Source organism: Pristis pectinata, chromosome 21 (genome assembly GCF_009764475.1).
Source record: "Pristis pectinata isolate sPriPec2 chromosome 21, sPriPec2.1.pri, whole genome shotgun sequence".
In the NCBI taxonomy this organism is placed as follows: Eukaryota; Metazoa; Chordata; class Chondrichthyes; order Rhinopristiformes; family Pristidae; genus Pristis; species Pristis pectinata.
In genome coordinates, this window is record NC_067425.1 from 1,106,966 (window position 1) to 1,177,975 (window position 71,010).

The 71,010-nt window shown below is 50.8% G+C and overlaps 2 protein-coding genes across 4 annotated transcripts; one reads left to right on the forward strand and one right to left on the reverse strand.

Annotated features, from left to right (window-relative positions):
- Positions 1 to 11,254: 11,254 nt before the first annotated feature.
- Positions 11,255 to 39,964, reverse strand: LOC127581317 (collagen alpha-2(I) chain-like). 3 transcript variants are annotated; one of them, XM_052035605.1, is made up of 10 exons: positions 39,654 to 39,964; positions 36,492 to 36,579; positions 31,377 to 31,574; positions 24,990 to 25,144; positions 24,295 to 24,394; positions 22,118 to 23,751; positions 20,753 to 20,897; positions 19,914 to 19,987; positions 13,916 to 14,091; positions 11,255 to 11,418 (listed from the first exon to the last, which is right to left on the reverse strand). In XM_052035605.1, exons 3-10 carry the CDS (start codon positions 31,393 to 31,395, stop codon positions 11,397 to 11,399), a joined length of 2,325 nt encoding a protein of 774 aa, XP_051891565.1. In that variant the 5' UTR covers positions 31,396 to 31,574; positions 36,492 to 36,579; positions 39,654 to 39,964; the 3' UTR covers positions 11,255 to 11,396. The 3 variants fall into 3 exon arrangements, with proteins under 3 accessions (XP_051891565.1, XP_051891563.1, XP_051891566.1); XM_052035603.1 differs by lacking the exon at positions 36,492 to 36,579; XM_052035606.1 differs by lacking the exons at positions 31,377 to 31,574; positions 36,492 to 36,579; positions 39,654 to 39,964 and adding an exon at positions 29,655 to 29,909.
- A 628-nt stretch (positions 39,965 to 40,592) lies between these two features.
- Positions 40,593 to 43,296, forward strand: timm22 (translocase of inner mitochondrial membrane 22 homolog (yeast)). Its single transcript, XM_052035627.1, has 4 exons — positions 40,593 to 40,864; positions 41,934 to 42,130; positions 42,804 to 42,876; positions 42,954 to 43,296. Exons 1-4 carry the CDS (start codon positions 40,807 to 40,809, stop codon positions 43,028 to 43,030), a joined length of 405 nt encoding a protein of 134 aa, XP_051891587.1. The 5' UTR covers positions 40,593 to 40,806; the 3' UTR covers positions 43,031 to 43,296.
- The last annotated feature ends 27,714 nt before the right edge of the window (positions 43,297 to 71,010 follow it).

The window sequence follows — 71,010 nt, forward strand, 5'->3', positions numbered from 1 at the left end:
GCTGGGCAGTACAGGGTTGAGCTGGGCCGTACTGGGTTGAGCTGGGCTGTACTGAGCAGTACTGGGTTGTACTGAGTTGTACTGTTTAACTGTCTTTTAAACAATGTAATTGTACCTGCCTCCACCACTTCCTCTGGCAGCTCGTTCCACACACCCACCCACTGTGTGAAAAAGTTGCCCCTCAGTTCACTTTGAAATCTTTCTCCTCTCACCTTGAGTCTGTGCCCTTGAGCTTTAGACTCCCCGACCCTGGGAAAAAGACTTGTGACCACCCACCTTATCAACTCCCCTCAGCCTCCTACTCTCCAGGGAATAAAGCCACAGCCTATTCAGCCTCTCCTTATAACTCAAGCCCTCCAGCCCAGGTGACAACCTCATGAATGTTTTCTGCACACTTTCCAGTGTAATGACATCCGTCCTATAGCTGGGTGACCAGAACTGTGCACAATGCTCCAAGTGTGGTCTCACCAATGACTTATTCAGTTGCAACATGACATCTCAAATTCTGTACTCAAAGCCCTGACTGATGAAGGCAAGAGTGCCAAATGCCTTCTTCACCACCCTGTCTACCTGTGTTGCACCTTTCGGGGAACTATGTTACCTGTACCCCTAGGTTCCTCTGTTCAACAACACTCCCCAGGGCCCTGCCATTCACTGTGTAAGTCCTGCCCTGGTTTAATTATCAAAATTCAACACTTGCACTTGTCCAAGTTAAATTCCATCTGTCATTCCTTGGCCACTTCCCCAGATCCTTAGATAAACTTCTTCACTGTCCACTACACCACTAATCTGTTGAAATCTTTTGTGATATTTATTAACGATTTAGATGAGGGGGTGGAAGGCTGGGTTAGCAAGTTTGCAAATGACACAAAGGTTGGTGGTGTTGTGGATAGTGTGGAGGGCTGTCAAAGCTTGCAGAGGGATATTGATAGGATGCAGAGCTGGGCTGACAAGTGGCAGATGGAGTTCAATCCGGAGAAGTGTGAGGTAGTACACTTTGGAAGGACAAACTCCAAGGCGGAGTACCAGGTAAATGGTAGGATTCTGGGCAGTGTGGAGGAGCAGAGGGATCTGGGGGTTCATATCCACAGATCACTGAAAGTCGCCTCACAGGTGGATAGGGTAGTTAAGAAAGCTTATGGGATGTTAGCTTTCATAAGTCGGGGGATCGAGTTTAAGAGCCGTGAAGTGATGATGCAGCTTTACAAAACTCTGGTTAGACCACACTTAGTACTCTTCTGTGTCCAGTTCTGGTCACCTCATTATAGGAAGGATGTGGAGACGTTGGAAAGGGTGCAGAGGAGATTTACCAGGATGCTGCCTGGATTAGAGAGTATGGATTATGAGGAGAGACTAAAGGGAGCTGGGGCTGTTCTCATTGCAGAGAAGGAGGATGAGGGGAGATGACAGAGGTGTACAAAATACTGAGAGGAATAGATAGAGTGGACAGCCAGCGCCTCTTTCCCAGGTCACCAATGCTCAATACAAGAGGACATGGCTTTAAGGTATTGGGTGGGAAGTTCAAGGGAGATGTCAGAGGGAGGTTTTTCACCCAGAGAGTGGTTGGTGCATGGAATGCGCTGCCTGGGGTGGTGGTGGAGGCTGATACGTTGGTCAAGTTCAAGAGATTGTTAGATAAGCATATGGAGGAATTTAAGATGGAGGGATATGTGGGAGGAAGGGGTTAAATAGTCTTAGGTGTGGTTTGAGGGCAGCACAACATGGTGGGCCGAAGGGCCTGTATTGTGCTTTATTGTTCTATGGTTCTATCTCTAAACTTACTAACCATGTTAACAATGTTGTCATCCAAATCGTTAATATAAATGACAAACAACAGTGACCCAGCACCGATCCCTGCAGTGCACCACTGGTCACAGGTCTCCTGTCTGAAACACAACCCTCCACTGCCACCCTCTGCCTCCTTCCACCAACCTAATTTTGTATCCAATTGGCTAGCTCACTCTGGATCCCATGTGATCTAAACTTCTGGACCAGCCTGCCACGCGGGACCTTGTCAACAGCCTTGTTGAAGTCCATGTAGACAATATCCACCACCCTGCCCTCGTCAATCCTCTTTGTTATCTCTTCAAAAAACTCAGTCAAATTTGTGAGACAATTTCTCACGCACAAAGCCGTGCTGTCTGTCCATAACAGTTCCCACCTTTCCAAATGCAGGTAGATTCTGCCACCTTTCCAAATGCAGGTAGATTCTGTCAGTCAGAATCCCCTCCAGTAACTTTCCCACCACTGACATTAGGCTCACTGGTGTCTGTAGTTTCCTGTATTGTCCTTGCAGCTCTTCTTAAATAAAAGCACAGCATTCGCTTCTTCTGGTCTTCTGGTACCTCACTGGTGGCTAGCAATGATGCAAACACAATTAGAAAGGTTCATGGGATGTTGGATTTTACTGCAAGGGATTTGGAGTATAAAAGTGGGGAGGTTGTTTATGCAACTTGACAGGACACCGATGAGACCACACCTGGAGTACAGTTTTGGTCTCCGCTTTTAAGGAGGGGTGTGCTTGCACTGGAGACAGTGGGAGCACAGAAACAGACCCTGTCAGCCCACCTCATCCATACCGACTGTGATGCTGATCTATGCTGGTCTCATTTGCCTGCATTAGGCCGATATCCCTCTGTGCCTTTCCTATCCAACTATCGATTAAAACACCTTTTAAACATTGTCATTGTTCCTGCCACTCCCACCTCCTCTGGCAACTCGTTCCAGACACCCACCACCCTCCCTGTGAAAAACTTACCCCTCAGATCTCCTGTAAATTTCTCCTCTCCCTCCTTAAACCTGAACCTTCCAGACTTCTCTGCCCTGGGAAAAAGTCTGACCACCCTATCTCTGTCCCTCATTATATTATAAACCTCAATAATTCACCCCTCAGTCTCCTATGTTCCAGTGAGAACTGACCCAGCCTCCCAATCTCTCCTTGTGCCCACAGCCCTCCATTCCAGGTGACATCCTGGTGAATGCCGGCACCTCCTTCCTCACTGTGGTGACCAGGGCTGTACACAATGTTCCCATTGTAGGAGGGTTCAGGGCCCCTGTCTACATGTACAATGTGTTGGGCTACAGATGCAAGGGGAAAAGTTGTTTTGTGCAGAGATGGTGATGTCTGCAAGGATAAACAGAGTCAGTTAAACCCTTCAGACCTAAAGGGTCTCAGATGGGCAGGAGCGGGAATGATCTGCAGGGTGACGGGGAATGAGCAGGAATGGCAATTGCATGACCCCACCAGGAGCCAACACTGGCTGCATCAGCTGAACCTGTTCCTTCCGCACTCGGGTACAGGACTGTTGTATTTAGGGCATTGGCAGCAGTTCAGAGGGGGTTCGTTAGACTGAGGCAAAAGAGTAGTGAGGTCATGGACTGTATCAGGATTACAGAAGAGGAAGTGATGGCTGTCTTGAGGTGAACTAAGGTGGATAAATCCCCAGAGCCTGACAACGTGTCCCCTCGGACCTTGTGGGAGACTGGTGCAGAAATTGCAGGGGCCCTGGCAGAGATATTTAAAATGTCCTTAGCCAGGGGTGAGGTGCTGGAGGACTGGAGGATAGCTAATGTTGTTCCGTTGTTCAAGAGAGGTTCCAAAAATAAGCCACAAACTTATAGGCCGGTAATCCTGACATCAGTTATTGGAAATTATTGGAAGATATTCTGAGGGACAGGATATAGAAGTATTTGGATAGACAGGGCCTGATTAGGGATGGTCAATGTAGCTTTGTGTGTGGTAGGTCATGTCTAACCAATCTTATCAAGTTTTTCAAGTAGGTTGATGAGGGAAAGGCGGTGGATGTTGTCTACATGGACTTTAGCAAGGCCTTTGACAAAGTCCCGCATGGGAGGCTGGTCCAGAAGGTTAAGTCACTTGGCATTCAGGATGAAGTAACCAATTGGATTCAACAATGGCTTAGCGGGAGAAGCCAGAGAGTGGTAGCATATGGTTGTCTCTCTGACTGAAGGCCTGTGACTAGTGGTGTGCCACAGGGATCGGTGCCGGGTCTGTTGCTGTTTATCATCTATATTAATGATTTAGATGATAATGTGGTAAACTGGATCAGCAAATTTGCGGATGGCACCAAGACTGGGGGCGTAGTGGACAGCGAGGAAGGCTGTCAAAGCTTAGAGCATGATCCTGACCAGCTGGGAAAATGGGTTTAACAATGGCTGATGGAATTTAATGCAGACACGTGTGAGGTGATGCACTTTGGGCGGATAAACCAGGGTAAGACTTACATAGTGAATGGTAGGGCTCTGAGGTGTACGGTAGAACAGAGGGACCTGGGAATACAGGTCAATAATTCCTTGAAAGTGGTGTCACAGGTAGATAGGGTCATAAAGAGAGCTTTTGGCACATTACCTTCATAGATCAGAGTATTTAGTACAGGAGTTGGGATGTTATATTCAAGTTGTACAAGACATTGGTGAGGCTGAATTTAGAGTATTGTGTGAAGTTCTGGTCACCTACCTACAGGAAAGATATCAATAAGCTTGAAAGAGTGCAGAGAAAATTTACACGGATGTTGCCTGGACTTGATGACCTGAGTGACAGGGAAAGGTTGAGCAGGTTAGGACTTTATTCCCTGGAGCGCAGGCGAATGAGGGGAGATCTCACAGAGGTATACAAAATTATGAGGGGTATCGATAGGGTGAATGCATGCAGGCTTTTGCTCCTCAGGTTGGGTGAGACTAGAACTACAGGTCATAGGTTTAGGGTGAAAGGTGAAATATTTAAGGGGAATCTGAGGGGGAACTTCTTCACTCAGAGGGTGATGCGAGTGTGGAACGAGCTGCCAGCGGAAGTGGTGGATGTGGGTTCAATTGTAACATTTAAGAGAAGTTTGAATGGGTACATGGATGGGAGGGGTTTGGAGGGATATGGTCCGGGTGCAGGTAGATGGGACTAGGCAGAAAACCAGGCCGGCATGGACTAGATGGGCCGAAGGGCCTGTTTCTGTCCTGTAGTGCTCTGACAGAATTTCTGAGCCCTTGGCAATGATCTTTGCATCCTCACTGGTGACAGGAGTAGTGCCAGATAATTGGAGGGTGGGAAATGTTATTCCTTTGTTCAAAAAGGGAGTAGAGATAACCCTAGGAATTATAGACCAGTGAGTCTTGTTCAGTGGTGGGCAAATTACTGGAGAAGATTCTTAGAGACAGGATTAATGAGCATTTGGAGAAGTATAGGCTGATTAGGGGCAGTCAGCATGGCTTTGTGAGGGGCAGGTCGTTCCTCACAAGCCTGATTGAATTCTTTGAGGATGTGACAAAGCACATTGATGAAGGTAGAGCAGTGGATGTGGTGTACATGGATTTCAGTAAGGCGTTTGATAAAGTTCCTCATGGAAGGCTCATTTAGAAAGTCAGGAGGCATGGGATCCAGGGAAACTTGGCTGTGTGCATTTAGAACTGGCTCGCACCATAGAGAAGACAGAGGGTGGTTTGTAGATGGAGCATATTCTGCCCGGAGGTTGGTGACCAGTGGTGTTCCACAAGGATCTGTTCTGGACCCCTGCTCCCTGTGATTTTTATAAATGACTTGGATGAGGATGTGGAAGGGTGGGTTAGTAAGTTTGCAGATGGCATGAAGGTTGGTGGTGTTGTGGATAGTGTAGAAGGTTGTTGAGGGTCACAATGGGACATTGATAGGAAAAGTGTGAAGTGATTCACTTTGGAAGATCGAATTTGAAGGCAGAATACAAGGTTAATAGCAGGATTCTTAGCAGTGTGGAGGAACAGAGGGATCTTGGGGTCCACGTCCATAGCTCCCTCAAAGTTGCCGCGCTGGTTGATAGGGTTGTTGAGAAGGTGCAATGGCATATTGACGTGTCTTAGTATTGCGTTCAAGAGCCACAAAGTAATGTTGCAGCTCTATCGAAACTCTGGTTAGACCACGGCTTGGAGTATTGTGTTCAGTTCTGGTCACCTCATTATAGGGAAGGATGTGGAAGCTTTAGAGAGGGTGCAGAGGAGATTTACCAGGATGTTGCCTGGATTGCAGAGCATGTCTTATGAGGACAGGTTGAGCGAGCTGGAGCTTTTCTCTTTGGAGAGAAGGAGGATGAGAGGTGATTTGATAGAGGTGTACAAGATGATAAGAGGCATAGATCGAGTGGACAGTCAGAGACTTTTTCCCAGGGCGACAATGGTTAACACAAGGGGACATAATTTTAAGGTGATTGGAGGAAAATATAAGGGGGATGTCAGGGGTTAGTTTTTTTACACAGAGAGTGGTGGGTGCGTGGAACACACTGCCGGCAGAGGTTGTGGGGCAGGTATATTAGGGACATTTAAGAGGCTCTTAGATAGACACATGAATGATAGAAAAATAGGGGGCTATGTGGGAGGGAAGGGTTATATAGATCTTAGAGCAGGATAAAATGTCGGCACAACATTGTGGGCCAAAGGGCCTGTATTGTGCTGTTCTATGTTCTACAACTAGTGTCTGCAATGGGTGGGCGTTGGACAGGCTGGGTCCGTATCCATTGGAGTGTAAAGGAGTGGGAGGACTGGAGAGAAATGCAAGGTGCTGAGGGATGGCACTGTGGTGGAGACAGAGAGGATGAAACTGGGGTCACAGAGTCACACAGTGCACCGACAGGCCCTTCAGCCCATCATTCCATGCTGGTCATCATGTTCCCACCCATACTAATCCTATCTTCCAGCCATCAGCTTCCACCCACTGTGACTCCAGTGCCCCATGGGGTCAGTGAAATGTAAAAACACAGGAGCTAGGGGAGGTCATTCAGCTCTTTGAGCTGGCTGCAGCATTCAGTGTGATCCTGACTGATCATCCAAATTCAGTCCACTGTTCCTGCCCATATCCCTCGACCACTTTCGATGTCACTCCATCTCAAATGTGTAATGATTCAGCCTCACTGCCTTCTGTGGAAGAGAAGTCTACAGGTTCATCACTCTTTGGGTGAAGAAATTTCTCCTCATTACAGTCCTAAATGGCCTTAGACAATGTCCCTTGTTGTGGACTCCCTGACCATCGGGAATCCTCCCTTCGTCTCATCCGTCCATTTATAGGTTTCGATGAGCTCCCCTCTCCCTCTTCTAAACTCTTGTATAATAAGTCCAGACTCTTCGTGCATGAGTCTTTCTATCCCAGGAGTCAGTCGCCATTGAAGACACACATAAGATACAACCTTTCTCTCATGTTGCAGCTGGTTAAAACATTGGTCAGGCCACATTTGGAGTATTGCGAGCAGTTCTGGTCGCCCCGTTACAGGAAGTATGTGGAGGCTTTGGAGAGGGTGCAGAAGAGGTTCACCAGAATATAGCCCTGAATCGAGAGTGTTAGCTGTATGGAGAGCGGACAGACTAGGATTGTTTTCTCTGGAGTGTCGTAGGCTGAGGGGCGACATGATCAACGTTTCTAACATTGTGAAAGGCACAGATAGGGTCAATATTCAGTCTTTTATTGGTGGGGAAATGTCAAAAACTGGAGGGGGAGAGGTGAGAGGGGGAAAGTCTAAAGGAGATTTACAAGGAACACACAGAGCGGTAGGTGCCTGGGATGGTGAAAGCAGATGTGATAGAAATGTTTAAGCAGCATTTAGACAGACACATGAACATGTAGGGAATGGAGGGATATGGATTGTATGCAGACAAATGGGATTAGTTAGATTGGCACCATGGTCAGCACGGACATGGTGGGCCAAAGGGCCTGTTCCTTTGGGGACTGGTCTTTGTTCCATGTCAGGCAGCATCTGGGCAAAGAAGACCCTTCATCAAAGAAAAGAACAAGGTAATGTTCGATAGCAGAGTCGACGGGGAGGACAGATGGAGCGATGGGAATATCTCTGGTGGGGCGAGACCGGATGGGAATGCAGCAGTTAGAATATTTTTTACATATATTTTCATTCAAGGGCTGTGGGCTTTGCAGGCCGAGCCAGCATTAATTGCCCATCCTGGGGGCGAGCTGCCTGCTTGAACCGCTGCAGTCCGTGAGGTGTGGGTGTACCCACAGTGCTGTTCAGAAGGGAGTTCCAGGTGATGGTGAAGGAACAGCAGCATATCTCCAGGTCAGGATGGGGTGTGGCGGAGGGGGGGCATGACTTCCATGTGAGGGGGGGGTGTTCCCTGTGGTTTTACTGCCAGCTGGTAGGGGTGGTGGGTTTGGAAGCTGCTGTCTCAGGAGCCTTGGTGAGTTGCTGTCACGTGATGCTGTGGGGCACACCCAGCAGGTCAGACCCCACAAAACAGAAAACAGAGCTAGAATGATGAGAGACAGAAATGGCAGTTTCAACACCCAGTGAGCAGAAAATGAGGTGCTGGAGGAACTCAGCGGGTCAGGCAACATCTGTCGAGGGAAATAGCCCGGTCTTGAAATGTTGATTGTCCATTTCCCCCCCACGGAAGCTGCCTGACCTGCTGAGTTACTCCACAGCTCGTTTTTTGCTCCAGATTCCAGCATCTGCAGTGTCCCCTGATACGGAGTGAATTACCCAAAGTTCGAGAATTTGATATTGAGTCTGGAGCTGCATCCTCCCAGTGGCCTACGGGTGGCAGCAGTGGCCAGAACACATGGCCATTCAGCCCCTCATGCTGACTCTGCTGTCCAGTGAGACCATGGCTGATCTTCTACCTCAGAGCCACTTTCCTGCACTAACTCTGTGTCCCCTGATTCCTTCTATCTCAGCCTTGGAACGTACTCAGCCACCAACTCCACAACCCTCAGAGGGAAGTTCTTCTGACATCTTGAGATTGGGATCCATTGTTTCTCGACCCTCCCCCCTCCAGGGGAAACATCATCCCTGCATCTCTCCAGTCCCGTAACTATTATTGTGGCTGAAGGGCCTGTTCCTGTGCTGTTCTATTATGTGCATTTTACTGAAATCTCTCATTCTTCTAACCTCAGGAGAATACAGGCCCAGTCTTAACTAATCTCTCCTCACAGACAGACGTGCCTTTCCACGAACCAATCTGCTGAACACTCTCCAATACAAAATATCCCCTCCTTAAGTAGGGAGACCACTCCTACACATAGTGATCCACACATGGTCTCAGAAGGGCCCTATATAATTGCAGTAAGACATCCACGTTCTTGCCCTCAAATGTTCTTGCAATGCAGGCCAATGTGCTGTCTGTTTGCCTATTTACTTGCTGTTGTTGTGTTAACTTTCAGTGATCTGTACACAAGGGCACCCAACTCCACCACTGATGAAATGCTTTGCCTATTTTTTCTACCAGTGGATTACCTCACATTTACCAACATTATATTCCACCTGGCATGTCCTTGCCCTTTCACACTGTGTCTGTCACCCTGAAGCCCCTCTGCATCCTGCCCACGGCCCACACTGACACCCAGCTTTGAATCATCAGCTGACTTGGATATATCACCTCGACTCTCCATTTCCCTCCACAGACGCTGCCTGACCTGCTGAGTTCCTCCAGCATCTTGTGCGTTGCTCCAGATTCCAGCGTCTGCAGAATCTCGTGTCTCCTTGGATGTATAACACTTCATCCTCTCATCCAAGTGATTGCTATGTGTTGCGGACAGCATCGATCCTCCACATCACCTCATGTCACAGGTTCACAACCTATGACTCCTGCTCCTCAGTCTGCAGCAGTACGTAACATCATGCACTCTCAATGCTTAGTAATCTCTTGTGACACTTTATTGAAGGACTTCAAAAGTCCAAATATATCACATCCACGCATTTCCCTCGATGTATTCTGCTCATTACCACTGGACAACTTCCCTTCATGAATCCACGTCAACCCTGCCCAGCCTTGTTATATTTTCCTGGTCCCCTGTTACCACTTCATGAATTATAGATTCTGGCATTTACTTTATTTTTGAAACAAGTTCATTGCTGAGGGGATGTTGCTGGCAAGGCCTGTCGTATTTACCCTTGAACATACAGCACTGGAGAGCCAGCCTCACCGGCCAGAATAGCTGCAGGACACACACTCCCTCCCTCAATGGCATTGGCACCAACACAGAAATACCCCACTCATTCAGACAAAAGGCTCATCTCTTTTAATTGCAGGTTATGAACTAAATTATATTGCACACCTCCTTTGCTACCTTCCAATCTGTGGGAATGTTCCAGAATCTATGGACTTTTGGAAAATGACAAGTTGTGCATCCCCTCCCTCCACCTCTGTCAAATCCCAGGAACAGGTCATCGGACCCTGTGGATTTATCACATTTCAGGCCCATTAGTTTTGTCACTTATGTTAATCCTTGAGGTTCTCATTTGTTCTGTTCCTGTTACCCTGCACTATTCTCCATAACACAAAGTGTTTCTCTGCTGTTTCCTTATCCTCTTCTATAACCTCTCCTGTATCGCTCTGTAAGAGACCCCTGTTAAGTTTAGCTAGTCTTTTCCTGTCTACACATCTATAGAAGTTTCACTAGACTCTGCTCAGGTTCATTCCTCTCCTTACCAATGCCTTGGCCTTTCTTTGCTGAATTCTGAAATGGCCCCGTTAACAGCATCCAAGGTTCCAGTTCTCTCCACACAAACTGCCAACACTTGGTACTCAGATCAGACCTACAAATGGTCGTCAGTGTCAGATCCTGGAAGCATCGCCCTGACGGTTGCTGAGGGTGTGGACCTCCCACTGTAGTGACCTGATCGATGTGCACCATTCACCAGCGAGATAACGGAAGGAGCAATCACACTCAGTGCTGCCCACTGTATCCAGTGCTGCCCAGTAACTGCTGGTCTGTGCTGCCCAGTGCAGCCTAGTAACTGCTGATGTGTTGCCCACTGCATCCAGTGTTGCCCAGTAACTGCTGGTCTGTGCTGTCCACTGTATCCAGTGCTGCCTACTGTATCCAGTGCTGCCTAGTAACTGCTGGTCTGTGCTGCCCACTGTATCCAGTGCTGCCCAGTAACTGCATCCTAACAATACTAGTACATTACTGGACGTGCAGTATCAGAATGAGCAGGGATCAGCTGACCCCAGGCAGGGACAAGGCAGCTTCACTGGGCATTTAGTGTTGGCACAGCAGTGGTCACTCCTCCAGTGGCTGACAGTGGCTACCCGGGCTCAGGCCTCAGCTGGTGAAGGGTGGGGATGGACTGTGCCCACCCCATGGTTACCACACTCATTGAAAAGCTATTTGAACCATCCAGCTTGTGCCAGCTCAGGTTTTCCCTCAACCCCTCTGCTCCCTCCTTCCTTCCCTCCCTCCCCTGCCCTTCTTCCTCACCCTCTTCTCTCCATCCCTCGCTCCCCTTCCCTCTCCTCCCCCCTCCCCCCCACACCTCCTCCCAAGTATTTATCCAGTGTGCTTGGGGAAGATCTCCTGGACTTTGCACCACAGTGTGGGATTTTGGCTCCAGTAGTCCAGAACTCCTCATGAAAGTCCGTCCACAGTGTGGGTGCCCTGGTCCACAGCTGCTGCTCGGTCCCCACCACCAGCCTCACTGCAGGGAAGGCTCAGACCTGTGCAGAAATGAGAGAGAGGGCTCAGACAGCAGGCCCAGTAGTGAAAGGGCAGCTTGTGAGGGATGGAAGCAGAGGGTGAAGGTCAGGGATCGGGGCAGAGGGTAAGGGTCAGGGATCAGGACCATCCTACAGACACTGACCCCGTCTGCGACCGTCCCACAGACATACTGACCCTGCCCCGCCTGAGCCTGGCCATACCAATGTTTTTCTTCATTAGCTGGGCACGTATTATGAGAGCAGCAAGGTTACGGTGCAGCTTCATTAAACATTGGTCAGGCCACACCTGGAATACTGTGTACAGTTCTGGTCACCACCCTCTAGGAAGGAGGTGACTGCACTGGAGAGGGTGCAGAGGGGATTCACCAAGATGTTGCTGGGATGCAGTGTTTCAGTTATGAGCAGAGACCAGAGAGGCTGAGAGCTGTTCTCCCTGGAGGCTGAGGGGGACCTGACAGAATAATGAGGGGCAGATATTAACAAACTTTTCCCCATGGCAGAGGTGTCAAAAACGAGAGGACACAGGTTTAGGGTAAGGGTTAAGGAGTTAGATGGAATCTGAAGAAGACCTTTCTTCCCCAGAGGGGGGTTAAGAATTGGGAATGCACTGTCTGAGGGGGTGGTGGAGGCAGAGACTCTCACCATGTTCAAATTGCATCTCCATGTGCCGAGAAGGCTCAGCACCAAGTACCGGGCCGTGGCATTGGGGTGGAGCAGGATGATCAGGTGAACCTGTACAACTTTCAGGAGGACTTTGATACAAAATGAAAGGGTGTGGTGTTGGGGGTGATACACTGGACAGATTGAGGATTAGTTAAGGGGCAGTTGGAATCTACAGGATGGAGGTTGTGGCGATGCAGTGTGGCTCGGATCAGTGCTGGTCTCTACCAACATTGGTGATCTGTATTGATGTGGTGTGAAATTGTGGTGATTGAAAGCTGTGAGAGAGGAGGATGCAGAGGGAGTTCGGGGGTACGGAAGGGCTGAGGGAATGGGTGCGCAGGCGAGACGTGGAAAACGTGAAGTTGTTCACTCTGGTGGGAAATATCGAAAGGAGCTTGGGAGGTCTTGGTGTTCATAGTGAGAGGAGGTGGGGGAGTCAGACACAATCACCATGTTTAACAGACATTTAGACAGACACAAATAGGCAAGGCATGGAAGGGTAAGGGCCTAATACAGGGATTAGTGTAGATGGGCAACAAGGTCAGCATGGACATGGTGGGCCGAAGGGCCTGCTGCTGTGCTGTACAACTCTATGACTCTACAAGAGCGACCTCACATGGTAAGTGGGTCTGAGTACAGGAGCAGATATGGCCTGTCCCAATTATATAGAGTTCTGGCTAGAACATATTTAGAACATTTATGAACTTCTGGGCTCCTTATCTAAGGAAAGATCTCGTGGTGAGAGAGGGAACGTGTCAGAGGTTCACCAGACTGAGTCGGACTGGCTGGTTTCTCGGAAGAAGAGAGATCAGGTGGACTGGGCCTGTACACTCTCGGGTGTAGGAGAGCGAGACTTAACCTCGTAGAAAGGTACCAAGTTCTTCTGGGGCTTCACAGGATGGGTAGGGTATTAGAGAAATAAAGGACTGCAGATGCTGGAATCTAGATAAAAAACATAATGATGCTGGAGGAACTCAGCAGGCCAGGCAGCATCTGTGGAGAAGAGCAGGTGGTCAACGTTTCGGGTCAGGACCCTTCTTCAGGACTGAAGATAGGAAAAGGGGAAGCCCAGTGTATGGGGGGGTGGGTAAGGAATTGGTGTTTCCTCTGGCTGGGGTGTCTAGGACCAGTGATCACAGTTTCAAACTTGGGTGGGGGGGGAGGGTTGTTCAACACTGAGAAGAGGAGAAACGTCTTCACCGAGAGGGCAGTGAAGCTTCGGAATCTGAGTGTAGCTGGGAAGGGACGAACAGCTTCAGGGAATCAAGGAATACAAGGCTACAAGGTCAGGGCAGGAATGTGGCGTGAAGGTAAAAAATCAGCCAGGACTATTGAATGGCAGAGCAGACACAATGGCAGGAATAGGTTACTCCTGCTTTTATGTCTTATGTTTATATGAAGGGAGGGTTGTGGATGGAGAGAGGAGGGGTGGGTGGGGGGGGTGTCAAATGGAGGGGGGGGCAGATAGAGGGAGGGGTAGACAGTGGTTTGGACAGAGGGGTGGATGGAAACACTGACAATGCCCATAGGCTCCGTCTCTGGGCTCTGTCTCTGGGCTCCGTCCCTGGGCTCTGGGATAATGCCCAACCTCCAGTCCCCAGACCTCTCAAACATGCAAGTTCCTCCCTGCCGACGTGTAGCTCCCTGGAGCCTCTGTCGACGGACCCTGCAGGAGCCGAATACTCCCGCTATAGATAATCCAAACCAGGGCACAGTTAGTGAGGAACATTCCTACAGTGATGCCAACTGTTGACAGAGGAGAACCTGACTCCCGTGTGAGTGACCACTCCGGTTCGTGGCCGTGACCACTCACCATTGCCTCCTGGTGACCAACCTGAGAGCCTGCATGGCTTCCAACTCCTCCTGCAGCTGCTGAGTTCTCCTCCTCTCCTCCTGCAGCTCCCTCCTCAGCTCACGCATCTCCTGCTGGGCTTCACACTTGATGTCGTTTGCCACCACCACTGCAGTCTGCAGGTCTGCCTGGAAGTATCGCCATTCCTCCGCTTCCTCCTGCCAATACACCAAAAATAATTCCCAGAAGTAGCCGACATACTCCTTCACATTCCACACCAGCTCCTGAGTGGGCTTGATGTCCCCTGCAGTGTGGAGTGCACCTTACCGTCCAACGTCAAACGGGATGGTAGCGTGAAGTCAGAACCTCTCGGTCCGACCTAACACGTCTACACACTCTTCAGACACTGTAAACCAACATCTATTCATTCCAGATAAATTATACAAATGAACTGTCTAGTATCCACAATGTGTTGAATATCAACATTAAATAACTGAAATGCAACTCAACAACAACTGGCATTTGTCTGCATTCTCTTTAATGCAGAAAATGAGCCAGGTTGGATATTAGTCTGATTTGGTTGTTAGCCCATTCCACGTCCGGTGTCAGAAGGTGCAGAAAGACAGTGTCAGGAAGAGCGATAGTGAGGCAGGGTTAGAAGAAGGAAAGCAAAGTTGTTGATTGTCTTGACTCTGTTTGTGGGCCAGGATTTAGTGAACAGAGCCACCTGTCCTTGATCCTTCGACGTCTGAGCCCATGACGTGTAGTGAGCCACACACTGGGGCACTGAGTTCCCCGGAGCTCAGCTCTTGGCCATTCTGGGGCCTCTCGACCCCCCCTCTTCACTTCACCCTCTCAACACCCACTTCCTTCTCTCATCTGGTTTTCTCTTAAACACCTCGATTACTCCTCGTCTTTGCAAGCACCATATCATTCTCCCTCTTCACAGCTTTACCCAACATCACTACTGAATTCACAGGAGGCCATTTGACCCATCTAATCTATGCTCTCCATTTAGCTCCATGCTCTAGCTTTCCCCTGTCGCTGCACTGAATATCCAGCTCTTGATGTGCAGTTGCTGTAGTGCAGGCCATACACTTTCACCTTTGAAAGCGGATATCCCAGAGCCAGATGTATCCCAGACCGTTAAGGGGAGGAACGATGGGGCCGAGACCATCGTTTCCCAATCTTCCCTGGGCTACAGGATTGCAGGGTTCAGAGGAAATTACAAAGACACTGTCAGGACTGGAAAAATCAGACTCAGACTCAGGTTCATTATCACCGACACGTCGTCAAACGTGTTGCTTTGCGGCAGCAGTACGGTGCAAGACATAAGCATCGCTATGTTACAAAAATAAATCAATAGTGCAAAAGAGGAATAACGAGGGAGTGTTCATGGGTTCATGGACCGTTCAGAAATCTAATGGTGGAGGGGAAGAAGCTGCTCCTGAAACATTGAGAAAAATGTAGCCATAAGGAAAGATTGGGGTTAGAAAATAGAACATAGAACAATTACAGCACAATTCAGGCCCTTCGGCCCACAAAGCTGTGCCGAACATGTCCCTACCCTAGAAATTAATAGGCTTACCCATAGCCCTCTATTTTACTCAGCTCCATGTACCGATCTAACAGTCTCTTGAAAGACCCTATCGTATCAGCCTCCACCACCATTTCCGGCAGCCCATTCCATGCACTCACCACTCTCTGAGTAAAAAACTTACCCCTGACATCTCCTCTGTACCTACTCCCCAGCACCTTAAACCTATGTCCTCTTGTGGCCACCAATTCAGCCCTGGGGAAAAGCCTCTGACTATCTACCCTATCAATACCTCTCATCATCTTATACACCTCTATCAGGTCCGCCCTCATCCTCCATCTCTCCAAGGAGAAAAGGCCGAGTTCCCTCAACCTGCTTTCATAAGGCATGCTCCGCATCCCAGGCAGCATCCTTGTAAATCTCCTCTGCACCCTTTCTATGGCTTCCACATCTTTCCTGTAGTGAGGCGACCAGAACTGAGCACAATACTCCAAGTGGGGTCTGACCAGGGACCTATATAGCTGCAAATAATACCTCATGGCTCCTAAGTTCAATTCCCCAATTGATGAAGGACAATACACCATTTGCCTTCTTAACCACAGAGTCAACCTGTGCAGCCGCTTTGAGCATCCTATGGACTCGGACCCCAAGATCCCTCTGATCCTCCACACTGCCAAGAGTCCTACCATTAAGACTATATTCCGCCAACATATTTGACCTACCAAAATGAACCACTTCACACTTATCTGGGTAGAACTGCATCTGCCACTTCTCAGCCCAACTCTGCATCCTATCTATGTCCCTCTGTAACCTCTGACAGTCCTCCAAACTATCCACAACACCCTCAACCTTCGTGTCATCCGCAAACTTACCAACCCACCCCTCCACTTCCTCATCCAGGTCGTTTATAAAAATCACAAATAGTAAGGGTCCCAGTACAGATCCCTGAGGTACACCACTGGTCACCGACCGCCACTCAGAATACGACCCTTCAACAACCACTCTTTGCCTTCTGTGGGCCAGCCAGTTCTGGATCCACACTGCAATGTCCCCTTGGATCCCATGGCTCCTCACCTTCTCCATAAGCCTCGCATGGGGTACCTTATCAAACGCCTTGCTGAAGTCCATATACACTACATCTACTGCTCTCCCTTCATTGATGTGCTTAGTCACATCCTCAAAAAATTCAATCAGGCTCGTAAGGCAAGACCTGCCCTTGACAAAGCCATGCTGACTATTCCTAATCATATTATACCTCTCCAAATGTTCATAAATCCTGCCCCTCAGGATCTTCTCCATCAGCTTACCAACCACTGAGGTAAGACTCACCGGTCTATAATTTCCTGGGCTATCCCTACTTCCCTTCTTGAATAAGGGAACAACATCTGCAACCCTCCAATCTTCCGGAACCTCTCCCGTCTCCATCGACGATGCAAATATCATTGTCAGAGGCTCCATAATCTCCTCCCTCGCCTCCCACAGCAACCTGGGGTACATCTCATCTGGTCCCAGCAACTTATCTAACTTGATGCTTTCCAAAAGTTTCAGCACCACCTCTTTTCTAATATCTACATGCTCAAGCTTTTCAGGCTGCTGCAAGTCCCCACTGCAATCCCTCAGATCTTTTTCCGTGGTGAATACTGACATAAAGTATTCATTAAGTACCTCCGCTATTTCTTCCGGATCCATACACACTTTCCCACTGCTGCACTTGATAGGCCCTATCCTTTCGCATTTCATCCTCTTACTCTTCACATACTTGTAGAACGCCTTGGGGTTTTCCTTAATCCTGCCCGCCAAGGCCTTCTCATGTCCCCTTCTGGCTCTCCTAATCTCTTTCTTAAGTTCCTTCCTTTTAGCCTTGTGTTCCTCCAGATCTCTAACATTACCTAGCTCTCTGTACCTTTTGTTTGCTTTTCTTTTCCTTTTGACTAGATTTATTATAGCCTTCGTACACCACGGTTCCTGTATCCTATCATGACTCCCCTGTCTCATCGGAACATGTCTATGCAGAGCTCCACACAAATATCCCCTGAATATTTGCCACATATCTTCCGTAATTTTCCCAGAGAACATCTGTTCCCAATTTAATCTTCCAATTTCCTGCCTGAGAGCCTCATAATTCCCTTTACTCCAAGTAAACACCTTTCTAGCCTGTCTGTTCCTATCCCTCTCCAGTGCTAACGTAAAGGAGATAGAATTATGATCACTATCACCAAAATGTTCGCCCACTGAGAGATATGACACCTGACCAGGTTCATTTCCCAATACCAAATCAAGTACAGCCTCTCCTCTTGTAGGTCTATCTACATACTGTGTCAAGAATCCTTCCTGAACACACCTAACAAACTCCACCCCATCTAAACCCCTCACTGTCTGGAGATGCCAATGGATGTTTGGGAAATTAAAATCCCCCATCACAACAACTCTGTTATTCTCACACCTTTCTAGGATCTGCTTCCCTATCTGCTCCTCAATAACCCTGTCACTACTGGGCGGCCTATAAAAAAACACCCAGCACCGTTATCGACCCCTTCCTGTTCCTAACCTCCACCCACAGAGACTCCGTAGACAATCCCTCCACAACGTCCACCTCTTCCGCAGCCGTGACACTATCTCTGATCAACAGTGCCACTCCCCCACCTCTCTTGCCTCCCTCCCTGTCCTTCCTGAAACATCTAAAACCCGGCACTTGAATCAACCATTCCAGCCCCGGAGCCATCCAAGTCTCCGTAATGGCCACCACATCATAGCTCCAAGTATTGATCCAAGCTCTAAGCTCGTCCGCCTTGTTCACAATACTCCTTGCATTAAAATAGACACATCTCAAGCCTGTCTGAACACTTCCCTTCTCTATCACCTGCCTATGGTACTTACTCCTAGCCTCCTCTATTTGAGAGCCAAGCACCTCTTCCCCAGTCTCTCCAGTCCGGATCCCACCCCCCCAACAATTCTAGTTTAAACTCTCCCCAGTAGCCTTATTTACTTTGCAATGGAGGAGGGAGACTTGGTGAGGTGTGTAAAAAGTCAATAGGAAGGAGTTACACATAAAATGCTGGAGGAACTCAGCAGGTCAGGCAGCATCCATGGAGGGAAATAAACAGTCAACATTTCAGGTGGAGACCCTTCATCAGGACTGGGAAGGAAGAGGGCAGAAGCCAGAATAAGAAGGTCAGGGGAGCGGGAGGAGCACAGACTGGCAGGTGACAGGTGAGTCCAGGTGAGGGGGGGGGATGGGGGAGGGGGGACGAAAGGGAGTGAGGGGAGAAGCTGAGAGGTGATGGGTGGAAGAGGCAAAGGGCTGAAGGAGGAGGAATCCGGTAGGACAGGGCAGTGGACCATGGAATAAAGGGATGGAGGTAGGGAATAGATGGGCAGGTCATGAGGGTGGTGAGGGGGGCCATAGGAATGAGGGCAGACAAAGGGTGTGGGGGGGGGGGTAAGAGGGGAGGGGTTACCAGAAGTTAGAGAAATTGATGTTGAGGCCTCCCAAGGAGGAATACAAGGTGTTGTTCCTCCAACCTCTGTTAATTCCCTCCTGTGAAGGAGTTAATTCCCTGAGTGGGGGGGGGGGGGGGGTGGGAGTGGTCAGAGACCAGGAACAGATAATAGAAGTAACTGGTAGATTACAGGGAGATGGGGTCAAACCAGAGAGATTCAGGGACTCACTGCCTGAGAGGGTGGGAGAGGTCTCACATTCAAACAATACCTGGGGGTGGACCTGAAGAACTGCAACCTTCAGGGTACAGAGCCCAGTGGGAGGTGGATAAGGCCGGAGAACTCTGTGACAGACATGAACACAATGGGCCGAACAGCCTCATTCTATGTTGTGTGATTCTCCTGCTGCACCTCACCTCACCAGCATTAGCTCCCAGCCAGTCACACACCATCCTGAGCAGGACTTACCCATCAGCACTGCTATTAACTGAACCCTCCTCCACCCACAGAGCACGTCAGTCTCGCCTCCTCTGTAGTGTTCAGAGGGAGCTGAAGAGGTATCTGAAAGGAAAGGACTTGCCAAGTTGTGGGGAGAGAGTGGGGTGTGGGACTGGCTGGATGGAGCTAGTACAGAGACAACGGACTGACTGTCTGTCTTCAGGCCTGTGACCAGTTGGTGATTTTGTGAAATCCTTATCAACTTTTTGAAGATGAATCTAACGCTCAGCACAATATAAATGAACTCAAATCCCAAAACTGCCTACATGGAGAACGTGGGGATCTACTGAACTCCCTCTTGGTCAGAGACTCGCACACACAGAGCACTGGCCACCCCGAACACATATATTACCCAATCAGTGCAGTCCATCCCAAGGACAAACCCACATGTTGGACCCAGGGCCCACTCAGCGGTTCGCAGGATGGAAGCTTCAGCAGGTCGATACAACCCAGACCGCGAGCAACGGACTGCGAGGTAGCAGCGGCGTTTCCTTCCGCCTTTGGGCCTAGAAGTCCCTTTTCCGTGACAGGCACGGAGCTCCGTGAGACTCCTGTCCTTCCACTGACCTTCATCTTCTTGTTGAATATCTCGAGCTGTTTCTCCAGTTCCAGGTTCTGCCTTTCCAAAGACTTCACTTTACCTGAGGAAAGAAAATTCAATCAATCGATCATCAAGGGGCAACTTCTTCCCCCAGAGGGTGGTCACTATATGAAAAAAGCTGCTAGAGGAAGTGGCTGAGGCAGCTACAATAACCACACTTGGACAGGTATGTGGATAGGAAAGGTTCAGAGGAATATGGGCCAAACACGGGCGAGTGGGACTGGCGCAGGTGGGTACCTTGGTCAGTATGAACGAGTTGGGGTGAAGGGCCTGTATGACTCTATGACCTGCTCACTGCCCCATGATTCACGAGACAGGGGTTGGAGGGGGAGGAGGGCAGATCAGGAGTGGCTGTGGAAGGGAGGGAGGGAATTGGAATGCTGTGAAGAAGGGGTGGGTGGGTGAGGAAGGGGAGACGGGGAAGGGGGGACGGGAAGGGGTGGGTGGGGGAGGGGGGAGTGGGGATGGGGGAGAGGATAGAGGGGCAGGGATGGGTGGGTATGGGAAGGGGACGGTGGGTGGGGATGGGAAGGGATGGGTGGGGTCAGGGGAGAGGAGGGAGGGGCTGCTCTGGGAGGGTCCGCTCTGGGACGGTCCTCACACGGGGCTCTGCCACCCCAGCTGCCTGTCCACGGATGCTGCATCAGCCTCCGCACACTGCTCAGCCTCTCCGGATGCACTGTGGGTAGCAGTGACACCACCGCCAGAAATGTTCCCTGTTTCTGTCCCCACGGGCACTGTCTGACTGCCGAGTGTCTGCCCGGCCTGGGTTTGAGGGCGGTGGGCTATTGGCACTCAGACTCACACTCCAGCGCACGGATCGTGCTGTTGTTGTGCAGCTGCACAGCCTGATGTTGCTCCACTTGGTCCCGCAGCTCAAAGATGGTCTCCTGCAGGTCCTTGACCTCGCAGTCCTGCTCTCCGGTCCCACCTTGTTCTCCGCAATCCACCTGTAACCGGAGTTGGCCTCAGAACCCTGCACATTAACCTCTCCAAACCCATGTGGATACACATGCTGTTTTAAAACATTAATTCTTTCAAAGCATGGAATGGGCTCAAGGAATTGCAGACATTGTGACAATGAGACTTTCTGTACATTGCAAACATGTGGTGTTGGAACTTTTTAATTGCCACAAAAACAGTCATCAGAAGAGCAAAAAGTATCCCAGAGAGATACCGTACCCCGGGGAGACTCAGTACCTCAGGGACTGTACCCAGGGGAGAGCCGGTACCTCGGGGACCGTACCCCGGGGAGAGCCGGTACCTCGGGGACCGTACCCCGGGGAGAGCCGGTACCTCGGGGACCGTACCCCGGGGAGAGCCGGTACCTCGGGGACCGTACCCCCGGGGAGAGCCGGTACCTCGGGGACCGTACCCCGGGGAGAGAGCCGGTACCCGGCCTACCTCGGGGACCGTACCCCGGGGAGAGAGCCGGTACCATCGGGGACCGTACCCCGGGGAGAGCCGGTACCTCGGGGACCGTACCCCGGGGAGAGCCGGTACCTCGGGGACCGTACCCCGGGGAGAGCCGGTACCTCGGGGACCGTACCCCGGGGAGAGCCGGTACCTCGGGGACCGTACCCCGGGGAGAGAGCCGGTACCTCGGGGACCGTACCCCGGGGAGAGAGCCGGTACCTCGGGGACCGTACCCCGGGGAGAGCCGGTACCTCGGGGACCGTACCCCAGGGAGAGCCGGTACCTCGGGGACCGTACCCCGGGGAGAGCCGGTACCTCGGGGACCGTACCCCGGGGAGAGCCGGTACCTCGGGGGACCGTACCTCGGGGAGAGCCGGTACCTCGGGGACTGTACCCCAGGAAGAGTCAGTACCTCAGGGACCATACCCCAGGGAGAGTCGATACCTCGGGGACCGTGCACCGGGGACAGTACCCCAGGGAGAGTCAGTACCCCGGGGGAAGTCGGTACTTCGGGGACTGTACCCCGGGGAGAGTCAGAACCTCGGGGACCGAACCCCAGGGGGAGTCGGTACCTCAGGGACTGTACCAGGAGAGTCGGTACCTCGGGGACTGGACCATAACCCCAACTTGGTTGTAAACCCCCCCACCCCAAAATCTGGAATGTGACCTCTGACCCTGGACTGTAACCCTCCCGACCCTGGACTGTGACCCCCTGACCCTGACTGCAGGAGCCCCCCCACTGGAGGTGCCTCACCTTTGAGCAGCTGTGCCCCGGAGACTTAGAGCAGGTTTCTGGAGACGCTGTCCTCAGTGCCGTGGTCTCCGTGTCTCCGTGGTCGAGAGATGATGGCCCGTCACACACTCCCTGCACCGAGCACCCACGGCTCAGCCGGGCTCCCTCACCCCCGAGCTCATCGCCTGTCACCTGGACACTCAACCACTCCTCTGTCTGCGCTGGGCCGTGCTCCCCTGCCTGTGTTGTACTGCGTTCCCCTGCCTGCACTGGGCTGCGTTCCCTTGCCTGCACTGGGCTGCGTTCCCCTGCCTGCACTGGGCTGCGTTCCCCTGCCCGCGCTGGGCTGCGTTCCCCTGCCCGCGCTGGGCTGCGTTCCCCTGCCCGCGCTGGGCTGCATTTCCCTCTCTGCTCTGTACCGTGTTCCCCTGCCTGCGCCATACTGCATTCCCCTGTCTGCACTGAGCCGTGTTCCCCTGCCTGTGCTGGGCTGCGTTCCCCTGCCTGCTCTGTACTGTGTTCCCCTGCCTGCTCTGTACTGTGTTCCCCTGCCCGCGCTGGGCTGCATTTCCCTCTCTGCTCTGTACCGTGTTCCCCTGCCTGCGCCATACTGCATTCCCCTGTCTGCACTGGGCCGCGTTCCCCTGCCTGTGCTGGGCTGCGTTCCCCTGCCTGCGCTGGGCTGCGTTCCCCTGCCTGCTGAGCACCACCCTCGCCCCCGAGACTTCCTGCCAGGTCCCCGACTCCCGGCTCTGCACCCCCCTGGACCCTGAGATCCCCGGACCACCCCTGCCAGGCAGTGGGCTGCTGCTGGTGGGAACCGTCCCACCCTGTTCCCCTGCTCTGTCCCGGCCCCTGAAACCCAGTGGCCCAGACGCCCCTGTTACCCTCGTGACCCTTGGGGGAGTGGTTCACCTCCCCACACATAGGCACTGACCCCACGGGGGGGTCATCAGCACTGGTGGGGCATGAGGGGGAGTAGCCGGAGGTCAGGGGGTTGGAGGGCAAGAGTTTCAAGGACATGGTGTTGGAGGAATAGGAGTCAGATGTCGGAAGGTAAGAGGGCAGATCTTTGGCAGGGCTGGAGTTGGAGGCTGAGGGGTTGGAGCGCATAGGGTCAGAGGTTGGGAACTCTGGGCGCAGATCTTTGGGGGGGCAGGAGTTGGAGGTCAGGGGACTGGGGGTCAGGGGGTCAGAGGGAAAATCTTTGGCAGGACAGGAGTTGGAGGTCGGGGGTTCAGAGGTCGGGAGGCTGGAGGTCAGGGTGCTGGAGGTTTGGATGCTGGAGGTCGGGGAGCCAGAGGTCAGGGGGCCAGAGATTGGGATCCTGGAGGTTGGGGGGCCGGAGGTCAGGGTCCTGGAGGTCGGGGTCCCGGAGGTCGGGGTCCCGGAGGTGGCAGGGCGTGGGGAGAGGCGGCGCCTGTGAGAGGAGCTGGACACCCCATGGGGTCCCACATCCCCCTTCCCTGGAGGGACCAGCACTGGGCTGCCCTTCACCCTGGAGCCGGGCACCTCCTGTGGTCTCTGCCTCCTGGGCCCCAGCAATCCCTGACCCCTGGGGTGCAGTCCCATGCGACGAGCCTGACCCTGGCAAACTGGCTCCTTCGGCACCTCCCCCCGGATCGGAGCGGTCGCTCGGCCTGAGGAGGGTGTCCCTGTGGGGAGAGGGCACAGGTCAAAAGCCGAATCACACACCTTCCCAACCCACTCTGACCTCACGCTGAACCTAATACCCCCCTTTCCACAGGCCGGGGTACATGGCAGATCCCCAATGTCTCCAGCAACCCCCCCAACCCTCCCTGCAACCCTCCCCGCAACCCCCACCTCCCCGCACCCTCCCTACATCCAAACCCTACCCCACCTCCCCACACCCCTCCACCTCTTACACCCACACACATCTGCATCAACAACTGCGGGGGACACAGTCTCCTCCCCACTTCCACTCCCCATTCCAATCCCCATTCCCAGTCCCCACTCCCCATTCCCAGTCCCCAGTCCCCACTCCCCATTCCCAGTCTCCAGTCCCCATTCCCAGTCTCCAGTCCCCATTCCTAGTTTCCATTCTCAGTCCCAGTCCCCAGTCCCCAGTCCCACGTCCCATTCCCAAGTGGTCCCTGATTCAGTCTGAGCCCTGATCTGAGTTCCCTGTCATCACTCATCTTTGATGCAAGGACTGGTGTTGCCCTCTGCCCTTGTACCTGGGCTCCTGGCCTTGGTGCCAGTGGATCCCACAGTTCCTAGGCTCTTTGGCCGTGCTGTGCTCCTCGGGGTGACCTCAGCAACACTTCGACTCTTCACCTGACAGAAGAGATCAGGGTTAGTGGCAGAAGTTGGCACCGATGTTAGTAAGGGGCCGGGCCCTCATCTCCCACCCCCCACATCAGCCTGGTTCTTGCTACAGTAGGAGGCCACTCCACCCCTCGTGCCTGTTACATCTCTCAATGTGGTCAGGGTTTATCCACTGCTCCTGCCTCAACACCCAATCAAAACCCATCAACCCAAACCTTAACCCCGGGCCACACCCGTGGAGGGTCAGACCTTGACCCCAGGGTCACACCCGTGAAGGGTCACACCTTGACCCCAGTGCCACACTGTGGAGGGTCAGACCTTGACCCCAGTGCCACACCATCGGATGGGGGCTCTGCCTGAAATGGCTGGGTCTGGCATCAAGGACCTGCCCCTTTGTTTCCAACTCCTCTCCCAGAAGGAGTGGTCCTGCAGTCACCCCATCCCTGCCTGGCGCCCTGACTGACCCCTCCCCAACCACAAAGCCCCATATCTGGAAGGGGTCCAACCGAACACGGTTTGCTGATGTGACCCATGCTGCCCAGGGGATGACTCTGGAGGTGGCGGACCTTCCCTCCCCTCATCGACTGTGGACATGTCCTCCTACCTCATTGTACTGAGCGTGTCTGCGGAGCGAGGGCCCAGCTTGGGAAGGCTCCGATCCTGAGGGAACTGTCTGCTTTCCCTGGACTCCTGGTTTGGTCATCGCTCCAACGTTTTTCTTCATGGCTATTGTCTCACTCCCCACTCCGAGTGAAGATCCTGGAGAGGGGGCAGAGACGGATGTTACACTGAAGCAGGGACAGGCTGAGCCAGCATTAATTGCCCGTCCCTAGTTGCCCTGAGAAGGTGGTGGTGAGCTGCCTCCTTGAACCGCTGCAGTCCAGGAGGTGTGGGTGTCCCCACAGTGCTGTTCGGGAAGGAGTTCCAGGACCTTGACCCAGTGACGGTGAAGGAACGGCGATATATTTCTAGATCAGGATGGGGTGTGGGTGGCAGGGCAGCTCCCAGGGGGCGGTGTTCCCCGGGCTTCTGCTGCCCTGGTCCTTCCAGCTGGGAGAGGTGGTGGGTTTGGAAGGTGCCGTCTGAGGAGTCTCAGTGAGTTGCTGCAGTGCGTCCTGTAGATGGTCCACACTGCTGCTGCTGTGTGTGGGTGGTGGGGTGAGTGAGTGGGTGTGGATGGGGTGCCTGTCGAGTGGGCTGCTGTGTCCTGGATGGTGTCGAGCTTCTTGAGTGTTGTTGAAGCTGCCCTCATCCTGACACATGCCTCCTTCTCTCTCATCAACCAATGTTCCCTATTCATATCAGCCTTGCTGTTCTCTGTAAGCTGGCCCTGAACTCTTCCTATATCACTCCCACTTGCCAGATGTCCCTTTACATACAAACAGCCTCTGCCAATCAACTTTTGTGAGTTCCAGTCTGATGGTAGCCTTCCCCCAGTTTAGGACTTTAACCTGAGGACCGGTTTAACCTGAGGACATTTTGCCATCACTGCCTTGAAACTAATAGAATTATGGTCACTGGTCCCAAAGTTTTTCTCCACTGACACTTCAGCCACTTGCCCAGCCTCATCTCCCAAGAGGAGGTTTACTGTAGTCCCATCTCTATCTGGGCCATCGGCATATTGATTCAGCAAACTTTCCTCAACACACTTTACAAATCCTGCCCAATCTAATTCCTTCGCACTATAGCAGTATTTCCAGTGTTTTCTATTTTTATTTCAGATTTCTAGCATCTGCAGATTTTCATTACCTTTGTCTAATCCCACTGGTGTTTCCTAAATGTCCTTTTATCACTTCCTTTATAATGATGACTGGCATTTTCCCAGTTTTCCTTCCCCCCCCCCTTTTTTAAATTGGTGGGGTTAAATTTGTCACCCTCCAACCCACGGGAACTGTTCCATAATCCACGAAATTTTGGAAGGTGTCAACCAACATGGACTTATTAGGGAGAGTCAGCATGGCTTGTCCGAGGGAGGCTCTGTCTCACACACTTGACTGGGTCTTTAAGAGGAAGGTGACAGCGGGGCAGTGGATGTTGTCCACATGGGCTTCAGTGAAGCAGTTTACAAGGTCCCTTGTGATAGGCCAGTACAGAACATTAAGTCACATGGGATCCATGGAGACCTGTAGATTGGATCCAAATTGCCTTGGCCATGGAAGACAGAGGGCAGTGGTGGACAGGTGTTATTTTGACTGGAGATCTGTGATCAATGGTGCTTTGCAAGGATCAGTGCTGGGACATGTTGTTGTAGTTTATATTAATGATCTGGATTAAAATGTAGGTGGTCCGATTAGTAAATTCTGTATAATTAGGTGGAGAAGTAGATGGAGTTTAATCCAGATAAGTGTGAGGTGTTGCATTTTGGGAAGTCAAATGTAAGAGGAAAGTATAAATAAATGACAGGATCCTCAGGAGCACTGATGTACAAAGGGAATCTTGAAGTGCAAATCCATAGTGGCAACACAAGTAGATAGGGTGCTAAAGAAGGTGTACGGAATGCTTACCTTCATCGGTCAAGTCATTGAGTATAAAAGTTGGGAAGTCATGTTGAAGTTATATAAAACTTTGGTCAGGCCACACTTGGAGTACTGTGTGCAGTTCTGGTCCCAATGTTACAGGAAGGATGTGGGGGCTTTGGAGAGGGTGTAGAAGAGGTTCACCAGGATGTTGCCTGGAATGGAATGTATTAGCTGTAAGGAGAGGTTGGACAAATCTGGGTTGTTTTCTCTGGAGCGCTGGAAGCTGAGGGGTGACTTGTTACAAGTCTATAAAATTATGAGATACATAGATAGAGTGTGGGAGGAAACCGGAGCACCCGGAGGAAACCTACACAGACACGGGGAGAACGTACAAACTCCTTACAGACAGCGGCCGGAATTAAATCCGGGTTGCTGGTGCTGTGATAGTGTTACACTAACCGCTACACCACTGTGCCATAGATGGGATTTGTTTTAATTTCGTATCATGGTCGGCATTGACATGTTGGGCTGAAGGGCCTGTTCCTGTGCGGTACAGTTCTATGCTTCTAATGTGTCTGCTATCTCCATGGTTACCTCTGAATGTAGGCTATCAGATTGTGAGATTTATTGGCTTTCAGTCCCATTAATTTCTCCAATACCATTTTTTTCCCCCACTAAAATTAATGTTCATTAATTCCTCCTCTTTGATTAGCCCTTTGGTTCCCCAGCATTTCAGGGAAGTTGCCTGTGTGAAGACAAAGTGAAAGTATTTGTTTAATTCCTCTGCATTTTCGGTGTTCCCCATTGTAAATTGGCCTGTTTCTGACCATGAGGAACATGTTTGTCTTACATCAGAATTGGGAGCAGGAGTCGGCCATCTGGCCTGTCGAGCCTGCTCTGCCAGTCAATAAGATCATGGCAGACCTGTCCGTGGACTCAGATCCGCCTACCTGCCTTTTCCCCATAACCGTTAATTCTCCTACTGTGCAAAAATCTATCTAACTGTGTCTTAAATATATTTAATGATGAAGCCTCTACTTCTCCCTTGGGCAGAGAATTCCACAGATTCACTACTCTCTGGGAAAAGCAGTTTCTCCTAAATCTAGTCCCCTGAAACTTGAGGCGATGTCCCCTAGTTCCAGTCTCACCTACCAGTGGAAACAACCCTCCTGCCTCTGTCTTATCTATCCCTCTGATTTAGCATATTTGGGGAGGCCTCTACTGTGCAAGGACTATGTGCATAGGGGAGGGTGTCCCCCTCCATCAGCTCTCTCACCCGCTCTACTCCAACACCCATCACAGACCGATACCTGTGCTCCGCACCCCCTGACCAGGACTGGTGGCTGCCTCTCGCAACATCAGCAAAGCTGCACAAACAAAAAGGCAGGGCCTGGGGTCAGGGGTCAGAGGTCAGGGGTCGGGGCCAGAGGCCAGCAACACTGGCCTGGAGTTTACAGGCATGAGTTGATTGATGAGGAGGTTGTGAGGGGTGGAGGCGAGAGATGTGGAGATTCCTGGGCCAGTTCCCGGGACAAGAGGGAGCCCTTGGGCACGGAAACGGCAGAAATATCTTTAATACGAGGGTTGGGAATCTTTGGGATTTTCCTCCTGCCCCCAACAGAATGGGATAAGTGAGTGTATTCCTGATGGGATGGAGAGGGTATAGAGACTGGGAGAGGGGAGAGGCAGGCTGGGTCAGGGAGAGAAGCACCCAGCTATAGCAGTCAGTCCCAGACCAAGCAAACCCCTTGCGTTTGGTTCCTCTGTAACATCACTGAACCAGTGCAAGGGTGTGCTCAGGAGGCAATGATTGACCCTCAGAGGGTGCAGGAAGGAGAGGTGAAGTGGGGTGGGGGCAGATTGTGGGGTGGAGGAAGGGTGAGGATTATGGGAAGGGGAAAGGAAGGAGGGGAGGGGAGGGGAGGAATTTAGCAGGGAGGGCAGGAGTGTGGACAGGAGGGATGTCGAGGGGAAGGTTGCAGAAAGGAAAGGAATGGATTGGAGACCAGAGGACAGTGAGGGAATAGCTGGACTGGGAGAGGGGAGGTGCCACTGGACATCCTGTTTACTTCTGCCTGTTCTTGTCGACTTTCAGCTTATTGCCGTCTCCAGTCTGTGGTTTCTCCAGAGACCTGAGGTTTGTAAACAGGCAGCAGTTCCTAATACCCAGAGCACAGTCCTGCACACCCTGGTCACACCCTGGTCAACGTTACATCTTACACGTCACTGACTCTCCAACAGGCACTGTGCAATGTAGCACATCACCCAGACCCACACAAGCACACACACCCAGACCTCACCAGACACACACACACACACACACACCTCACCAGACCCAAACACACACACCCAGACCTCACCACACACACACCCAGACACACACACACACTCATCCAGACACAGACCTCACTCACACACACACACACACTCACACCTAGACACATTCACCTAGACCCCAAACTCCACACCATGACCCTCAGACTAAAACCCCAAATCCTAATCTTGACCCTGAATCTTGACCCTGTCCCAAACCAGTGCCTTATCCTGGTCACCGACTCCCCCCATCGAGGGCTGGTCTAGCTCCCACGGAGAGTGTGCTGGGAAACAGTTGATGTGGCAATCCTGGTCCAGCACAGACACACGAGCTCCCTCACCCCCGAACTCCCGACTGTGACCTGACAGAGTGAATACTCTGGCCACAGGGATGGATTCTGTGTGAATCAGTTGACAAGTATCTGGAGATCATGACTGGTAGAAATGTCCCCCACTCACAGACACATGCACACCAGACTGGGGAGCACGGCACTCACCTCTGACGATCCGGACTGTAAGTGACAAACTGAGGGCTGTAAAACGCTTGAGTCTAGATCTCACAGGATGGTTAGAGTTCAGATTGCATGCATTTTCCCAGAAGAGGAAACCACAGAGACAAGGCAGTGAGAGCAGCTGCTCCTGGGGCGGAAGGAAACTGCCCCAATGTCAGGCACATTCGATTCTGGGCAATTGCTTGTCACCAGGGGAAGCAGAGATACCTGCTGTGATTCAGCAAGTCCATCAGTTATCTCACTCAGTCTGTGTACAGAGGCAGCAGCAGTGAGTGCAGCGATGCAGAGAGCATAGGCTCCTACAACTTCCTGCTCCACATCCCATTCCAAATATATCATAATGTTTTAATTACAACTAATTATTGGGAATTATGCAAAATCACTCAGGCAGATACAGAGGCTGAGGTAGAACAAGGAAGTGACAAACCCACGATTAGTCAGTGTGGAGAGGCTGCATACACTCTGCTCAGCTGCATCAAAGCGAAACAGCCTCTGCTTGTTCTCCACAAGACTGAGGAAGCTTTGAGCCCCACTGCTCTGGATACACATTTACCTCAGTACCCCCTCCATCAGAACATGAGAAACCGGGCAAAAACGGCCCCTCCCTCCTGCTCCACCATCCACTGAGATCATGGCCGATCTCATTGCTGGGCATGCAGGAAAAGTCAAGGTTAATCAGGCAAAGTCAGCGAGGTTTTGTGAAAGGGAAGTCATGCTTGACCTATTTTTGGAATGAGTAGCATGTCCTGTGAATAAAGCGGAAGGAGAGGGTGCACTATACTCAGGTTCCAGAAGGCATTTGATAAGGTGCCACATCAATGATTATTGAGGAAAAGAAAAGCTCGTGCTGTGAGCCACAGGAAAGGGTGCTGGCACCTAAACTCTACAATTCATACAAGTGACTTGAACAAAGGCACCAAAGGTTTTGGTTGTAAAGATGCTGCTTGACAAAAAAGTAGGCAGAAAAGGAAGTTATGTTAAAATCCAGCGAAGAGTTGTGAAGTGACTCCTTCTGTGTCATTATAAGGAGACATGACGTGACTTACTTATACATAAAAACAAAGCTTATTACCTAAGTGTTGAGAGGTTGCAGGGTTTCGAGGTGCAGAGCAATCTGGGTGTCCCAGTGCACAATTCACAGAAGTCTGGTAATGGAAGAACAGGAAGTAACTGGGAAAGCGAATAGAATATTATTGCCTCCTGTGATGAGAATTGAACACTACTGGGGAGGTTAGGCTTCAGTTACACAGGGCACTGGAGTGACCACATTTGAGAATTACACACAGTACTGGCCTCCTCATCACAGTATGTAAACAAGACCAAAACCTGCAATGGGTGGCTTGTCTTGTGAGGAAAGGTTGGACACACTAGGCGTATACACACTTGACTACAAATGGAAAGATCTGGAAATACTCCGCAGGTCAGACAGTGTCCGTGTAGAGAGAAAGAGTCAGCATTTCAGGTTGATGACCTTTCGTCAGAATTGAAAAGTGAGAAGACACGTGTATTAAAGTTGCAGACAGGGTGAGAGACAGAGAGAAGGGAGTGTCTGTGATTGGAGGTTGACCTATCCAGTTGTCCAGCTGACACCATGTTTCAGAGACGGCCAGTTGATAGGTGAATACATACAGTAAGAGATAAGAGAGGGAGAGGCCTTTCTCTGTCATTCAAGCTATCATGTCTGATCCAACCTTGGCCTCAACTTACCACAACATATGAAGTCCATAAGATCAGTCTTCTGGAGAGTGAACCCGAGGAAAGCATCTGGCCCCGATGGTGTCCCTGGCCGTATGCTCAGATCTTGTGCTGATCAGCTGGTGGGGGTATTTGCAGACATATTTAACCTCTCCCTGCTTCAATCTGGGGTTCCCACCTGCTTTAAGAAGACCACCATCATCCCGGTACCTAAGAAAAACAAGGTAACACGCCTTAACGACTACCGACCGGTGGCTCTGACATCCACCATCATGAAGTGCTTTGAGAGGCTGGTCATGGCATGCATCAACTCCGGCCTCCCAGACAACCTCGACCCACTGCAATTCGCCTATCGCCGAAACAGGCCTACAGCGGATGCCATCTCCCTGGCCCTACACTCAGCTCTGGAGCATCTGGACAGTAAAGACACCTACGTTAGACTATTGTTTATTGACTACAGCTCTGCCTTCAATACAATAATTCCCAAGCAAACTTCATCACCAAACTCCGAGACCTGGGACTCAACACCTCCCTCTGTAACTGGATCCTTGACTTTCTAACAACAGACCTACAATCAGTGAGGATAGGCAGCAATACCTCCAGCACGATTATTCTCAACACTGGTGCCCTCAAGGCTGCAGTCCTCAGCCCTCTACTCTACTCCATATACATTCATGACTGTGTGGCCAGATTCTGCTCTAACTCCATATACAAGTTTGCAGATGATACCACCGTTGTAGGCCGTATCTCAAACAGCGATGAGTCGGAGTACAGGAAGGAGATAGAGAGCTTAGTGGAATGGTGTCATGACAACAACCTTTCCCTCAATGTCAACAAAGCAAAAGAGCTGGTCATTGACTTCAGGAAAGGGGGCGGTGTACATGCACCTGTCTACATCAATGGTGCTGAGGTCGAGAGGGTTGAGAGCTTCAAGTTCCTGGGAGTGAACATCACCAACAACCTGTCCTGGTCAAATCACGTAGATGCCACGGCCAAGAAAGCTCACCAGTGCCTCTACTTCCTCAGGAGGCTAAAGAAATTTGATTTGTCCCCTTTGACTCTCATCAACTTTTACCGATGCACCATAGAAAGCATCCTATCTGGATGTATCATGGCTTGGTATGGCAACTGCTCTGCCCAGGACCGCAAGAAGCTGCAGAGAGTTTTGGACACAGCCCAGCACATCACGGACACCAGCCTCCCCACTATGGACTCTGTCTATACTCTCGCTGCCTTGGTGAAGCAGCCAGCTAATCAAAGACCCACCCCAACCGGATCATTCTCTATTCTCCCCTCTCCCATCAGCAGAAGACACAGGAGCCTGAGGGCACGTACCACCAGGCTCAAGGACAGCTTCTATCCCACTGTTATAAGAATATTGAACGGTTTCCCTTATATGATGAGATGGACTCTTGACCTTACATCTACCTTGTTATGACCTTGCACCTTATTGTCCACCAGCAATGCACTTCCCTGTACCTGTGACACCTTACTCTGCATTCTGTTATTGTTTCTACCCTGTACTACCTCAATGCACTGTGTAATGAATTGCTCTGTATGATCGGTATGCAAGACAAGTTTTTCACTGTACCTCAGTACAAGTAACAATAGTAAGCCAATAATAATACCAGTCATTTCATCGCCGGCTCCCAGTAGAACAATCCCATCAGTTCTATTCCGCCTCTCCTTGTTTCTCGGCAGCCTTGCAACTTATTCTCCCTCATATCCCCACCAACTCCACTTTAATTCCTTTGCCACTTCCCTACACTAAGGGATACTTTACAGCAGTCAATCAACCTACCATCACATCTTTGGGATGTGGGAGGAAGCCAGAGTATCTGGGGAAACCCACGCAGTCAGAGGGAGAACTTGTAAACTCCACACAGTATGGACAGGAGGTCAGGATTGAACCTAGGACCCTGGAGCTGTGAGGCAGCGGTGCTAACTGCCGTGTCACTGTACTGCACAACAAGGCTTTTCATGCTTTCCCCTTACCCCTTGTCCCACAAATACTTGTCAATCTTTGACTTGAATATATTCAATGACCCTGCCTCCAAGCTCTCTGAAGGAGCGAATTTCAAAGAATCATTATCCTCAGGAGGAAGTCCACACCTCTAACTGAAATGGGAAATCCTATATTCTGCAACTGTGTCCACTGGTTCCAGATACCATCACCAGGGGAACCACCCTCCCAGCGTCCCCCCATCACTCTCCATCAGAATCTGCAATACAACACAATCCAACTTCCCTTCATATGTTAACCCCTTCTGCTGGGACACAACCCAGTGAACCTTCTCTGCACTGCCTCCAAAGCAAGAATATCCTTCCTTTAATACGGTGCTAAGACCACATGTAATACTCCAGGTACAGCCTCACCAGCGCCCAATAAACTTGCAGCAAAACTTCCCCACCTCCGTAGTTATGTGGTGTAGCTGCATGCTGAGCTTCATTCACTAGCACCCAGATCCCCCGCATCTCAATATTCTGTAACCTGAGTGAAAACTAAAAAGCTGCAGATGCCAGAAATCTGAAACAAAACCAAAAATGCTGGAAGTAGTTGGAATTCTCAGCAATTTCGGTACTTTATTTTGCTTTGTTTTGCAATCACACCCTGCCTCAGAATGATCCCTTAATTCATTCTTCCCTCTCAAGTGCAGAACCTCACATTTTCCCATATTTCCTCCACCTGCCAACTCTGTGCCCCCTCACTGAACCCGTCTCTATCCCCCTGCAGGTTCTGTGTGTCCTCACAACCCGCTGACCAACCTGTCTGCATATCATCATCAAGTCTGGCCACAGTACACTTTGCCCTTTCACCTAGACACCAACATAAACTGTAGATGGTTGAGACCCTGGTACTGATCCCTGTGCCACCTCACTAGTTACCATCTGCCAATCAGAAAATGACCCATTTATCCCGACTCTGTCCGTACCAATATACACCTCCCTTATAGTAATTTTTATGTCTTTATGTCCTGCACTGTACTGCTGCCACAAACAACAAATTTCATGACATACGTCAGTGATAATAATCCTGATTCTAATTCAAACCCATCCACTCTTTCCTGATGCAGTAACCTTTTATGTGGCACCTTATTGAATGCCTTCTGGAAATACAAATACCTGTCTTCCGGTTCCCCCTTATTCACCCTGAGTTCTACATCCTTGCAAATTTGTCAGACACAATCTCTCTTCCATAAAACTATGTCGAATCTGTGCAACAGTAATACACTTCTGTTATTCACTGCCCCGATACTCCATCTCCTCCATCTTTATCATGTTTTAGTCATCCTTTGCTGCAGTCTGAGCTTCCTGATCCTCAGGTGGCCTAAACTTTTCTTCGCAACAGCGTCCAGCTCTCCTTTCCATCTGATTAACAATCAAGTGCATGAGCCCAAATACTCCCAGGGTCAGGAATCACCCCAGACAGGGTGGATGTGGAGAGGATGTTTCCTCTTGTAAAAAAATCCAGAACCTGGGATTTAAACCAAGAGTTCACCCATTTTAAGTAAAATGAGGTGAAATAGTGTCTCTCAGAGGTTGGTGAGTCTGTGGAACTCTCCTTGCTAAAGGGCAGTGTAAGCAGAGTTTTTGGATATTTTAAAGGCAGAGGTTGACAATATCCTTGGCGAGGAAGGGGTGAAAGGTGGGTAGGAATGCAGAGTCAAGGTTGCAATCAGATCAGCCATGATCTTACTGCGTGCTGCGTTAGGCTCAAGGGGCCAAACAGCCTGCTCCTGCTCCTTGTTGATACATGTGTATCATAGAACATAGAACAGTACAGCACAGAACAGGCACTTCAGCCCACAATGTTGTGCCGACGTAGCTAATCCCTCCTACCCGCAGAATGTGCATATCCCTCCATTTTCGTCTCATTCATGTGCCCATCCAAGACCCTCTTCAAAGCCCCCATGAATTTGCCTCCACCACCCTATCAGACAACACATTCCAGGCATCCACCTCTCTCTCAGTAAAAAAAATTCTCCTCACGTCTGTTCTGAACCTACCCCCTCTCACCTTAAATGCATGCCCTCTGGTATTAGATCGCTCATTAATGGGAAAAACATATTGCTTATCCACCCAATCTATGTACCTCATAATTTTACACACCTCCAACAGATCCCCCCTCAGCCTCCGCCGCTCCAGAGAAAAGAGCCCAAGTTTGCCCAGCCTCTCCTGATAGCACATGCCCTCTAATCCAGGCAGCATCCTAGTAAACCTCCTCTGCACCCTCTCTAAAGCCTCGACATCCTTCCCATAGTGAGGTAACCAGAATTGCACGCAAGACTCTAAATGTGGCTTAACCAGAGTTCTATAGAGATGCATCATAACTTCTTGACTCCTACACTCAATACCTCGATTAATAAAAGCAAGGATTCCATAAGCCTTCTTTACCACCCGATCTACCTGTTTAGCCACTTTCATTGATCCATGGACTTGCACCCCGAGGTCCCTCTGCTCTTCAACACTGTTAAGGGTCTTGCCCTTAGGAGTGTACTGCCTCTTGACATTAGTCCTACCAAGGTGCAACACCTCACATTTATCCGGGTTAAACTCCATCTGCCATTTCTCTGCCCACATCTGCAGCTGATCTATATCACGCTGCGTCCGTCGCCAGTCTTCTACACTATTCACAACTCTGCCTATCTTGGTATCATCTGCAAACTTACTAACTCACCCATCAACATACTCATCCATGTTGTTTACGTACATCACAAACAGCAGACGTCCCAGTACAGATCCCTGCGGGACACCAGTACTCACAGGCTCCAGCCCGAAAAAGTCCCTTCAACCACCACCCTCTGTCTTCTCCGGGCAAGCCAGTTCTGGATCCACACAGCTAATTCTCCATTGACCCCATGCATCCCAACTTTCTTGATTAACCGATTATGTGGGACCTTGTCAAGTGCCTTCCTGAAGTCCATATAGATGACATCCACAGCTCTACCTTCATCAATCTCCCTCGTCACATTTTCAAAAAAATTCAACCAGGTTAGTAAGATACGACTTGCCCCGCACAAAGCCATGCTGGCCTTCCCTAATCAAGCCATTGGATTCCAGATACTCATATATGTTATCTCAAAGAATTTTCTTCAGCAATTTCCCTACAACTGATGTGAGACTCACCGGTCTATAGTTGCCCGGATTTTCCCTTGTTCCTTTCTTAAATAGAGGAACAACATTAGCCACTTGCCAGTCCTCTGGGACCTCATCCCTGGTCAAAGAGGACACAAAGATACTGGTCAAGGACGCAGCAATTTCCTCTCTCGCCTCCCTCAGTAACCTGGGGTATATCCCATCGGGTCCCGGGGACTTATCCACTGAATCCTGTTTAGGAGACCTAACACTACCTCCTCCTTGACCTCTAAATGCCCTAACATGTTTCTGCCCTCAGTTCCGATTTCTGCGTCCTGCATGTCCCTTTCCTGGGTAAATACTGAAGAGAAATGCTCATTCAGAACCTCACCCACATCCTCTGCATCCAAACATAGATTCCCTTCTTTATCCTGAAGTGGTCCTACCCTTTCTCTCGTTATCCGCTTATTCCTGACGTAGGTATAGAATGCCTTTGGATTCTCCTTAATCCTACTTGCTCAGGACTTTTCATGGCCCCTCCTGGCTTTCCTAATTCCTTTCTGGAGTTCATTTCTAACTTCTTTATTGTCCTCACGTGTTCTGTCTGATCCTAACTTCTGAAGCTCTACATACTTGTCCTTTTTCTTCTTGACTAACTTCTCTGGACATTGAAGGTTCCCTTATTTTCCCATTCATGTCCTTCCTTCTAACCGGGACATAGCTATCCTGTACTCTGTGTATTTGATCCTTAAACACTTTCCACGTGCTCGACGTGGACTTACCAGCAAAAAGGTTTTCCCAGTTTACTCTACCTAGTTCCTGCCTTATGCCTTCATAATTAGCCCTGCTCCAATTTAACATGATTTAACTCAGCACTACTTTCCTGCACTGATTCGCTGCTTCCAATGTTCTCCATCGCTCACCCTGCACAGTCTACTGGCTTCACCACCCTCGGAGAGAAGACCTTCCTCCTCCTCTCTCCTCAATGACTGGCAGCTTATTTTGAGACTATGCCCTGGCTTTACACACCCCGGCCATGGGGCACAGCAAACCTGCATCTGACCTGTCAGGGCCTTTGGGATTTTAGCTTTATTGAAACCAACCTCTATGTCCAGGGAGTACAGGCCCAGGGGGTACAGGCTGGGGAATACAGGCCCAACGGGTACAGGCCCAGGGGGTGACCAGATCCGGACAGGACATTCCAGGTAAATGAAAACCAAAAAAATCTGCAGATGCTGGAAACCTGAAACAAAACCAGAAAACGCTGGAACGTCTGCATCTGTGGAAAGAGAAATGGTCAACGCTTCCTGTGCAGGACCCTTGATCACAACAGCACCAACAGAGGTGGATGCAGGGCAAGGAAGGAGAGACCCAATTATTTCATATTGTCATTGAGCAATGGTTAGGATCAGATCTGTGTAAGACCATGGGACGTGCCCAGCACACCAGTCTGTACTGAAGAAAAGACAAAACTGAGCCAGCTCCAGTCTCACTGGGCCCCACACAGTCGAACTCTTCAAATCCTCTCGCAATAAAGCCCAGCATGCATTTGCCTTCCTAATTGCTTTGTGTACCTGCACCTTAACTGCCAGTGATTTACATACAAGGACAGCCAGGGCCCTGATCTTCTAAACCTCCAATGTCTCACCATTTGGGGAGTGTTCTGTGTTTCTACCTGAGCGCACGCTGTCACATTTTGTTCCACCTCCCATGTCCTTGCCCAGTCACTTATCCTGTCACTGTCTCTTGCAGATTCTCTGCATCCCTTTCACTGCTACCTTGCTTTGTAGCGTCAACAAACTCGGACACATTACACTTGATCACTTCATCCAAATTATTAAAATGGATTGTGAACAGCGGGGGCCCCAGCACCAACCTCTGTGGCACCCCCACTGGTCACAGCCTCCTGATCAGAACTCCTGCTCTCTGTTTTCTCACCATTAATCAATCCTGAATCTACTCAGTATATTAACCTCTGCATGATAGCCAAAATAATCTCATCTGTAGCACTTCACTGAAGGCCTTCCTGAGGTCCAAACACACCACACCAGCTCATTCTTCTCCATCTGTTCAGCAAGTTACAACTTCAAATATTTCTGACAGATTTGTCAAATGGCAAGTTCATTTTATGAATCCATGTGACTCTGCCCAGTCCTGTTATTATTTTCCATGCCCTGCTATAACTTAATTAAACATTCTGGCATTTTCCCTACTGCTGCCATCAGGCAAGTTTGGTTTGTGGTTCCCAGTTTTCTTGCTCCTCCTTCCTTGTACGGCGAGGTCACGTTTGATCTTCAGTCTGTTTGAAACCATTCTAGGATCTGTGGAAGATGACAACCTGTGCACCTACTATCTCCACAGCCACATCCTTCAAAACCCTCAGATGGAGGTCATCGGCTCCTGAGATTTTATCAGCTTTTAGTCCAATTAATTTCTGCAGTTTTGTATTTTCACTAATGCTGATTTCTTTATCAAGCTTTGGTCCCCTTTTGTTGAATTCTGGAATTTTCTTTTTTTGGCAACATTACAAGATCTTTCTTTCGATCAAATACTATCTTTAACTACTTGTGATGAGCCTGGCTGAACCACTTTTCCTGTTGGGATTCTGTGCCTTTAAGGGAGATACCATGTGTTAATTCTTTAAACGTTATTCATGGCTTGTTTACTGTCATATTTTAATGTAGCTTCCCAGTCTACTAAATCCATGTCACACCTTATGTCTTCATTACTTCGTTTGGATTTCAGAACCAGACTGAACTCAATCACTGTTAACCTTTAGATAAAACTCTTATCATATTATGACTACCGTTCCCTAAAGTCCCACACTATCAATTAACTCTTTCTCATTGCACAATACTGAATCCAAAATAATCTGATACCTGCTTCGTTCCTCAGCACACAGATGGAGGGATCATCTCTCCTCCCCTGCATGACTCACCCGATACACCATTACAGCTGGTTCAGTTATATCCTTGTCACTTACAGCTCTAATTTCCTGTCCTTTGTCAGATTTCCAGTATCTGCACCCAGTGTCAGAGAGTGATACAGCACAGAAAGAGGCCCTTCACCGCACTGAGTCTGCGCCAACCATCAACCACCTGGTTTACACCAATCCTACATTAATCCAATTTTTATTCTCCCTCAATTCTCATCAACGCCCCCCAGATTCTACCACCCACTGAGGCAAATTATAGCGGCCAATTAACCTACCACCTGCATGTCTTTGGGATGTGGGAGGAAACCCGAGCAGCCGGGGAACCCAGAAGATGAAGATGAGAATGTGCAAACTCCACACAGAGAGCAACAGAGCTCAGGAGGGAACCTGGGTCTCTGGAGCTGTGAGGCAGTAGCCCTACTGTCTGCCCTACCCTGCACTCCCCCTCACCCCACTCCTTCACACTGATCTGTCACACGAGACCCCAGTCCAAGGCACCAGTGGGTCCCAAAGCACAGGCCAGCCTAACCACCAAGCCTTGTACTCGACCTCCTTTCAGGAACACCCTAAACTGGAATGTGCAGTGGGTGACCACACAGACCCCACCCTCTGGCCCCGAGAGGCCAGGTGTCCCCCCTCATCCGCTCACCCAAGGACGTGGGCCCCAGAACCTGGTCAATCGCTGCGGCCCCACCCCAAGAGACCCGTGTTTCTGGCAAGATATCTCCCCCCCCACCCCAACATTGCGGGGCTCCCTCACCCCCCCCACAGTGCGGCGCTCCCTCACCCCCCCCCCCCACAGTGCGGCGCTCCCTCACCCCCCCCCACACAGTGCGGCGCTCCCTCACCCCCCCCCCCACACAGTGCGGGCTCCCTCACTGCCCCCCCCACAGTGCGGGGCTCCCTCACCCCCCCCACAGTGCGGGGCTCCCTCACTGTCCCCCCCACAGTGCGGGGCTCCCTCACTGCCCCCCCCACACAGGCGGCGCTCCCTCACTGCCCCCCCCACAGTGCGGCGCTCCCTCACCCCCCCCACAGTGCGGGGCTCCCTCACTGTCCCCCCCACAGTGCGGCGCTCCCTCACTGCCCCCCCACAGTGCGGCGCTCCCTCAACGGGTCACACGCTGCAGCTCCACATTCAACCGGATGGCGGCGCTTTCCCCATGAGACGGCGCGGTGACGCGATGACGAGCGCGGTGACGTGAGACGCGATGACGAGCGCATGACGCGAGGACGCAGCGGCCGGGCCATGGCGGCGGCGCGGCCCCAGCGGAGGAGCCGCCGTCTCCCCGGAGTCGCCGGAGCCGCCCGGCCGCCTCGTCTACTCGCAGCTTCTGCAGCAGCTGGTGGGGGAGCGGCGGCAGCCTCGGCCTCATCAGCCCGGCCGCGCTCGGCGGCTTCCCCGCACCGAACAAGTCGGAGGAGCAGAAAATGGTGGAGCGGGCGATGGAGAGCTGCGGCTTCAAGGCGGCGCTGGCCTGTGTGGGAGGTCAGAGGTCAAGGGTGGGAGGGCATATCGGGGGCTGAGGGGTCAGGAGACCAAATCGAGGGTGAGAGGTCACGGATGGGCCGGGTGAGGATTTCCTGACACCCGCATCCTGGGCGGGTCCTAAACACCTTCAGAGCCGGGGCTGGGGGTCTGTCCCTGCCGCCCGTCCCCCCCTCCCCCCCTTCCCCTCCCCCCCTCCCCCTTCCCCTCCCTCCCCTCCCCCTCCCCCTTCCCCTCCCCCTCCCTCTCCCCCTCCCCTCCCCTCCCTCCCCCTCCCCCCTCCCCCCTCCCCCTCCCCCTCCCTCTCCCCCCTCCCTCTCCCCCTCCCTCCCTCTCCCCCCCCACCCTCCCCTCCCCACCTCCCCCCCTCCCCCTCCCCTCCCCCTCCCCTCCCCCTGACCCCACCTCCCCTCCCTCTCCCCCCTCCCTCCCTCTCCCCCCCTCCCCTCTCCCCCCTCCCCTCTCCCCCGCTCCCTCTCCCCCCTCCCCTCTCCCCCCTCCCCTCTCCCCTCTCCCCCCTCCCCTCTCCCCTCTCTTCCCCCTCCCCTCTTCCCCCTCCCCTCTTCCCCCTCCCCTCTCCCCCCTCCCTCTCACTCCCCCCTCCCTCTCCCCCCTCTCCCCCCTCTCCCCCCTCTCCCCCTCCCCCCTCTCCCCTCTCCCCCCTCCCCCCTCTCCCCCCCTCCCCTCTCTCCCCCCCTCCCCTCTCTCCCCCCCTCCCCTCTCTCCCCCCCTCCCCTCTCTCCCCCCCTCCCCTCTCTCCCCGCTCTCCCCTCTCTCCCCTCCCCTCTCTCCCCCGCTCTCCCCCTCTCTCCCCCCCCCGCTCCCCCCCCCGCTCTCCCTCCCCTCCCCGCTCTCCCTCCCTCCCCTCCCCGCTCTCCCTCCCTCCCCCCCCCCCCCCCTCCCTCCCCTCTCTCCCCCCCTCCCCATCTCCCCCCCTCCTACCAACTCTCCCTTCGTAACCCCCCCCCCCCCGTGTCCTGTCCCACACTCTCTACTTTGTCCCTTACCCTCCCTCAATCTCTGCTGGTGTTGGATTCCCTCTCTGGACTGTTTGATGTCTCTCCCTCAGGCTTTGTGTTGGGTGGGGCATTTGGCATATTCACCGCTGGTATCGACACCAACGTTGGCTTCGACCCCAAGGATCCTCTGAGAACACCAACTGCGAAGGAAGTTCTGAAGGATATGGGCCAGCGTGGGATGTCATACGCCAAGAACTTTGCTATTGTCGGCGCCATGTTCTCTTGTACAGAATGCATCATTGAGTCGGTAGGTTTGTGAGTTTCTTGGTGAATTAGTGGTGTCCTTGCACTTTATTGTCTGCCTGCACTGCACTTTGTAACTGTAACACTTCATTCTGCATTCTGTTATTGTTTTACCCTGTACTACCTCAATGCACTGTGTAATGAATTGATCTGTACAATGGGTATGCAAGACAAGTTTTTCACTGTACCTTAGTACATGTGACAATAATAAACCAATACCAATGTACTACCATGTTCCACGGTGGCCAAGAAATTGATGAGAGAAGCTTTGGAAAGGTGGATTTGGAGGAAGGCTCCTTGTAGGGTTATGGCTCTTGTATTTTAATTGGTGGAGGAGATTGAACAGACTTTCTGGTCTTTAAGGAGGCAGACGGAGATTGGGTGGGGGCTTCACCCTAGTCAGACAGAATTGTCAGTGAGTTAGGCTCACTCCACTGCTGGTGGTTGATGCCGAAATGGTGTGAGCATTCACAATTAGATCGGGCGTAAGTGGGCATCGGAAGAGGGAGGTGGAATGTGATTAGGTCTGTTTGTTTGTATGAGAATAAAGGGCTAGAACAGGCTGGTTGGGAAGAATGGTCTCCTTCCAGTTGGTCACTTTAATGTGTTTTTGTTGTTTTATGAATTGAGGCTGGAATTGAAGTGCTTGTAATCATTTCTCCGTGATTTCTTGCAAGTACCGTGGAAAGTCGGACTGGAAGAACAGCGTGCTGAGTGGCTGTGTGACGGGAGGTGTGATTGGATTCCGGGGTGAGTAGAGCCCCTCCCTCAGGATGGCTTTGTCTCCAGCACACCACTGCTTCTAACCTCCTCTTCTGTCCTGGCAGCTGGTCTAAAAGCGGGCGCAGTTGGATGTGCGGGCTTTGCTGCTTTCTCTGCAGTCATCGATTACTACCTGCGCTGAGGTCGTTGGGAGTGAGCGGGCAGGACCACGGGCTGTCACTGCCACAGACGGAGTGGGACACAAGCTGTGGGTCTGGACACGCAGCCAATGGATTGATGACAGCAGACAGTTCCAGCTTGGACCTGCAGTTGGCAAGTGGAAATGGTTAACTGGATGGGGCTGGCAGCACATAAGCAGTGCCCACACCATCACCAGGGCTCGGTCATTCGCTACTGTACATCCTGTTTCCGTTGAGAGGAGTCCAATAAAGCACTGCAGTGTGTGCAGAGAGTGGTTGTTTATTCATAGAGTCACCAACAGTTCCTGACCAGACGATGCAATAGACTCTGAGGTTTGAACCACTTCCTGCTCCTGTTAACAGGCCCCACCTGCCTCCACCCTTTTCTGTGTGTCTGTGTGTCTTCCCCCCCCCCCATCCCTTTCTGCTCTTCTTGCCCTTCCTCATTGATGCTCCATCCACCCTACCTTATCCCTGGTACCTCCTCTTCCCCTGCCTGCCCCATCGCACCGCTCACTGCCTACTCCACATCTCGCCACCCTGCCCTTGCTGCCGTCCCTCTGCCCATCACCATCACTGGCAGTTACCGTCCTTGCCTCCCCACCACTTCCTCGTTCCTTCTCCACCTCTCGATGTCCTCTTCTCCAGTCATTCCCTCCCCCCCCCCCCCCCCCCCCCCCCCCCAACCCTTTGGCTCATTTCTCCTGTGTCCTACACTGCCACACCTCGTCATTGAAGGCGGGTTGCAGTATTGTGGCAAGGAAGCATGGGAGAGTTGTTGCCATCTTGGACTGTGGCTGGTGTCTCTCTGCATTTCTTGTGTGGTCACTGAGCTGCGGTCCTGGGATTAGCTCCACAGCCACTGGGAGGAGGGAGCTGAGGAGCACCCTGGCGATGACTTTCCCTGTGGCTGACAGCCTCTGCTGACGTTCAGTGGCATCACCACCGCTGAGTCTCCAGCTGTCAATACCCGAGGGTTCCCACTGACCAGAAACTGACCTGCAGTAGCCATGTACACAGTGTGGCTACAGGAGCAGGTCAAGGACGGGGACTCTGGTCAGTAAGTCACCTCTTAACTCCCCAAAGCCTGTCCACCATCTACAAGGCTCAGGAGTGTGATGGAGCACTCCACTGGCATCGAGGAGTGCAGCTTCAACAACACCCAAGAAGTTTAACACCAGACAGGACAGAGCAGCCCACTTGACAGACACCCTGTGTGAGGAGATAAGAAATGGGAGCAGGAGGAGGCCGTTCAACCCCTCAGACCCACTCTAGCACTCAGTAACATTACAGCTGATCTTTGCACCTGGCACCACTTTCCGGCACCACCCCATCTGTATCCCTCAATTCCTTCAACATCCAAAAATCTCCCCTCTGCACTTCCCTCTAGCCCATGGAAGCATCTTTCACTTCTCTCTGTATTCAGACATTTACGTATCTGTGATGTTCCACTGCCTTCAGTTTTAACAGTCACTTCAACACACACTTTTTGAAGTCCATTAAAACATCAGTGCAATTCACTCATTGACCCCTGTTATTTAGTATAAAAACCTCAACCAAGCTAGGCAAAACATAATTTGCCTCAAGGGAAGAGAGATGTCTTGTTGCAATTGTACCAGCTGGTGGTGAGACCATATCGGGAACATTGTGTACAGGCCTGGTCTCCCAACCTAAGATGTACGTGTAACAGGGCGGGTGCAGCAATGGTTCACCAGATTGATTCTTGGATTGGAAGGTTTCACGCGAGGAGCAGCAGAGCGGACCTACACTCTCTAGGGTTTAGAAGAGTGAAGTGATCTCATTGAAACATACGAAATTCATCTTAACAGAGATGCTGTGCTGGTTTCCCCTGGCTGGGGTGTCTAGAACCAGGGTCACGGACTCAAAATAAGGAATCAGGTATTCAGGACTGAAAGGTGGTCAACCTCTGGAGTTCTCGAAGCAAGAAGGCTGTGGAGGCTGTCGCTGAGTTTATTCAGAGAGAGGCTATAGATTAGGGGGTACAAAGGGGATCCTGAGATGGGGTTACTGCAGAAGGGCATCGAGGTGTAAGTTAAGCTGTGGTTTTATTGTGTGGCCTGCCCTTGCTTTTGTCCCTTAAGTTCATGTGACCTGGGCTGAGGCTGCACAAATCTTGGAAAGTTGCTGGGAAGGTGGTTAAAAAGTAGACAGGATTCTGGGCTTTCCACCAAATATCTGAAAAATTAATGAAAAATTTCCAAGTAAAAAGTCCTCTGTGGCCCAGAAAACCGACAGGAAACGTGGCGCAGAGCAGAGCAGAGCAGTTAAAGGTAGGCTTCCAGCAGTTGATCACGTTGCCAGAAATATCAGCAGGCCTGAGTACTGGGAGCACTTCAAAACTCGGCAAAGGAGGATGAGGAAATTGATAAAGAAAAGCAAGAGAGATGTCTGAAGGAATAGGAATGGATCGTAAGAACTTCTGTAGTTATGGAAAAACAAACTGTTGAGTGTTTACAAATGGGGATTGGGGAGTTGTGAGGAAATGGCAGAGGAATTAGACAAGAAGATAAGATCTTTATCAGTCACATGTACATCGAAACACACAGTGAAATACATCGTTTGCGTAGAGTGTTCTGGGGGCAGCCCATGAGTGTTGCCACGCTTCCGGCACCAATATAGCATGCCCACAACTTCCTAACCCGTATGTCTTTGGAATATGGGAGGAAACCGGAGCACCCAGAGGAAACCCACGCAGACATGGGGAGAACGTACAAACTCCTTACAGACAGCGGCTGGAATTGAACCCGGGTCACTGGCGCTGTAATAGCGTTATGCTAACCGCTGCACTACCATACCTGCCCAAGGAATTAAGCAATTTCTTTGTGTCTTCATGGAAGGAGATCGTAAACCTACTGACACCACAGGAGCCAAGAGTCTGGTCAGTGTGAAGGACTGAAGGGATTAGTGTATTAAATGGAGAAGTCACTGAGAATAAAAACTGATAAATCCTAAGGACCTGCTGACCTACCTCCTTGAGCATGGGAAGAGGAGGCTTTAAAGTGAGTGATTGCCTCAGTTACTGTCTTTCTATAGATTCTAGAATTATTTCTGTGGGTTAGACGGTCATAAAGCATCACAGCACAGAAACAGGCCTTTCAGCCCATCCAGTCCATGCCAATCTGATCTGCCTAGTCCCATCTACCTGCACCCGGACCATATCCCTCCAAACCCCTCCCATCCATGTACCTATCCAAACCTCTGTTAAATGTTACAATTGAACCCGCATCCACCACTTCCACTGGCAGCTCGTTCCACACTCACACCACCCTCTGAGTGAAGTACTTGCCCCTCAGATTACCCTAAAATGTTTCACCTTTCACCCTAAACCTATGTCCTCCAGTTCTAGTCTCACCCAACCTGAGGGGGAAAAGCCTGCAATGCATTCACCCTATCTATACCCCTCATAATTTTGTATACCTCTATAAGATCTCCCCTCATTCTCCTGCGCTCCAGGGAATAAAGTCCTAACCTATTCAACCTTTCCCTATAACTCAGGTCCTCAAGTCCTGGCAACATCCGTGTAAATTTTCTCTACACTATTGCAAGCTTATTGATATCTTTCCTGTAGGTGGGTGACCAGAACTGCACACAATACTCTAAATTCGGCCTCACCAATGTCTTATACAACCTAAATGTAACATCGCAACTGTACTCCATGCCATGATTTATAAAGGCCATGTGCCAAAACACTCTCTTTATGACCCGATCTACCTGTGACGCCACTTTCAAGGAATTATGGATCTGTATTCCCTGGTCCCTTTGTTCAACCGCACACCTCAGAGCCCTGTCTTACCCTGGTTTGTCCTCCCAAAGTGCATCACTGCACACTGTCTGCATTAAATTCCATTTGTCATTTTTCAGCCCATTTTCCCAGCTGGTCAAGATCATGCTGCAAGCTTTGATAACTTCCTCACTGTCCACTATGCCCCCAATCTTGGTGTCATCCACAAATGTACTGATCCAGTTTACCACATTATCATCTGAATCATTAATATCAATGACAAACAGCAATGGACCCAGCACCGATTCCTGCAGCTCACCACTAGTCACAGACCTTCAGTCAGAGAGACCACCAGCTACTACCGCTCTCTCTTCTCCCACTGAGCCAGTGTTGAATCCAATTGGCTACTTCATCCTGAATGCCAAGTGACTTAACCTTCTGGACCAGCCTCCTGTGCGGAACTTCATCAAAGGCCTTGCTAAAGTCCATGTGGACAACGTCCACCGCCTTTCCTCCATTGACCTACTCAAAAAAAACTCTAAGATTGGTTAAATGTGACCTACCACGCAGAAAACCATCCCAAATCAGGCCCTGTCTATCCAAATACTTATATATATCCTGTCCTCAGAATACCTTCCAATAATTTACCCACGACTGATGTCAGGCTCACCAGCCTATAATCTGCCAGTTTATTCTTAGAGCCTTTCTTGAACAACATTAGCTATCCTCCAGTCCTCCGGCACCTCACCGGTGGCTAAGGACACTTTAAATATCTCTGCCAGGGCCCCTGCAATTTCTGCACTAGACTCCCACAAGGTCCAAGGGGACACCTCGTCAGGCCCTGGGGACTTATCCATCTTAGTTCACCTCAAGACAGCCAGTGCCTCCTCTTCCGTAATCCGGATCCGGTTCCTGACCTCACTACTCTTTTGCCTCATTACTACAGTCTCTGTGTCTCCAGAGTAAACACGGATGCAAAAAATTCGCTAAATATCTCCCCCCCCCCCCCCCATCTCTCCGGCTCCACACATAGATGATCATGCTGATCTTTGAGAGGACCAGTTTTGTCCCTCGGCACCCTTTTGCTCTTGATATAGCAATAGCATGAGGTTGCTGTGGCAGATGATGAGAGAATCCCAAGACCCCTCCAACACTGAGATTCTCCTTCACCCTGTCTGCCAGAGCAACCTCATGTCCTCTTTCTGCCCTCCTGATTTCTCTCCTAAGTGTTCTCTTCAGAATCAGGTTTATTATCACTGACATATGTCGTGAAATTTGTTGTTTTGTGGCAGCTACAGTGCAAGACTTAAAGACATAAAAATTACTATAAGCTACAAAAAAATAGTGCAAAAGAGGAATAACGAGGGAGTGTTCATGGGTCATGGAACATTCAGAAATCTGATGGCGGAGGGGAAGAAGCTGTTCCTGAATTGTTGAGTGTGGGTCTTCAGGCTCCTGTACCTCCTCTCCAATGGTAGTAATGAGAAGAGGGCATGTCCCGGGTGGTGAGGATCTTCAGTGATGGATGCTGCCTTCTTTAGATTCCACCTCTTGAAGATGTCTTTTATGGTGGGGAGGGTTGTGCCCGTGATGGAGCTGAGTCTACAACCCTCTGCAGCCTCTTTCATTCCTGCATATTGGAGTCTCCGTACCAGGCGGTGATGCACCCAGTCAGAATGCTCTCCACCATACATCTGTAGAAACATACTAAATCTCCTCAAACTCCTAATGAAGTAGAGCTGCTGGTGTGCCTTCTTCATGATTGCATCAATGTGTTGGGCCCAGGATAGATCCTCTGAGATGTTGATGCCCAGGAACTTGAAGCTGCTCACCCTTTCCATCGCTGACCCCTCAATGAGGACCGGTGTGTGTTCTGACTTCCCCTTCCTGAAGTCCACAATCAATTCCTTGGTCTTGCTAACATTGAGTGCGAGGTTGTCGATGCAACACCACTCAACCAGCCAATCTATCTCACTCCTGTACACCTCCTCATCACCATCTGAGATTCTGCCAATAATAGTGATGTCATCAGCGAATTTATAGATGGCATTTGAGCTGTGCCGAACCAAACAGTCATGTATAGAGAGAGTAGAACAGTGGGCTAAGCACACATCGTTGAGGTGCACCTGTGTTGATTGTCAGTGAGGAGGAGATGTTACTACCGATCTGCACTGACTATGGTCTCCCGATAAGGAAGTTGAGGATCCAGTTACAGAGGGAGGTACAGAGGCCCAGGTTTTGAAGCTTGCACTGAGGGGATGATGGTGTTGAATACCGAGCTGTAATCGATAAACAGCAGCCTGATGTATGTTTTGGTGATGTCTAGTTGTTCCAAAGCTGAGTGATGAGCCAATGAGATTGCATCCGCTGTAGACCTGTTGTGGCGGTAGGAAAATTGCAGCAGGTCCAGGTCCTTACTCAGGCAGGAGTTAGTTCTAGCCATGACCAACCTCTCTAAGAACTTCATCACAGTAGATGTGAGTGCTACCAGGCGATAGTTCTCTAGCAGCTGGTCCCCTAGCAGCTCACCCTGCTCTTCTTGGGCACTGGTATGATTGATGCCCTATTGAAGCAGGTAGGAACCTTCTGACTGCAGCAGTGAGATGTTGAAGATGTCCTTGAACAGTCCAGCCAGTTGGTCGGCACAGATTTTCAGTACCCTGCCAGTTATACCTGCATTTCTTATACTCCTCCACTGCCTCATTTGATCCTAGCTGCCTATACCTAATATGCAGCCCCTTCATTTTCTTTACCAGGGCCTCAATATCCCTCGATAATCAAGGTTCCCTCAACCTGTTAGCCTTGGCTTTTACTCTTAACAGGAACATACAGATTCTGTACTCTCAGTATTTCACTTTTGAAAGCCTCCCACTTACCAAGCATCTCTTTGCCAGAAAACAACCTGTCCCAATCCACACCTGCCAGATCCCTTCTGATGCCATCAAAATTGGCCTTCCTCCAATTTAGAACCTCAACCCGAGGACCAGTCCTATCCTTCTCCACGATTATCTTGAAACTAATGGAATTATGATCACTAGGTCCAACGTGTTCCCCTGCACACACTTCCTGTCTCATTCCCTATGAGGAGATCCAGTATCACTGTCTCTATAGTTGGGCCCTCTACATATTGATTGAGGAAACTTTCCTGACCACACTTAACAAACTCTGTCCCATCCAATCCCTTTACAGTATGGGAGCCCCAGTCAATATGTGGAAAGTTAAAATCACCAACTATCACAACCTTATTTTTCTTGCAACTGTCTGCTGTCTCTCTACAAATTTGTTCCTCTACATCCCGCTGACTATCGGGAGGTCTGTAATATAGTTCCATTAATGTGGTCACCCCTTTCCTATTCTTCAGTTCCACCATATTGCCTCAGTTCTAAGTTCATCTGCCTTACCTACAATACTCTCGCATTGAAATAGACGCATCTCAGAACACTAGTCCCACCATGCTCATCAAACAGTCAATTTCTGTCTTTGCTTGTAGGCTTAATATCTGCTTTCCCCACAGCCACTCCACCTGCAACTCTAGTTTAAAATTATTTTTATGAAATTATTTTTATAAAATGATGAAAGGGATAGATATAGAGGCAGGAAGGTTGTTTCCACTGGTAGGTGAGACTAGAACTAGGGGACATTGCCTCAAGATTCAGGGGAATAGATTTAGGACAGGGATGAGGTGAAACTGCTTTTCCCAGACAGTAGTGAATCTGTGGAATTCTCTGCTCAGGGAAGCAGTAGAGGCTCCCTCATTAAATATATTCAAGACACAGATAGATTTTTGCATAGTCGGGGAATTAAGTGTTATGGGGAAAAGGCAGGCAGGTGGATCTGAGTCCACGGCCAGATCAGCCGTGATGTTATTGAATGGTGGAGCAGGCTCTACGGGCCAGGTGGACGACTCCTGCTCCTGTTTCTTATGTAAATCCCCGTCCCCCTCCAGTTCAGGTGCAAACCGTCCCATTTGTACAGGTTCCACCTGCCCTGGGAGAGAGCCCAATGATCCAAAAATCTGAAGCCCTCCCCCCTGCACCATCTCCTTAGTTGCATGTTAAACTTCACTCTCTTCCTATGTCTTGCCTCACCAGCATGGGCCACAGTAGTAAATGTAACCCCACTTGTCTGAGAAGGAAGGAGAGAGAAAATAGAATTTCCAACATTGCTTGTATCTTTATCTTCACCTTTGGGATCTGGGTGTCATTGGCCAAGCCAGCATTTATTGTCCATCCCTAACTGCCCCTGTAAAAGTGAAGGTGAGCCACCTTCAGGGACCACTGCAGTCCTTCTGGTGAAGGTGCTCCCACAGTGGAGTTGGGAGGGAGTTCCTGGATTTGGATCCAGTCACAATGAAGGACCAGCGATATATTTGCAACTTGGAGAGGAACCTGTAGGTGGTGGTGTTCCCTTGCACCTGCTGCTCTTGGCCTTGATGATGGAAGTGATGGGAAGTTCTGGTGGAGCAGCCTGGACACAGCGTGCACACTGCAGCCGCACCACTGGTGGTGGGTGGGGGGCGGGGGCAGAGTGCTTGGGCTACCAGTTCAGAGGTTTACTGTGTCCTGGATGGTGTCAGGCTTCATGGAAGTTGTTGGAGCTGTACTCATCCAGGCGAGTGGAGAGTATTCCATTCGAACTCTTGCCCTCCTAAATGATGAAAGGCTTTGGGTTGTCAGGAGGTGAGTCACCTATTGCTGTTTACCCAGCCTCTAACTGCTCTTGTAGCCACTGTACTGTGTCTGATCCAGCTGAGTTCCTGGTCAATGAATGGTGGTGGTGGGGCGGTGGAGGGGGCACTGCTGTCAGCTCTCTCTTGTTCGAGGTGGTTGTTGGTGCCATTGTGTTGAACAGTGTAATAACAGAATGCCCCTCAAAATGGAATTGAGCAGAGTCGGTGTGGAGTTTGGAAAGGCAAATCATGTCTGACTGATCATTTGGTGTTTCTTGAGATCAGGACTTGTAGAATAGATAAGTTGGGGACTAGCATTGTGGTGTATTTATATTTTTGTAAGGCTTTTGGTGAGGATCCTTCCCAAGAGTTCAGCAAGTTTAGAGCATATCGAGTTGGGGTAAAGTACTGAGGTAGATAGAGAATTGATTAACACAGCTCACCATCTACATCAACAACTTGCCTGAGGCCATCAAATGTCACATCTCCAAGTCTGCTGATGATACAAAACGAGGTGAGATTGTGAGTGGGGAGAAGGTATAAAGAGGTTTTGGGGTGTGGACCAGCTGTGAACATGGCAGATGGAATGGAACTGTGAAATCATCACACTGATGTGGAGGGGTAGTCCTGGGTATCTGTGCACACCAGTCACAGAACAGTCCAGCACAGGAACAGGCCTTCAGCCCACTAACGTGGTCTGTGTCCCTCCATCCCCGGCCTGTTCATGTGTCTGTCTAAAAGCCTCCTAAATGTTGCTGTCGTATCTGCTTCCACCGCCTCCCCTGGCAGCATGTTACAGGTGCCCACCGCTCTGTGTAAACAAAAAACTTACCTTATAAATCTCCTGTAAACTTTCCCCCCTCACCTTTGGTCTATGCCCTCTGGAATTTGACATGTCTATGCTGGGAAAAAGCCTCTACCTTCTCATAATTTTACTTTTCATAATTTTATGAACCCCTCAGCCTCTGATGCTGCAGAGAAAATTATCCAAGTTTGTCCAACTGCTCCTTGTACTCTCCAATCCAGCAATGTCCTGGTCAACCTTTTCTGCACCCTCTCCAAAGCCTCCACAGCCTCCCTAGCCTCCCTATAGTGTGGTGACCAGAACTGCAGATGAGAACTAACTAAAGTTTTATACAACTGGAACGTGACTTCCCAACCGTTGCACTCAACACCCCGAAGATGAAGGCAAGTGTGCCATCGGGTTTCTTTCCCACCCAGTCCACTTGTGTTGCCACTTTCAGGGAGCTACGAACGTGCACCTCAACATTCCCTCTGTACATCAGTTGTCCTGAGGGTCCTGCCATTTACTGCATACTTTCCTCTTACATTTGACCCTCAAGTGCAACACCTCACACTTGCTCAGATTAAACTCCATCTACCATTTCTCCTTCCAATTGTACATGTGGTTTATATCCCTCTGGATCCTTTGACAACTTCCCCACATCCACAGCTCCACCAATCTTTGTGTCATCTGCAAACTTACTAATCAGCCCATTTATATTTTCATCCACAAACCACAGAGGTCCCAGCACTGACCCCTGTGGAACACCCCTCCAGTCAGAGGAGTTACCCCTCCAGCACTGCCCCATGAAAGCCAATGTGCAAGTGCAGCAAGTAGGGCAAATGGTACATTGGCCTTGATTATGGAGGGGAAATACTGGAGAAACAAAGGACTGAAGATGCTGGACTGCTGAAGATGGGTCCTGACCCAAAACATTGACCACCTGCTTTTCTCCACGGATGCTGCCTGGCCTGCAGTGTCATCGTGCTTTTCAGTTACTATGGAGAGATTGTGTTCCTGAGGAAGGGATGCCTGGAATACGGAGGGTCTTGGTGAGACACCCCCTGTGCAGCAATAGGCTAGAGGCTGATCTGATCACGTCCTCAGCACCTCCACCCCCTCCCCAAACCCCTCGACTCCCTCCCAGTTTGTCAATCCACAGCGCAGGATAGGGTTAAAGTATGTGAGAGGTTGGTGACCAGCACTTGTGGGCCGAGCTCTGTTTCACTTTGTGACTCAGTGGATGTGGAAGGAGAGCCCAGAGCCAGGTCATTGGCCCCACACAGAAGCTGCTTCCTGGCTGTGCCTTGTCCCTGCCTTGGTTGGAAAACTTTGGGACATCCTGAAGGTTTGAGAGCTGCAGCATAAGGGAATGTTCTGACCCCAACACAAACCTCCGCTACCTGTGGCTGTGGAAATTCCCACTGGGGCCTCAGCCAAAAACCAGCAGTGCAGCAGCTAGTGCTGCTGCCTCACAGTGCCAGTGACCCGGGTTTGCATGTTCTCCCTGTGACCGGGGGTTTCCCCGGGTGCTCCAGTTTCCTCCCACATCCCAAAGGTTAAGTGGCCGCTGCAAATAGCCCCTCGTGTGGGGGTGAGGGGTAGAATCTGGGGGGAATTGGTGGGAATGTGGGGAGAATAAAATGTGATGAGTCACAACAGAGAACAGGTGTGATGCACAGACTCAGTGGGCTGAAGGGCCTGTTACCTGCTGTGTGACTCTGTGGACTAAATTCCTACTCATATCCATGAGTCTGGGCCCTGAAACTGTGGCCCTGGTGTCAGATCCCCAGTGGGGAAACATCCTCTCCTCGTCCTTACTGAAAACTAATGTCCTTGCCACAGTGGCAGTGCAGCGGAGATTCACAAATGGGTTCCAAGGATGGTGGGATTCCCCTTGAGGGAGTGAGTCAACTGAAAGACTGGTCAGAACGTGCAGGTACTGCCACGTGGTGTCGTGTGATCTCCCCATGCATTGTGAACAGACCGGTGATCCCGGCTGGTCTGAACTGTGAGCGCTGGCACTCGGTTAGAGTTCATGTGGGATCGTGGATCTGGAGGTGTTCGTTCAGGAAAGGGAAAAGGTCAACACCTTTATGGAAGGCAGAAGGAGGTGGGAACCCATGGAGGGAAGCACTGCAAAAGGCAGGTGGAAATCCTGTTGAAAGAAGGGCAGAACTTCCCGTGGCATTCCTGGAGGAAATGCTCCACAGTCTGGGAGTGAGGGGGAAGGGGCGGGAAGGTGGCAGACCAGCATGTCCTCGCACCAGGCTGATGGTCCCAGGACATTCGACATTCACAAGGTTCATGTGAGCCCCAGGAGACTGCAGTGACCAGAGGCTTGGTCAAGGAGACGGGTTGGAGGGGGACCCCTGAGGAGGGGTGAGGAAATTCTGGCAGGGGGCTGATGGCCCAAGTAGCAAGAGCACAGGTAGATGGGGGCAGAGGTCTCCGAGGGTTGGAGGGCTGGGGGAGGAAGACCGTGGAGTAGGCCATTCGGCCCATCATGCCCATATTAATAGACTATCCCACCACACTGCCAGGGCTCTCGGGTGCTATGGTAGGTGTGTGACCGGGGGGGGGGGGGGGGTTCAACCTGAGAGAGAGAGATTAGAGATAGGAAGGGAGGGCGAGATACGGGGCCGGCGGGGCGGGGGTAGGAGGATACGAGGTGGGTGGGAAGATACGGGGGTGAGGGGAAAGGAGAGAGAAAGAGGGGCGAGAGGGCCTGTGAGAAAGTGAAAGAAAGAGAGATGGGGGGAGGGGAAAGTGAAAGAGAGACAACGCGTGGGAGGGAGGCGCGGCGAGGGAGGGTACCTGTTGGGCTCGGGCTCGGGCTCCGAGGACCGGCGGAGCGGCGATGTGGGACCCGGCCGAGTTTGAGGAGCACTGGTGCCGGGAGTTCCCGGGGAGCGAGGTGCCGCGGATGGAGCTGAGCTCGGTGGTCGAGCTGGAGGCCGAGCTGGAGCGGTGCCGGGAGCGGCTGCGGGTCAGCCAGGAACGCCTGGCCCAGGAGAAGTTCAAAGTGATTTACCTGGAGACGGCGCTGGGCCGCCAGCAGCGCAGCGAAACGTCCCGGGACCGGAGCGAGTGCCAGCGGCGCGGCTACAAACGTAGCGCCGGCCCCCAGGGACCGCAACAAAGTATCGGCGCGGAGCAACAAAGTATCGGCGCGGAGCAGGAAAGTATCGGCGCGGAGCAGGAAAGTATCGGCCCGGAGCAGGAAAGTATCGGCCCGGAGCAACAAAGTATCGGCGCGGAGCAGCAAAGTATCAGCCCGGAGCAGCAAAGTATCGGCCCGGAGCAGCAAAGTATCGGCGCGGGACATGAACCAGACGCCCCCGACAAGGGAGCAGACGCCACGGACGTCCCGGGCCAGGAGCGGGCGCCGGGCGAGGACAGTGAGGACGATGCGGAGACGCTGCACCGAGACGGGGAGCCGGCGTCGCCCGGCCCCGCGCGGCCCCTGCTCATTCCCCGCTTCAGGGGACTTCCGATGAAGCGAGTGAAGGACGGCGGCGACTCCCCGGGACTGCGGCGGCGGCACCTTCTGTCCGTGTCGCCCAGGTGGCGCAGGGAGACTTCACCGAGCGAGGGGAGTGACCGCGAGTATAGCTCGGACCGGGACTCGGCAGGTGAGGGTCTGTCGCTGTATAACACCGGGGTACAGTGCCGGTGGGGACGGGTCTGTCACTGGATAACACCGGGGTACAGTGCCGGTGGGGACGGGTCTGTCGCTGTATAACATCGGGGTACGGTACCTGTGGGGACGGGTCTGTCGCTGTATAACACCGGGGTACGGTACCTGTGGGGACGGGTCTGTCGCTGTATAGCACCGGGGTACAGTACCGGTGGGGACGGGTCTGTCGCTGTATAACACTGGGGTACAGTACCTGTGGGGACGGGTCTCTCACAGTGTATAATAGTTGGGACACCATGTTGCAGCTGTACAGGATGTTACTGGGACCATAACTGGAGTGTTCTGGGCCGTTCTGGTCTCACATTAGGGAAAGGGTGTGGGACTGCAGAAGACCTCTCCAGGATGTTGGCTGGAATGGAGGGCTGTAGTTACAAGGCGAGGTTGGATAGTTCTCCCTGGAGCACAGGAGGTTAATGGGTGACCTTGTGGAGGTTTATGTAATTATGAGGGGCATTGATGGGTGGATTCATGAAGGGTTCTGCATGGAGATTGATGGGTGGATTCATGAAGGGTTCTGCATGGAGATTGATGGGTGGATTCATGAAGGGTTCTGCATGGAGATTGATGGGTGGATTCATGAAGGGTTCTGCATGGAGATTGGCCTTTCAGCCCAATTTGTACGTAGTGTCCAAGATGCTTCCACCACTTCCTCTGGCTTCTCATTCATGTTCCCACGCCCTCTGTGTGAAAACTGAATTCTCGGATCGTCTTTTAAATCCTTCCCCTTAAACCTGTGCCCTCTTGGTTTAGACTCCCTAACCCTGGGAAGAAGGTCATTAATTACCGTTTCTAACCCTCTCTAAGGTCACCCCCAGCCCCCACAACCCAGGGTCCCAGCAGTTTCCTTGCTTCCCACAACATCCTAGAATATGCCTGATCTGCCCCGGGGTTTTATCCACCTTCACAGCTGCAAAAACAAGCCGGGAAACTACAGGCCGGTGAGTCTGACATCGGTGGCGCGTAAATTGCTGGAGGGAATTCTGAGGGACAGGGTCTGATTTGGGACAGTCAGTGTGACTTTGTGCGTGGGAAGTTGTGTCTGCCAAATCTCTTGGAGTTCTTCGAGCAGGTAACCAAGAGGGTAGATGAGGGCAATGGATGTTGTCTCTATGGACCTTAGCAAGGCCTTTGACAAGGTCCCTCATGGCAGGCTCGTCTGGAAGTTTAGATTGTGTGGAATCCACTACCATGAACACTACCTCATTGTTCCTTTTTTTTGGCACTATTTATTTTGTAATTTATAGTTCTATATGTCTTTGCACTATACTGGCTGCTGTTAAACAATAAATCTCATGTCTTACAAGACAGTGATAATAAACCTGATCCAGATTCTGATTGGGGGAGATAACGGATTGGATTCACAATTGCCTCAGTGGTGGGAAGCAGAGAATGATGGTCAAGGGTTGTTTCTCAGACTGGAGGCCTGTGTCTAGTGGTGTGCCGCAGGGGTCTGTGCTGAGACCTTTGTTGTTTGTAATTTGTATAAACGATTTCGATGTGAATGTACAAGGCACGGTTAGTAAGTCTGTGGATGGTATTAAACTAGGTGGTGTTGTAGACAGTGTAGAAGGTTATGAAAAATTACAGGGGGATCTGGATCAGCTGGGTGTGTGGGCTGAGGATTGGCAAATGGCTTTCCATCCAGATAAATGTGGGGTATTGCATTTTGGGAGATCAAACCAGGGTAGGACTTATACAGTGAATGGTAGGGCCCTGAGGAGTGTTTTGTAACAGAGGGACCCAGGAGTGCAAGTGCATAGTTCGCTGAAAGCGGTGTCACAGGTAGATAGGGTGGTGAAGAAGGCGTTTGGCACACTGGACTTCATCAATCAGGATAGGAATTGGGAAGTTATTATGTAGTTATATAAGGCTTTGGTGAGGCCGCACAAAGAGTATTGTGAACAGTTTTGGTCACCCTATGATAGGAAAGATGTTATTAAACTAGAAAGAGTGCAGAAAAGATTTACTAGGATGTTGCTGGGACTTGGGGCCTGAGTTACAAGGAGAGGTTGTGTAGACTAGGACTTTATTCCCTGGAACGTGGGAGATTGAGGGGTGACCTGATAGAGGTATATAAGATCATGAGGGGCATGGACAGGGTGAAAGCACACAGTCTTTTTCCCAGGGAGGGGGTGCTAAAAACAAGAGGGCATCGGTTTAAGATCAGAGGCGAGAGATTTAAAAGGGACATCAGAGGCAGCTTTTTCCACACACAAGGTGGTGCGTATTTGGAATGAGCTGCCAGAAATAGTGGTTGAGGCGGGCACATTAGCAACGTTTAAAAAGCCATCTAGATAAGTACATGGATAGGTGAGGTTCGGAGGGATCTGGGCCAAACGTGGGCAGATGGGACCAGCTCACTGGGCAACACAGTCGGCATGAAGGAGTTGGGCCAAAGGGCCTTTTTCCCTGCTGTATGACCGTAAATCTCTTCTCTTCTGTAATGTAGACAGGCTTCAGGACATCAGCCTCTTCCCTGAACTTACCAGTTTCCATGTCCTTCTCCACGGTAAACACAGAAAAGAAGTTTTCATTTGAGTCCTAATGAAAGGTCTCAACCCAAAACCTTGATCATTCCCTCCACAGATGCTGCCTGGCCTGTTGAGTTCTTCCAGCAGTTTGGTTTTAGCTCCAGATTCCAGAATCTGCTGTCTTTTGTGTCTTCATTAAAGACCTCGCCCACCTCCTGTGGCTCCACACATAGATGACCACACTGCTCCGCCAAGGAGACTGCAAAGGAAACCAAGGGTTCATGACATTGAGTTCTCCCACTTTAAGTAACCCCCACCCTCCCCACACCCACCATGTCTCTTCTTTTCTTCCCTTTCCTAGCCAATCTTTTTTCTACCCCCACTTTTTTCCTCCTTACCTTTGACCCATCCCCCAGTGGATCTTCTCTCCCCTCCTCCCCCACACCTGCCCATCACTATCTCTTACCTGCATCTACCTATCACCATCTTGTGCCCACCCCACCTCCCCTCTTTTGTCCACCTATCACTGCTCTGCTTTTCCGTCCTATATATTGGGCTTCCCCTTTTCCTATCTTCAGTCCTGAAGAAGGGTCCTGACCCAAAACGTTGACCACCTGCTTTTCTCCATGGAGGCTGCCTGGCCTGATCCTTCAGGCAACCCACTCTTTCTCTGGTTACCCTTCTGCTCTGAACATGCTATTGGAATCTCTTAGGATTCTTCTTTACCTTATCTGCCAGGAATATCTCGTGTCTTTGCCCTCCTAATGTCCTTCTAAACCACACTCCTACATCCCTTGTACGCCTCAAGGGACTCTCATGATCCCAGTTGCCTATACCTGACGTTTGCCTTTTTCCTGACAGCCTCAATATCTCACATCATCCAGGGTTCCCAATCCTGCCAGCCTTCCCTTCACTCCAGTAGGAACATCTGTCCCTGAACTCTCTCCATCTTACTCCTGCTTACTAGACATCCCTTTACCTGCAAGCATCCTCTCCCAAGAAACCTTTGAGAGTTCCTATCAGCTGCAATCGCACGTGGCCTTGCCCCAGTTTAGGACTTTAACAGGAGGAACAGCCTGATCTTTTTCCTTAACTATCTTGAAACTAATGGAATTATGGTCACTGGTCCCAAAGTGCTCCCCCACTGACATTTCAGTCACTTGCCCTACCTCATTCCTTAGAGGAGGTTGAGTGAAGCCCTGTCTCTTGTAGAGTTGTCTACATCAGAAAACTTCCCTGGACTCGTTTAAATTCTGCCCCATCTAATCCCCTAGCAACATGGCAGTCCCAGTCCGTACTGGGGAAGTTATGAACCTGTTATTCCTACAGCTATCTGTGATCTCCCTATGTATTTGTTCCCCCAATTCCCACTCACGATGTGGGGGCCTATAGTGCCATCCCAAAGTGATCACCCCATTCTTATTTCTCAGCTCCAGCGTACGGTATGCTGGGTACGGTACCAGTGGGGACGGGTCTGTCGCTGTATAACACTGGGGTACGGTACCAGCGGGGACGGGTCTGTCACTGTATAACACCAGGGTACAGTACCAGTGGGGACGGGTCTTTCCCTGTATAACACCGGGCTACAGCACTAGTGGGGACGGGTCTGTTGCTGTATAACACCGGGGTACAGTACCGGTGGGGACGGGTCTGGTTGGTTTAACACCGGGGTACAGTACCGGTGGAGACGGGTCTATCACTGTATAACACTGGGGTACGGTACTGGCGGGGACGTGTCTGTCACTGAATAACACTGGGGTACGGTACCGGTGGGGACGGGTCTGTCACTGAATAACACTGCAGTACAGTACTGGTGGGGATGGGTCTGTTTTGTTATAACACGGTACATTGTTGACAATATTGTTTTGATCCGTCTATTACTTGTTGGGAATACTGTCAGGCAGTTGGAACCTTTGAACTGGAATCGTGGTGTTAAAGATGATCAGATGGTTGGGAGCTCCCTGCATCTGCGAAGTTAAATAGAGCAAGTTCATTCGAAAGGACAGACAGGATCACAGCAGGGAGTAAGCTAAGACTGATGGATTAAACTGCATTTATTTCACTGCAAGAGGCCTGACAGGTAAGGCAGATGAACTGAGGGCAAGGATGTTAAACAGGACTGGGGTATTATAGCTATTAGAAACATGGCTGAGAGAAGGACAGAGCTGGCAGCTTAATGTTCTGGGTACAGGTCAAGGAAGGACAGAGGTGGAGGTAAGAGTTGGTGGGGGGGGCGGGGGTGGTGGGTGTTGCATTTTTGATTCGGGAGGACATCCTGGCAGTACTGACAGAGGATATTCCCAGGGGATTGTCCAGTGAGGCAACATGGGTGGAAGTCACAAATAAGAAGGGGTGATCATTTTGATGGGATTGTAGTGTAGGCCCCCCATGGGTCAGTGGGGATTAGAGGAGTAAATATGTGGGGAGTTTTCAGATCTGTGGGGATAATAGGGTTATAATAGTCGTGGATTTGAGCTTTCCAAACATTGACTGGGAATGCTATAGTACTAAGGTCTTGATGGGGAGGAATTTGTTAAGTGTGTTCAAGAAAAAATTCTCAATATGGAGATAGTCCTACTGGAAAACTTGACCTCCTCTTGGGAAATAAGGCAGGCCAAATGACTGAATTAGTGGGGGAGCACTTTGGGACCAGTGACCATGATGCTATTAGTTTTAAAATAGTTCTTTTCCAATCTTTTTATTAATTTTCAAATGAATAAACGTAACAGTAGTAATTATACACATGATGCAAAGAGATCGGGATTACAATAATAACAGTGAACGAATACAGACACAAAGAGTAAAATGTGTAATCTGAACCTCCCAATCTCTTAATAATTGAGCATGAAAAAGATTTAAAAAGAAATTTGATTATATGAAAAAAATCCCCAAACAAAAAAAAGAGAATAACAAACCAAATAGTAATAATAAACAACACTAAACAAAAACTGGGCTGTTGTATCTCAGCGGTTAAAAGCATTATTATGTCATTAACTCCGCTCCTCTGTATTCGAATAGAAAGTTATTGAAAAGGATTCTATCTAAAATAGTTGGGGAAGAGGATGGGACTGGTCCACAAGTTAAAGTCCTAAACTGGGACAAGGCCAATTTTGATGATGTTTGGTTGGGGTTGTCTGTTTGCTGGTAAAAGGATGCCTGACAAGTGGGAGGCTTTTAAACGTGGTGTGATAGTGAGAGTTCAGGGCCAGCAACTTCCTGATAGAGTGAGGAGTAAGGGTGTCAGAAGTAGGGAACCCTGGCCGACAGGAGATACTGAGGCTCTGGTCAAGAAAAAGGAGGCACATGTCAGGAATAGTCAGCTTGGATCAAGTGGAATGTATAGAACCATAGAACACTACAGCACAGAAAACAGGCCATTCGGCCCTTCTAGTCTGTGCCGAAACGTTATCCCGCTAGTCCCATTTACCTGCACCCAGTCCATACCCCTCCAGACCTCTCCCGTCCATGTATCTATCCAATTTATCCTTAAAACTCGAGTGCCCGCATTTACCATGTCAGATGGCAGCTTGTTCCACACTCCCACCACTCTCTGAGTGAAGAAGTTCCCCCTTATGTTCCCCCTAAACTTTTCCCCTTTCACCCTAAAGCCATGTCCTCTCGTACTTATCTCTCCTAATCTAGGTGGAAAGAGCCTACTCACATTAACTCTGTCTATGCCCCTCATAATTTTCTAAACCTCTATCAAATCTCCCCTCATTCTTCTGTGCTCCAAGGAATAAAGTCGTAACCTGTTCAATCTTTCCCTGTAACTCAACTCCTGAAGACCCAGCAACATTCTAGTAAATCTCCTCTGCACTCTTTCAATCTTACTGATATCCTTCCTATAGTTAGGTGACCAGAACTGCACACAATACTCCAAATTTGGCCTCACCAATGTTTTATACAACCTCACCATAACATCCCAACTCCTATACTCAATACTTTGATTTATAAATGCCAGGATGCCAAAAGCCTTCTTTACAACCCTGTCTACCTGTGACGCCATTTTCAGGGAATTATTTATCTGAACTCCCAGATCCCTTTGTTCCTCTGCACTCCTCAGTGCCCTACCATTTACTGTGTATGTCCTACCTTGATTTGTCCTTCCAAAATGCAACACCTCACACTTGTCTGCATTAAATTCCATCTGCCATTTTCTGGACCATTCTTCCAGTTGGTCCAGATCCCTCTGCAAGCTTTGAAAGCCTTCCTCACTGTCCACAACACCTCCAATCTTAGTGTCATCAGCAAACTTGCTGATCCAATTTACCACATTATCATCTAGCTCATTGATATATACAACAAACAACAATGGACTCAGCACAGATCCCTGAGGCACACCACTAGTCACAGGCCTCCACTCTGAGAAACAATCATCCACAACCACTCTCTGTCTTCTACCACACAGCCAATTTCGAATCCAGTTTACAACCTTTCCATGGATACCTAGTGTCTGAGCCTTCTGAACTAACCTCCCATGTGGGACCTTGTCAAAGGCCTTACTAAAGTCCATGTAGACAACATCCACAGCCTTTCCTTCATCTGCTTTCTTGGTAACCTCGAAAAACTCTACAAGATTCGTTAAACACTATCTACCACGCACAAAGCCTTGCTGACTATCCTTAATCAGCCCTTGGCTGTCCAAATACTTGTATATCCGATCTCTCAGAACACCTTCCAATAATTTACCTACTACTGATGTCAGGCTCACTGGCCTGTAATTACCTGGTTTACTTTTAGAGCCTTTTTTAAACAACGGAACAACATGAGCTACCTTCCAATCCTCCGGCACCGCACCCGTGGCTAAGGACATTTTAAATATATCTGCCAGGGCCCCTGTGATTTCTACACTAGTCTCTCTCAATGTCCTAAGAAATATCATGTCAGGCTCCGGGGGATTTATCTACCTTTATTTGCTGTAAGGCAGTAAGCACCTCCTCCTCATTAATCTCTCTATGTTCCATGACACTACTGCTTGTTTCCCTTCCTTCCGTATCCACGATGCCTGTTTCCTGAGTAAATACTGATGCAAAAAAACTGTTTAAGATCTCCCCCATCTCCTGAGGCTCCACACATAGACGACCACTCTGATCTTCTAGTGGACCAATTTTGTCCCTTACTATCCTCTTACTCTTCATATACTTGTAGAAACCCTCTAGGTTTACCTTCACATTATCTGCGAAAGCAACCCCATGTCTTCTTTTCGCCTTCCTGATTTCCTTTTTTAGTATTTTCTTACTTTTTCTATACCCTTCAAGTACCTCATTTGTTCCTAGCTGCCTATACCTGCTATACTCCTCCCTCTTTTTCTTAACCAGATCGCCAATATCCCTTGAAAACCAAGGTTCCCTATGCTTGTTAACTTTGCCTTTAATCCTGGCAGGAACACGCAAACTCTGCACTCTCAAAATTTCGCCTTTGAAGACCTCCCACTTACTGAACACATCCTTGCCAGAAAACAACTTATCCCAACCCACTCTGCCTAGAGTAGATACACACTTGAGGGGGCAAGAAGGGGACATGAAATAGCTTTGGCAGATAAGGTAAAGGAGAATCTAAAGAGATTTTACATTAAAGGCAAAAGAGTAATTAGGGAGAGAATAGAGCCCTTGAAGGTCAACAAGGTCATCTCTGTGGAGCCACAGGAGATGGGCGAGGTCCGAAACAAATATTCCTCATCTGTATTTACTGTGGGGAAAGATGTGGGTGGTAGAGAAGTTAATGAAGAGCCTCCACATCGCAGGAGGAGTGCTGGAGGTCCATAAAGGTCGATGAATCCCTGGGACCTGATCCAGTGTATCCTGGGACTTTGTGGGAAGCTAGGGTTAATATTGCAAGACCCCTAGTGGAGATATTTGTATCATCGATAGCCACGGATGAGGTGCTGGAAGACTGGAGGGTGTCTAATGTTGTACCTTTATTTAAGAAAGGTTGCAAGGAAAAGCAAGGGAACTACAGACCTGTGAGCCTAACTTCAATGGTGGGTAGATTATTGCAGGGGATTCTGAGAGACAGGATCTACATGCATTTGGAAAGGCAAGGACTGATTAGGGACAGTCATCGTAGCTATGTGCATGGGAAATCATGTCTCACGAATTTGAGTTTTTTGAAGGGGTGGCCAAGAAGATAGACGCGAACAACACAATAGATATCTGCATGTACTTAAGTATGGCCTTTGACAAGGTACTGCATGTTAAGCTGGTTCGGAAGATTAGATCACATGCAATCCAAGGTAAGGTAGCCAATTGGATACAAAATTGGCTTGACCATAGGAGACAGAGGGTGGTGGTGGAGGGTTGTTTTTCCAGACTGGAGGCCTGTGACCAGCAGTGTGCCGCAGGGATCAGTCCTGGGGTCCTATGTATGAATGGTGTGGACGAGAATGTAGGTGGCAGGGTTAGTAAGTCTGCAGATGACACTAAAGTTGGTGGTACCTCAGATTACAACAGGATCTGAATCAACTGGGCCAGTGAGCCAAGGACTGGCAGATGGATAAATGTGAGGTGTTGCATTTTGATAAGACAAACCAGGGCAGGACCTGCACAGTGAATCGGAATCAGGTTTATTAGCACTTGTATGTCGTGAAATTTGTTGTTTTGTGGCAGCAGTACAGTGCAAAGACATGAAATTACTATAAATCACAAAAATAAATAGTGGAAACTAAAAGGAATAACGGGGTAGTGTTCCTGGGTTCATGGAACATTCAGAAATCTGATGGCGGAGGGGAAGAAGCTGTTCCTGAATCACTGAATGTGGATCTTCAGGCTCCTGTACCTCCTCCCTGGTGGTAGTAACGTGAAGAGGGCATGTCCCATGTGGTAAGCGTCCTTAGTGATGGATGCCACCTTCTTGAGGCACCGCCTCTTGAAGATGTCCTCGATGGTGGGGAGGGTTGTGCCTGTGATGGAGCTGGCTGAGTCTACAACCCTCTGCAGCCTCTTGTGATCCTGTGCATTGGAGCCTCCATACCAGGCTGTGATGCAACCAGTCAGAATGCTCTCCACCGTACATCAATAGCAATTTGCAAGAGCCTTTGGTGACATACCAAATCTTCTCAAACTCCTAATGAAGTAAATGGCAGGGCTCTGGGGAGTGTCGTAGAACAGAGAGACCTAGGGGTGCAGACACATAGTTCCTTGAAAGTAATGGCACAAGTAGACAGGGTGTTGAAGAAGGCATTTGGCTCGCTGGCCTTCATCAGACAGGGCTTTGAGTACAGGAGTTGGGATGTCATGTACGAGGCATTGGTGAGGCCACATTTGGAGCACTGCATACAGTTCTGGTCACCCTGCTATAGGAAGGATGTCACTAAACTGGAGGGTGCAGAAAAGATTCTTGAGAATATTACTGGGATCAGAGGGTTTGACTTAAAAGGAGAGACTGGACAGGCTGTGACTATTTTCCACTGAGTGCAGGAGGCTGAGGGGTGACCTTATAGAGGCTCATAAAATCATGGGGGGTACAGATAAGGTCATGGTTAGGAAAGGTTTAGAGGGATAGGGGCCAAACGCAGACAGATGGGACTAGCTCAGTCAGGTGATTTGGTCAGTATGGATAAGTTGGGCTGAAGGGCCTGTTCTCTGGTGTATAACTCTGATTCTAAGAGAACTGAAGGGAAGTCGTTGACCTGAAGTATTGACTCTATTTCAGCGAGGCTGTGTGAGGACCTGTTCTTAATTTTAGTTCAATGAATGCTGGACTAACCAGCTACTCCCAAATCCCAGAAAATGAATATATAAAGGAATGGTTAATTGTATAGCTGAGTCTGTGGTCAGGGCCAGATCTTGTGTGGGAATGGTCTGCCTGGAAATGAGCTATGACCAGTGGGCAGGTCTCTGCAGACCCCAAGGTCACTGGCTGCCCTGCTCCCCCCGTGCGGTTCAGGGCACCTGCCTCCCCCCTCAGAGCACCTGTCTCTCCCCCCCCCCCCCACCTCTCAGGGCACCTGCCTCCCCCCTCAGAGCACCTGTCTCTCCCCCCCCCCCACCTCTCAGAGCACCTGTCTCTCCCCCCCCCTCTCCCAGGGCACCTGTCTCCCTCCCTCAGGGCACCTGTTTCCTTGTGTGGTTCAGGGCACCTGCCTCCCCCCTCAGAGCACCTGTCTCTCCCCCCCCCCCACCTCTCAGGGCACCTGTCTTTCTCCCCCCATCTCCCAGGACACCTGTCTCCCTCCCTCAGGGCACCTGTTTCCTTGTGTGGTTCAGGGCACCTGTCTCACCCCCCCGCCCCCCCTCAGGGCACCCCTCTTCCCCCCCGCCCCCCCCTCCCCTCAGGGCACCTGTCTCCCTCCCCTCAGGGCACCTGTCTCCCCCCCAGAAGCTCAGTGCCTGCTTCAGCCAGCTGCCCTCTTAGAATGGCTGCGACAGCTGGTGAGGTGCTGCCTCCACAGGCTCACCAGCTGTCAGGTCCCTCACCGACACTGAGTGTTTGTGAATGACAAATCTCACCAACCACTGGGCAGGGCAGGCAAGGAAGAGAAGCTATGTCAGTGCCAAAACTGTAGGGTTGCAACTAACAGGGTTATTATGAAGCCAAAAATAAAGGTTTGACAAAATACTGGCAAGTAAAATCACAAACAGTATAATGTGTCTATTAAATTCATGAAGAGTATAACCAGGGAGCAAGCGGTGTGGCTCCGGGCACTGAACGGTAAGTGTGGAGAGAGAGGATGTGGGTGAGATTCAGAATGAATTCTTTGTGGCTGTCTTCATTAAGGTGCGGGATGAGACTGACGATGTTAAACAGGAAGTGCGTGAAATGTGTTGCCTGGGTTAAACGGTAACAGAGGAAACACTGAAATGTTTGAAAGCAGGTAAATATTCTACTGGTGTATCTCAGGAGCAAGAGTGTAGCTGGGGAAAGAGTGGCCCCCTGAGGGGTGGTTATCGACAGTATGTATGCATCAAGGAGAGTCTGGAAGACAGTCAGTTCAGTGAGGGGTACATCGATAATCTGGTGCAGGACAGCTGAACCATTTCTTTGCCAGTTCTGGATGAGTGTGGTTGTGGGTCCTTCAGCTCAGTCTTCGACACTCACTCTGAGCCCCAACATCGCTGGGGATGGGAGCCTCTGTCTCCCTTAACTGTTGGGATTTCAGATCTTCAGTGCCATTCACAGGGGGATGGGGTAGGGCTGCACTGCCTCAATCTGAACCATCGGTGAGATCACAGCTGGAGCTCTGTGACAGTTCTGGTCACCCAGTACAGGAAGGATGTGATGGCACTGGAGGGGGTGCAGTGGGGATTCACCAGGACGTTGCCTGGGATGGAGACTGGGTCTTTTCTCGCTGGAGCAGAGGGGGCTGAGGGGCATAGGTAGGGTAGGGTGGGAAATATTTCCCCTCAGGAGGGGTATCTGCAACGAGAGGGAATAGATTTAAGGGAAGCAGAAGGAGATTTAGATGATTGGAGGAAGATTCCTTTGGTTGGAATGTGGAGCACGCTGCCTGAAGTGAGGGAGGAGGCAGGTCCTTGACATTTAATGAGTATTTGGATGGGTGCTAGAACTGCGATGGCACGGAGCCCACGGGTCGTGCTGGGAAGTGGGATCAGTATTGACAGGTATTCCTGGCCGGTAGGGACGCAGTGCGCTGAAGGGCCTGGTTCTGTGCTGCCTAACTCCATGGACATCTGATTGCTCAGTGACTCCATGGTCATCTGCTCAGACTGGTGCAGGGCGGCAGCCTCGGGCAGTTTGAGAAGACTGGCACAGTACTCCCCCCAGTTAGAACACGGAACAGTACAGCACAGGAACAGGCCCTTTGGCCCACCATGTCTATGCTGAACACAATACCATGTTATACTAATCCCATCTGCCTGCACTGGTCCATATCCCCCCACGTGGTCCATGTCTGCTCCCCGACCCCCCCCGCCCCCCACTCCCCATGCCCCTCCCCCTCCCTACCCCCCCTCCCCCTCGGTCCCCCTCCCCCCTCCTCCACCGCCCTCCTTCACCCCCCTCCTCCTCACCCCCTCCCCTTCCCCCCTGCTTTGTTCCTTGCCTTCTGAACCCTCCCTGATCCATGTCTCCCCCTCAAACCCTCCTGGTTCTTGTTTTTCCCCTTGAATCCTCCCCCAGTCCTCATCACCCCCAAACCCTCCCTGGTCCTCATCTCCTCCCCCCCCCCCCCCCAATTCCCCCGTCCCCAGTCCTCACTCTCCCCTCTGTCCCCTCCTCTCCACCCCTCTCCACCTGGCCCCTTCTCCCTCCTCACCTGGTTCCACCTATCACCTACCAGCCCAGGTGCTGCCTGCCTGACCTGTCAGTTCTTCCAGCAGTTTGTTTGTTGAACCTTTACACCACACGGGTCAGCCACAGCTGCAGCTTTGTGTCCAGTTCTGGGCCACTCTTTAGGGAAGATGTGAAGGCTCCGGAGAGGGTGCAGGAGACTTACTGGGACCATTCCTGGGAAAGCAGAGTCACAGGTTGACAGGGTGGTGAAGAAGGTGTTTGGCTAGCTGGCCTTCATCAGTCAGAGCACTGAGTGTAGGAGTTGGGAGGTCATGGTGCGTTTGTACAGGACGCTGGTGAGGCCACACTTGGAGTATTGTGTTCAGGTTTGGTCGCCCTGCTATAGGAAAGATGTTATTAGACTGGAGAAGGTGCAGAAAAGATTTACAAGGATGTTGCCAGGACTCGAGGGACTGAGTTACAGGGAGAGGTTGGACAGGCTGGGATTTTATTTCGTAGAGCGCAGGACACTGAGGAGTGATCATCTCGGGGTGTATAAAATCATGAGGGGCATCGATAGGGTGAATGCATTCAGTCTTTTCCCCAGGGTTGGGGAATCAAGAACTAGAGGGCACAGGTTTAAGGTGAGAGGGGAGAGATTTAATAGGAACCTGAGGGGCAACCAAAGGGTGGTGTGTACAGTATGTGGAACGAACTGCCAGAGGAAGTGGTTGAGGCAGGTACAATGACAAGTTTTAAAAGACAGTTGGACAGGTACATGGATTGGAAAGGTCTAGGTTCTGGGCCAAATGCTGGCAAATGGGACTGGTTTGAATGGGGCATCTTAGTCGGCATGGACCAGTTGGGCCGAAGCCTGTTTCCGTGCTGTGTGAGTCTGTGACACTGAGGGACTTTAGATCTGTGGATGGGCTGGAGAAGCTGGGGCTTATCTCACAGGAACAGAGGCTGTGAGGGGATCTGATGGAGGGATTTATAATCACAAAGGGTACAGACTGAGACGGCCGATAGAAACTGTTCCCATTGGCAGAGGGGTCAAGTACCTGGGATGTAGAACGAAAGCAATTGGTAGCAGAACCAAAAGTGACCCGAGGAAGAGTTTATTTCCTCAGTGAGTTGTGGGTCTGGAGTACACAGGCGAGGAAAGGAGTGGGGGCAGATACTATTGTGGTGTTCAACAGGGGCTGGGTGAGTATCGCACCACTGTGGCAGCAACTGCATTGTGCTGCCTCCTCACTCAGACAGAACTCAAATGTCATCAGTTTTGCTGCCAAATTCCACCCAGCCGATACCTTCCCGGGGTCTGTCCCTGGGGGTACAGGGATGGGGATTGCGGGGTACAGGGGAGGGGAGGGTGCAGTCTGGCTGAACCTTGCTCAGAAGAGGCAGAGCGGGCTCAATGGGCCAAAAGGCCTCCTTTAATCTGTAACCATTTCATGACTCTGTGGCGTGCACGTGCGCCAGACAGTGTGTGTGTGCGCGCTGCACTGTGTGTGTGCACATGCTGCATTGTGTGTGCGCATGTGTGCTGAACAGTCTGTGTGTGTGTGCGCGCGCGTGCTGGTCCGTGTGTGTGCACATGCCGTACCGTGTGCGCGCGCACTGGTCCATGTGTGTGCACGTGCTGGACAGTGTGTATGCTGATGTGTAGTACATTGTGTGAGGTGTACAAACACACGGTCCCGTGCGTGTGCTTCACTGAGTGGGCAGCGTACAAGCAGCTGTGCAGGACTGATTTGCATTTCAAATGCCTGGAGCTATCTGTGTGCAGCAGAACCGTGTGTTGTGGTGCTGCTGGCTGTGGAACGGGGACCCAAGAGCCCAGGTCTGCCTGTGAGTGTGGGGGCTGCCACCCACCACCAACCACAGCCCCGTGGGGGCTGCCAGCTGCCCAGCAGCAGAATCTGCAGGGGCCAGGGCTGCCCTTTGATGGATTGCCTGCAGTGGGTGTTGCAGGAGCCGACACACTCATTGTTTGGGCTGGCCCAGGCCACAGCTGTAAGTGGCTTTGTTGTCCAGACCCAGAGAATCTGCCTGCTGAGAATCTCCCTCTGCCTGTGTACACCGACCCGTCCAGCCTGCGCGTTGCACACCACCCTGGCAAGTGTGAACTGTGTACACAGACGTGGCCCGCCTGCGCTGTGATGAGCTGCTGTGTTAGACACTGAAAGAAGTCAGGCTGAAGATGGAACCTGTCAGCCAGCAGGCCCTGTCTCGGCTCTCCTGGATCGACACCCTCTACAGCAGTATGTAGTATTCACTCCCCCCTCCATCCCTCACTCCCTACCACCCCCTCCCTCACTCCGTCCCCTTCCCTCCCCCTCCGTCCCCTTCCCTCCCCCTCCGTCCCCTTCCCTCCCTCCCTCCATCCCTCTCTTTCCCTCCCCCCTCCCTCCATCACCCACTCCCTTCCTCCCCTTCCCCCCTC

Coding starts and splice junctions, on each gene's coding strand:
- LOC127581317 (XM_052035603.1), bottom strand. Junction 23,752..24,294: donor CACCAAGGCCAGGAGCCCAG/GTACAAGGGCAG, acceptor CTCTCCCCACAG/GGACACCCTCCTCAGGCCGA. Junction 11,419..13,915: donor GAAGCCATGCAGGCTCTCAG/GTTGGTCACCAG, acceptor ATTTCTGCACAG/GTCTGAGCCTTCCCTGCAGT.
- timm22 (XM_052035627.1), top strand. CDS start 40,807: ATGGTGGAGCGGGCGATGGAGAGCTGCGGCTTCAAGGCGGCGCTGGCC. Junction 40,865..41,933: donor GGCGCTGGCCTGTGTGGGAG/GTCAGAGGTCAA, acceptor TCTCTCCCTCAG/GCTTTGTGTTGGGTGGGGCA. Junction 42,131..42,803: donor CAGAATGCATCATTGAGTCG/GTAGGTTTGTGA, acceptor ATTTCTTGCAAG/TACCGTGGAAAGTCGGACTG.